This window comes from Humulus lupulus, chromosome 7 (genome assembly GCF_963169125.1).
Source record: "Humulus lupulus chromosome 7, drHumLupu1.1, whole genome shotgun sequence".
Taxonomy (NCBI): Eukaryota; Viridiplantae; Streptophyta; class Magnoliopsida; order Rosales; family Cannabaceae; genus Humulus; species Humulus lupulus.
The window spans coordinates 169,121,924-169,194,012 of NC_084799.1; the positions used below are offsets into that span (position 1 = coordinate 169,121,924).

Sequence of the window (72,089 nt, forward strand, 5' to 3'; positions counted from 1 at the left end):
TCCTCCCAAAACTTAGGTTGTTGGTAGTTGTTAGAGTTGAGTTTTCTGCCAGTATCGCTTATGTGAATGCGTGAATAGGGCTTTGATAGGCATGCGATTGATGTGAGTCGATAAGTAATCTCTTTGCATGCTTTGACGATTTGCGTTTGGAAAGTCGTTCCTCGTCTTGCTTGTGCTGTTTTGGTTTGCTGTTTTAGGGCATAAGCGTGAGCGCCTTTAGGGTGTCTTCCTCTGGGGAAACACTTCTCTTGGCGAGCTTAGGCTCGGAGTTTGAGTTTGGCTCCTTGCTGTCCTTCGGGTGGCATGGTGTCAACCCCTCGGCAAGCTCGGTGGGAGCCTCTCCAAGCAGTTTTTCGGGGAGGGTCTCCCCGACGCCTTTGATACCGTTAGGGTATGACAAGGGTGCTGACTGCTTAGAGTGTTTTCTTCTTTGTTTCTCTTGTTCAGTGATGAACATCTCAAAGGAACAAATCCTTGCCGCGGTAGAGGCTGAATCTGCCAAGGAGCAAAATTCCCCTGTCGCTGGCGCAACGGGGAAAGGAAAGACTAAAGTGGTCACGGCTAGCCTCCCGACTATCAACAGTTCAATCTGGGAGATGGACCAGAAGCCGAACCGGCTCAGGAACTACGGCATGCTGGAGCTGTACTCCTCAGAAGCAGGCCTGAAGAACATCCCAGGCCTGATGTGGCACCGTCTGTCGGTGCTGGGCGAGTCTGCTAGCCAGAGTCATGAGGGCTTTGGTGCCTGGAGCTGGGCACACATAGTGTGTGGGGCGCACTTGCCCCTAAGAAGTTATTTTGCCAATTTCTGTGTGAAGGCGGGGATTTCCCCCTTCCAGTTGATTCCCCCCAGCTACAAGCTCCTAGCGGGGTGGTACATCTTTTGCAAGTCCCGGGACCTGGAGGCCCCTACCCCGGAGGAGGTGCTATACTTCTATGGGCTGAAGTCTCAACCTATGAGAGGTCATCCAGACAAGGTGGGGTTTTACAGGCTGGAGAGGTACCCGGACGTGATGTGTCCTACCTGCCATACCGCAAGGGTTCCAGACCTCCGGGAGTACTGGTTCCTGACGACCGGCTTCCCATTGAAGAGGGTGCCAGCCCTATCTTTGGACTTCAAAGTCCCTGGTAAGTGCTCCTTCCCCTCCTTTTTAACTTTGTTTCTTTACGTTTGATTTGCCTTTCGGGAGGATCTCTAATGCTCGTATTTGGACTTTGCAGAAGTCATCCCGCGGACACCTCGCTGTGCGGAGATGATAAGGAGGTCAAAATTCTATGAAGGGCTCTCGGAGGAAGAGCTGAAAGTGGAAGGACTTGTGACCTCTGAATCTTTGAGGGAGTATGGGCTACTCGCCTCTTTCCAAAACATTGAGCCAGTGAGTGGCAGGGGGCAAAGTCAGGTGTCAGCTGACATCCGGGAGCAGATTGCCCTGGAGCTGTCCAAGGTGATCAGCCAAGCAGCCCGAGATGAGAATACTTTATCCCCTAGTTGGCCGGAGAGGTTCCCCGACCCCCAGCCGGAGGAAGAGGAGATCGAGGCTCGCCACGCCGCAGCTTACCCCAACGAAGGGACTCCGGGGGCTGGTACCTCCGGGAGAGGTAAGACTAGTTTTCGATTGATCCACACCCCCAGCCTGTCTGAGGTTTCCCGGACCTCTCAGATGGGGTTCAATCCCCGCTTCCTTAGGCTAGATCCGCGTAGGATACCCTTTGACAGATATTGCGATAGGGTAGATGAGCTCCTCCGGTGTCTGGGTGACGGTAGTCTGCCAGAAGGTGTCATCATGGTTGACCCTTCTTCCCTCAGCATGTCATTCCCGGACTTCAAGGAGTACGGGAGCTTTTTGGAGCAGGAAGCGGTGTTTTGTTTTGCTCGGGGAAGGTCATCCACGTTTCTCGTGCATGGTCGTCCCTTTCAAACTTTTCTTCTTCTTGTTCCTTGTTCCCTGCTGGCGGACTTGCTTGTGCTTTTATGTTGTTGATTGTCTTGTCTTCTGCTTATCTTCTTTCACATTGCTTGCTGGTTCGTTAACCTTGCTTCGTACGTTTCTTGCAGAATATCCCGAAGCCAAGATGTTGGGGAGAGTTACCTTACTCATCAAGAAAGCCGCCACCAGCCAAGATCCGTCCAAGGGGAAAGGACGAAAAGCCGGAGCCGGTAGGGGAGGTAAAGCCGCCACATCCAAGAAGATAGGTGGTGAGGCGCATGTGTCTCCGGCGGTGGAGAGATCTCCTGCCAAGGGGCCTTCCGAGACCATGGAGACCTCGAGTAGTAGCAGCGACGGGGAAGGGCTTGTGTTCCCCGTGAAGACGACTGGGGTGAGCAAGTGTCCCGGAGGAGATGCTGAGGGCGCCAAGAAGAAACGCCTTAGACACTCTTCTCCCGGTCGAAGGCAACAACAACAACAACAACAGCAACCACAACTACAACAACAGCAGCAACAAGAACAACAGAGACAATCACCAACGCCACAGCGGCAGCAACAACAACAGCCAAACCAGCAGCAACAACAAAGGCAATTACTTCCGCTGCCGCAGCAGCAAAAGCAACAACAACAACAAAGGCAGTCACCTCCGCCACCACAGCAGCAAAAACAACAGCAACACCAGCAACAACAACAGACCGGGGCGGTAGTGCCTTCCCTTTCGTCCTTAATACCCCGTCTGCCTCCTCCTCCAGCCCAAAGGGAGTCCACCCTTTTGGGGTCTCCTTCTTCTCAGCAAACAAACCTTTCTCTGCCTGGCCTAAAGTTCCACTTCCCTCAGAAACCAACCCGTTTCCCCGCTGCCCTCCTGGAGGGTGTAAGACGGGCCGATAATTTTTTGAAGAGGCGGTTGGAGGCTGAGAAGGCTGTTACTCAGGGAAGGGCAGACAACTTGTCTGCCGTGAAGAGAGCTGAGCTGGCCGAGGGGGTGAGATCCCTTCACCCGGCTGGAGCGGTTTTGGATGGCCCAGCCTTGGAGAAGAGGCTGGTGCCTAGGCTCGGACGTGCATTGGCGCCGTTCGGAGCGGAGATGATGGAGGACATGGCCCTGAGCTTGTGCGAGCTCAATTCTGAGAAATGGGCCATCAGTAGCAGTAAGGATCCGCTGTTGCTGACACATGCCGTGAAGCAACAATTGTCCGGGGTAAGCCGTCAGTTATGTTTTGGGATCATCTGTCTTAGCACATTTGGTTCTGCTTAACTCATTCTGTTGTCTTTCCTTGCAGGCCTCTCTGATCGCGGAACGCTCGTTCCGGGAGGTGGGTGCAGTTCTGGTTCAGCTGGAGGAGAGCCAGGTGGCTCGCCAGGCCTTGGAGGCGGAGAAGCAGAAACTGACCCAACAGGTCGAGAGCACAAGGGGGGAGGCTTCGGAGAAGATTGACCAGGCCCGGCGCACGGCTGAGGAAGAGGCGGACAAGAAATATCTTGCCAAATACCGAGAGTACCGGGCCAGCGCAGAGACTGAGTTCAAACAGCGGTCGGATGACTTGAAGGCCGAAAACTCCAAGCTCCGGGAAGAGCTATCCCAAGCCAGGGTGGAGAAGGATACCTTGGAAGCCCGCTTGCAATCAAAAAATGATCTCCTCCTTAAGCGGCAAGAGGAATATGCCACTCTTCAGAACAAGCTGCACGAGGAGGAGCAACTTCATAAGAGGAGTAGGGATCTCGTGTCTATGCTGGAGTTGGGGCTCGCCGAGAAGGATAAAGAGATCGGAGCCTTGCAATTCACCGCCAGGGGGCATGTGACCGAGAAGCAATCCGTGCTGAACCAAAATAAGGTGCAGCGCAAGGAGATTGATTCTCTTAAGGGAGAGCGGGATGCATCCAAGGCCGAGGTGGAAAACTGAAAGCTCAATTAGCTGTCGCGGAGGCAAAGCTGGCAAACTCCGAGGCGGAGCGCTTGAAGGAGAAGGAGGATGCCGAGGTGGTACTGAACAGGACGATTAATATATCGCACGTGGTCCTCATGCATCAACTCTGGAAAATGAACCCGGAGGTACTAGGCTATCTGGGAGAGGATGCCGACGCCATGAGGGAGAAGCTACAGGTGTGGGATCAAGGCTCGGAGGTGTACGTCCAAACTTACAACATTGACGAACCTGCTGGAGCCCCTGAGGCAGGAGATCCCGGAGAGGCGGGGACCTCTGAACCTGCCCGTGATGACGTTCCGCCTTCCAATGAGCCGACTCCGCCAGCCCCAGTTGAAACCGCTGACCTCGAAGCCTTGGACGCGGATACTGCTGCCACCCACAATGCTTGAAGGGGCCTTATCTTTAATTATTTTTCATTTGTGTTTTTCTTTGGGGCGAAGCTCCTTGTACTCTTTTCTCATTGCAGACATATTTGCCATAATTATAGCATTCTCCTTTCTTTTCTGCCGAGTTCTTTATTTAACTTTGCGTTTAGGGTAGACTTTTATACGGTAGAAACTGCTGTAGGGACGCATGAGGTTTTGGTTCCAACGGCCAGAACCTATGCACTTCCAACTTGAAGCTCTAACAGCTGATGTCTTTTCCCACGTAGTTTCTAGGTTACGAAGGTTTCCTGGTTCCAATGGCCAGACTCCTTTCACCGTATTTTAGCTTTCCTAAGGCAAATAGCCAATCCCGGGACTTGTAGTTATACTGTTCGCTGGGATTGCTAAGGTGAGCCATTCCATGGCTCGGAACGGGAGTTCTTTTGGTGAGCGTCGCTAGACTTAAGGTTAGATCTTTGCGAAGCAAAACTAACTGTCGTTGCGAACCTCATGGTGGCTGACTTCAGGGACCTGGCATGGAGCCCTGCGAGGCAAGGCTCGTTGCGGTCGGGGAAATTGCCACGCCCACCATGTGCGATCCCGGAGCAAGGGCTTTGCGAAGCAAGGCCTGCTGTGAGTGGGGGATCGACCATGTTTGCTCCTGGAGCTGAAACTTGCAGTGGTCGAGGAGCTCGCCATGCATTATTTTGTGAGATCCGGAGCTGAAGCCTGCGAAGCAAGGCTTACAACGGTCGCGGATCTTGCCATCTTTTGCCTTGCGGGACCCGGAGCTGGAGCTTGCGAAGCAAAGCTCTACAGCGGTCGCGGAGTATTCTGCAAAGGACTTGTCAGGGAGTTGGGGGTGTTTCGGCGTAGCTCTCTGAATGTGCCCCAACCCCCAGTCCTGTTCATCGCTGGGCTACACAGGAGATAATTTTCATGATGCATAATGGCAGACATTTCAATGGCAATTTTCACAAAAACACATAATGCGCACATGACACGTAATGCAAGTATGTTTATGGCAAAAACACATAATGCGCACATGACACGTAATGCAAGTATGTTTATGGCAATAACAAATTAACCTAAGCTTAACAATTTAAAAAAAATGCTAGCACATGAGTGGTGTTCTGTGTATGTTTTGTTCAAGGGGCGTATGGCTATGCCTTAGCCATGTATACCCCCCCAAGTGAGCGTGGGGTCCGGACGTCTCCGGACCGCGTGGTCACTTGTTGAAACGCAGACTTGAACACAGGGATAAAATATGCAGTAAAAGCGGAGTGAACCTCTCCGTGTTTCATTAAATTAGCCTGTGAGGCATGTGTTTTACAGCAGGGAGGTTTATCTCCACAGTTTACACTTTTTCTACGTCCACCAAGGACTTTCGACTAGATAGTCCGGGGCCTACTGATAGTAACGGCGGAGGTGCTCCGCGTTCCAGGCGCGCGAGACTTTAGATCCGTCAAGTCTCTTTAAGTGATACGTCCCATGGCCCACTTTTTCTTGTACTTCATAGGGGCCTTCCCAGTTGGGTCCGAGGACTCCCACTCCCGGATCCTGCGTAGCAGGAAATACTCTCCGTAGGACAAGATCCCCAACTTTGAATGTACGGCTCTTGACTCTTGTGTTGAAGTGTCGGGCTATCTTGCCTTGGTACATTTTTAGTTGGACCTGCGACTGCTCCCGGGGCTCTTCGATCATGTCCAGGGACTCCTGGAGAAGGGCGTGGTTCCGGGTAGGGTCGTAGGTGTCCTGCCTGTGAGAGGGGATCATAGTTTCTACTGGGATGACGGCCTCGCAACCGAAGGTCATGGAATAAGGTGTGTGCCCCGTCGAAGTTCTCTCTGTTGTGCGATAGGCCCAAAGTACTCGCGGAAGCTCTTCCGGCCAGTGAGCCTTGCAGGCTTGGAGTTTTTTCTTCAACGTGGTCTTTAAGATTTTGTTCACTGCTTCCACTTGCCCATTAGCTTGAGGTCTGGCGACTGCGGAAAAGCTTTTGATAATTCCATGCGAAGCACAGAAGTTCGTGAAATGTTCACTATCAAATTGCTTCCCGTTATCGGACACAATTTTTCGTGGAAGCCCAAAACGACACACTATATTCCTGATGACGAAGTCCAGTGCCTTCTTAGACGTGACCGTGTTCATAGGTTCAGCTTCAGCCCATTTGGTGAAGTAGTCTACCGCGACTATGGCATACTTCACTCCGCCCCTTCCAGTTGGAAGGGAACCTACTAGGTCAATGCCCCAGACGGCGAACGGCCAGGGGCTGGTCATTAAGGTAATTTCTGTAGAAGGCGCTCGCGGAACCTTGGCGTACCTCTGGCACTGCTCACATTTTATGACATAATCCACACAATCCATCTTCATGGTGGGCCAGAAGTATCCTTGTCGAAGGATCTTTTTGGAGAGGCTCATCCCGGAGGTATGGTCGCCACAGAAGCCTCCGTGAACCTCATGGATGATGGTGCTGATTTCGGTTCCGGCAACACACCTAAGGAAGGGTATGGACAACCCCCTGCGGTAAAGCTTTCCATCCATAACCACGTATCGGGGAGCTTGATACTGGAGCTTTCTTGCGTCAGCTTTATCAGTGGGGAGCTCTCCGGTGGTGAGAAATCTGAGGATGGGTCCTATCCAGGAATGGGAATGGTCGATGATGGCATTTACCCTCTGTGTCTCGGTACTAGGTGCTTCTAAGTGCCCAATGGGCACTAGGCCATATTGTTCAATCTCCGGGTCTGTTGCAAGCTTGGCCAGCGTGTCCGCGAGTGAGTTCTGGTCCCGGGGGACCTGGCGGATGTGGTAGCCTTTGAAATGCTGCAGGAGGCCGCAGGAGAGAGACACGTAGGCAGCCATTTTTTCGCCTTTCGTCTGGTATTCCCTGGATATTTGGTTTACCACAAGTAGGGAGTCGCTGTATACCTCGATTTTTTGGGCTCCGACTTCTCTGGCCAGTTGCAATCCGGCCAACATGGCTTCGTGTTCTGCCTCGTTGTTGGACGCTAGGAATGCGAAACGGATGGCGCTTTGGAGCTGATGTCCTTGGGGAGATATTAGGATGACCCCTGCTCCAGCTCCTTTTTCATTTAAGGCTCCGTCTACATAGACCTTCCATGTGGGAAGTTCCGGGACAGGATCTTCCGGGAGGTCATTCATTCCTGAGCATTCCACAATAAAGTCCGCGAGAGCTTGTCCTTTTATGGAAACACGTGGCTGGTAGTGGATGTCAAATTGGCTCAGTTCCATGGCCCATTTAAGCAATCTGCTAGAAGACTCGGGCTTCTGCAAGACTTGTCGGAGAGGGTGGTTGGTGAGTACTCTGATGGTGTGCGCCTGGAAATAGGGCCTTAGCTTCCGCGAAGCAATTAGCAAGCAGAGGGAGAGTTTTTCGATCATTGAATATCTGGACTCGGCGTCCAGTAACCTCTTGCTTACGTAATACACAGGGAGCTGGATACGGCCATCTTCCCGGACGAGAGCGGCACTCACTGCGTGCTCTGTCACAGCTAAGTATAAGAACAACGCCTCTCCTTCGACAGGTTTGGACAGAATGGGAGCTCGGGTTAAATGTTCCTTGAGGTGTTGGAAGGCTGCTTCGCATTCGGGGGTCCACTCGAACCTCTTGTTTCCTCGCAACACATTGAAGAAGGGGACACATTTGTCAGTGGCCTTAGATACGAAGCGGCTGAGCGCAGCTATCCTTCCGGTAACGCTTTGGACATCCTTATGCTTCCGGGGGGAAGGCATATCTATGAACGCCTTAATTTTCTCAGGGTTGGCCTCCACTTCGCGGGAGCTGACAATGAAACCGAGGAACTTCCCAGACGAGACCCCGAAAGTACATTTCTTCGGATTCAGTTTCATTCCATACTTTCGGATCACGGGGAAAGCTTCCTCAAGGTCGTCACTGTGGTCCCCGGAGGTCTTGGACTTTACCAACATGTCGTCTACGTACACCTCCATGTTCCTCCCCAGCTAGTCCTTGAACATCCTGTTTACTAGACGCTGGTACGTCGCCCCAGCATTCTTCAAACCGAAAGGCATGACCATGTAACAGTAGACACCCTTGTCCGTGAGGAAGCTGGTGTGTTCCTAGTCCGCGACATGCATCTTGATCTGGTTGTATCCGGAGTACGCATCCATGAAGGACAAGAGTTCATACCCGGAAGTAGCGTCTACCATCTGATCGATTCGCGGAAGAGGGAAACAATCTTTCGGGCAGGCTTTGTTTAGGTCCGTGAAGTCGATGCACATTCTCCAAGACCCATTGGGTTTCGGGACAAGAACCGGGTTGGCCAACCACACGGGATAGTGTGACTCCTGGAGAAAGCCTATGGACATCAACTTGTCCACTTCAGCTTTGACTGCTTCGGCCCTCACTGGGTCTAACGGCCTCCTCTTTTGGCGAACTGGAGTTGCAGATGGGTCTATGTTGAGTGCGTGGCACGCAACATTGGGATTAATCCCCGTCATATCAACGTGGGACCATGCCAGGATATCCTGATTATTCTTCACAGTGGCCACGATCTTTTCTCGAATGGCCGATGGAAGGTTTTTCCCTACCTGAATGACTTTGGTGGGATCTCCCGGGTTGAGGATCACCTCTTCGACTTCCTCCATCGGCTCTATCGCTCTCTCGACCCCCACTCTAGGGTCGAGTTCGTCAACGCACGCCCCTTGGGCACCCCCAGTTTCAGGTAAATCTCCCGCTAAAGGAGCGGCAACAACCGCCTCCTGGACCGTGTAGACGGATCGGACGGAGACGTTATAACAGCTTCGTGCACTTCGTTGGTCTCCCCGGAGGGTGCCAATACGCCCGTCGTCGCATGGAAACTTCAGGCATAAGTGGCATATCGAGGTTATGGCCCCGCAATCGATTAGGACCGGTCGGCCTAGGATAGCATTATACGCCGTGGGGCAGTCGACCACTACAAACGTGCAGTGCTTGAAGGCGCAAGCGTCGCTTTCTCCTCTGAGGGTGACTGGAAGTTGAATTTTGCCTAATGGCATGAGTGCATCCCCATTGAACCCCTGAAGCTGGATGGGGCATGGGGTCAGGTCTATCTCGGTTAATCTGATAGCGTGGAAGGCAGCTTTGAAGAGGATATTTACGGAGCTTCCATTATCGACAAGGATCCGTGATACCTTCTTATTGGCAATCTGGGCTTCCACGACGAGGGGATCGTTGTGGGGGAAGTGCACATGTCGGGCGTCATCTTCCGTGAATGTGATGGGAAGATCCATCATTCGGGGACGCTGAACAGGTGACTGAACCAAGGCGCACATCTCTCCGGTGTGTTCTAACTCCCTCAAGTACCTTTTCTGGGAGTTGCGGGTGCTTCCGGCAAGGTGCGGTCCTCCGGAAATGGTGGCTACCTGTCCGTCAACGGGTGGCGGAGCAAGGCCGGGCGGATATGGGTTTCCGGGTCCCGGAGCCAATAAGGCAATGGGTGCCGGAGGGGTTGGAGCAGGGAGCGCTGGGAACTGAGACCCAGGAGCTTGGGGGTGACCGGCTCCAGGAGCGCTAGCGGTCCCCCTCTGTCCCGGAGAATATGCAGCTCCGTGAACTACTCCCTGTCCGGGATAGATTATGGGTATCCTCACCCATTGACCGAGGGGTCCCGCTCTTGCTAGGGACTCGATCTCATCCTTCAGCTGAAGGCATTCGTTTGTGGTGTGCCCCACGTCTCCGTGGAACTCACACTTCTTATTGGAGTCTCGCGGACGCCTTCCTCCGTGAGACACTTTCGGGGGCTTCCTGTAGTTGACCATATTACAGGTCGCCCGATAGACATTCTCTCGCGAATCTATTAAACTGGTGTACTCCGTGAACTTGGGCTCATAGTCCTTCCGGGGTTTCTTTGAATGGTCTCCCCGGTTGGGGTTTCTTCCGCCTCGTTTATTCCGCGATTGGCTCAGATTTCGTTCTGGGCCATCTGCTTGCGGTTGCGACGGTCCGGGAGCGATACTACATCCTGTTTGTACAGCTTCGTACCCAGAGAAATGGGTTTGACTCGGCGTCTGAGCAGACGCGGAAGGCCCATACACGCTTGGAGTGAACTGGGCTCCTGGAAGCGTGAGGGCTGGTGCGGGAGCTTGCGAAGCAAAGCTCGGCGCAGTCACAGAAGGCGTCGGAGCTGGGGGAACTCCAAAGGCCTGCTGGTAGGCATCCTCAAGGTTGATGATTCCCTGAGCTCTTGACATGAATTCGGACGGCGTTTCTGCCCGTTTCCTTTGCATTTCCCCCCATAGCAGGGAGCCGACAGTAAGGCCCGATTGAAGGGCGATCAACTTCATGTCGTCGCTGACCTTGGTCTTAGCAGCAGCTTCCATCATTCTCTGAATGAAAGCTTTGAGGTTCTCATTGGGTAGCTGCTTGATGTTGGTTAAGGAACCAACCTCCATGTCGTGGTCTCGGGCAGCAATGAACTGCCTTCTGAATGCGGACTGTAGCTCCTTCCAACTGTGGATGGATCCGGGAGCTAATCTTTTCCACCAGTCCTCCGCGGACTTGGTAAGGGTGAGTGAGAAGCACATGTATTTGGCATCCTCACTGACGCGCGCCACTTGCATCATTTTGTTGTATTTAGCTAGATGGGTGCGCGGGTCTGTCCTCCCCTCATATAATTCTATGTGAGGCATTTTGAAATTATCCGGGAGGGACGTTTCCGCGATCCTCCGAATACATGGCTCCGGGTCCTCCTCCTCGGAGTCTGACAAGGCCCCACTTTGCTTCCGGACCAGCTTGGTCAAGGCAGCGATCTGCTCCTCGAGCCTCTTTGTATCACTCTCCGGGAGGTCGCGTCCCCGGAACTTGTCATTAAGATGATTCCGCAGGTCATCTCCGCGAGGCCGGGCCTTTTCTCCTTTGGCCTTTTCATACTTGGCCTCCAACCTTCTTCTTAGGTCCACCGTGGACCAGCTATCTTCGGAGTGCGTGTCCGCAGCCCGACAGTCCTGGTTGATGGAATCACTGGGGCGGTTGTTCCTTCCCCTAGGCCTGGGTGCCTTAGCACCGGGCCCTTTAGGCACAGAGTGCCCCCTTGGGGCTGAAGGACGTCTGGGCTTAGAAGCGCCAGAGACCTTCTGCGCGCGCGGGGGGGGGGGGGGGCAGTCGGCCTGGTGATCCACGCCTTTAGGAGGTGCAGGGGTGTTAGTGCGTGCAGGCTCCCCAACCTTTTCTTTGCCCTTGTTAGGGGCGGCTTTGGATGGTCCAGCAGCGGCTGGATCCGGCATGGTGGCATCAGCACCACCTGGAACAAAGGCATCCTCGTCCGAGTCGCCTAGGTCTCCGAACTTGCTCTGGAGGCGCTCCATCATGCGCTGCATTTTTTCGGAGACGCGCTCCTGCTCAGCAAGCTTGGCCTTAGTGACCACCAGTTCTTCGGCTACTTGGACCAGTTCTGGATCCTTCTCGTAGTAGTAGCCGTCTTTGTAGTAACCGTCTCGGACATACTCTTCTTCGCTTTCTAAGTATGTCGCATCTTCAGTACTGACCCGATCCTGGCGGGATGTCGGGTCTTCACCGTGGTGGTCCGAGGGTTTGTTTTGTACCACATCTTCCATCATAGTATCAGGGTTGACCCTAGCATTTTTCTCAACCGCAGATTTTCTCGTAGTCACCATCTTTTCAGTACGAAGAAAAAGAGCTGACTAACAACTTCCTACAGCTCTCAATGAAAGCACCAAAATGATTACCGAGTTTTTCGGAAACGAATACGAACGGAATAATAAAAATATAAGAACTATAGAAATGCATAAATATAAATAAACAAACAGTGTTTTTACGTGGTTCAGGCGTTAACGAGCCCTAGTCCACGAGTCGATGTTATTATACTTGTAGAGAATAACAGTCAAACAGCTGGTGTACAAGAAACTCACAACCTCACAGTGTTTCTCTCGGGTTCTCTTGGAGAAGATGAAGCTAGAAAGATTTTAGTAGAGTTCTTGCTATGTGATTTGTTGGCCGTCCCCCTATCGTCAAATGAGGGGGTCTTTATAGCTAGGGTTTTGGATTAGGGTTTTTCTCTACTCACATGAGTCTTAATTACACCAGCCATAAATAGGAGATACAATTACCATAGTCGCCTGGCTACCAGGCTCTATGTGGGTATATTTACGTGAAAGTATGGGGAATGCACAAAGGCAGCCGTCTTTTCCAAGTTGTCAGCGGAACAGTAGGCGAAATAGTACTTTTAGGCGTGCTGGGATGTGTGCGGCCTTGACCTGTCGGGCGTGTCAGGCGGGATTCTGTGTCAGGCGGATATCATTCCAACTATGCCTCCTCCATGACTCAACCGCTTAGTCTTGTTCCGTGCGAGGCACGGAACTGTTTCCGTGAAGGCAACCTGAAGAGCTTCTCCTGGAAGGAGCTTCCCCGAAGGATATCCCTTCGGGAGTTCGGGAGAGTTGACGAGCTTCCGTGTCGCGTTTGCTTGAAAGAGTAATCCGGACACTAAACGGGAGAGGCGAAGTCTTTCTGTCCATCCGCGAGCTCTGGTCACCTACTGTGAAAGACATTGATAATTCTGCTTCCCCGAGGATATCCATCTAAACGCTATCCGGAAATCTGGATAACAGCTTCAGTACAGCTCATTGAGATGACGCCTAACATACGACCATGGAAGCATCTGCAGCATGATAGGATGATAGCATACACAATGGTCAGTGTGAATAAGAGATATTTTCTCATGAAAAAGGAAAAAAGGTATGAATCAGAAACAAAATTTTAGTTTGTCCCTAGAATGTTGCGTAAGCAAACTAGAAGGATAGTTTTAGGCATAACCATAAATGCAGATAGAAAATTCTTATTAGTTACATAAGATAGGAGGAGAACACAATATCTGAATGCTAACATGATAAGGATCTGCAAGATAATATCTAAACAAAAACTAGAAGGTTCTTCATATCAGCAACCGATAGTTTTTCTTCAATATTCTTCAATTAGAATATTCAAGTTTGAATGCCGATTGTTTGTAATGAGCAGACAACAGAAAAATCCATAACTAAACGAGTTTAAGAAAAGAATAATGCAAAGTGAAAACTATGCTCCACACAACAGCTAAGATAAGCAGCAGTTACAAAGCATTCTTCTTATCCTTGAAAAATACATTAGCAAGGGCATTGAAATAATAGCTTAACCCAATCATTGCTTACAAAGGCCAGTAAATATTTTGAGCTGAACTTAGTGCCTCAATTTGTAAATCTCTTCAGTTTAAGCAGCAATTAAAATAACTAAGACATAGAGAGATGACCTTGTATGTGTTAAATATAATCTCCCTGAACTTTACCTTACCTTTCGGAATTTTCTTCTTCTCGTAACCCCATTTCCTGGCCAACTTCAGAGCTGTTTCTACACCTTCAGCACCAATGTTCATAGGCAGCACCATGTCATATCCGAACATTTCTGTTAGACGCTAAGCAAATATTGGAAATTTATCATTATGGAATGCTCGAGAGCTAAGGGTGAGCCTTTCTGCCTATTCTTGTAATGCTTTCATGATTTTTGGATGACAATGTCCCTATAGCAAGAAGTTATGAAATCAAAACCCATAAAAGCTCATATGAAAAACACAAACGGGCACTGGTCATTCATATAAATTCGATTGAATTGAATATCAGTAAATTTCCTGCCTTACATCTTCTATGAATTTGCATTTCCTTGAGATAAAGAAAAAATAGCAATCGTCATAGTAATAAGCAAGTTGGAAAATGGAAAATCATTGAAAAGAAAAAAAGAAAGAACATTGAAATATGAATAGATAAAAAACTGCAGCAGTGGCTCAGATAGAAACAAATTCAGTCATCAAGTAACAAATATATACATGACAACACAATTTCCCAACATTTTCTACCTGATTAACTGCAGAATAAGTAGAGAGAAAATCTGATTACCATTTGTCTTCAGGATCCCATATACATGATCCCTTTGCCTGAGAGAACACAACTGGTATTGGTGATAGCTGCATTTCAACAGCTAAAAACTCTTAGACAAGTACTGTATTAGCATTTAGAAACACCTGCTCATTAGGTTGCTCTAGCAGAAGAAATTCAATACAAGGAAAACTATACACAAGATAATGTAAGTGTAAACTTCAAAACATCAAAATGACACAAGTTGAAGAACATCAAAAGTAAAGTTTCTCTCTCTCTCAAACAAAGATTTGGCACTCGTACAAATAAAAATTACAAAAAATCATATATTGGTCATCACTTGCCAAAGTGAATATCTTAAACATAAGAGAATTACCTCACTTCATCCAACAACTAAGTGGCTATTCATTTTCTTCTGTTGACAGGAGACACAAAAATGGCTCTAATGCCATAGACAGCAAGCACTGCTATCTCCTCGCAAACAACTGTGCTACCAAGGTCTCCATCCAACAGGTTAGTATTACTAGTAGAATGAGATCTTTTCACTGTCTCCCTCTGAAAACTAATATCCCCAAATTGGAGGATGGTTGGTTTGGTTCTTTGTTCTTTTGTGTTAATAGCATCATTGTCTGCTGAATTTGAGATGACTTTGAATGCCTTCTCTATTGGTTCGGCAATTAGGCATCCAGCTACCCTATTGGATAGAATGAACAGTAAGACCTGCAAGAATAGTAAAACAAGTCTAATTTCATGTTTAAACAAAACAACTCTAATTGCACATATCACTGACATTGAAGATTTCTTTAAAAAAAATCAGAGAGAATCCAAGTGCATTATCATGAACTTCATGAAATAAGTTCTAGACATCTTTATGATTTATGGATAAGGAATGAAAAGTGCAAATTAGAAGAAGTTTGATAAAACATAGAGGAGAACTGTAACTAAGGGCATCTCCAATGGTAGCAACACCATTGGTTGCCAAAAGTAGACAATTTATTTAAAATATTAGCTTTTAAAAAAAAAAATAAATAAATAAAGGGTTGGCAAGGTTGCCCAACAGAGGCGACGTTGGTAGGCAATCTTCATATAAATATTATTTATGGACCCACTTAAACCTTGCAACTGCAGTGGCTCTAGCGCTGCATATGTTCTAAGAATCCAAGTGCATTTGACATAAAAATAAAGTAAAAAAGACTATTCTAAACAGTCAGTAAAAGTGGGAGGATATCACCTTACAAAACTTAAGGAAAATAAATCCACTTCCAAGCTCAATCCCCATCATATTCATAGCTTCCACAACCTGCAAGCCATAATGTTTCATTCAGAAAATGTCACTTTTTATTAAACGAATTAAATACCCCTTAAACTCACTATTCCTTATAATTACATAAACATTTATTTGACCTGAATGAAAAATAGATATTCAATCCAGACCTTCTTCTTTTGGGCAGTAGAATCACTATCCAACACCATAACAATCTGACCACCTTCAATGGTAGGCATCTGAATAACCCTTTCACTAGACCAACCCTGCAAAATTAAATATCAATAATATTGATATAAGAAATAATCAAATCACCACAACAAGTGCATTTCAAAATAAATTTCAAAGATTTATACCTTAAACTGAATTCCATGGGTATAGTTCTTATGAAATTCCTTATGAGCCTTCTCATCACTTTCATCCCCAGGAGAATACTTAAAACCACATGTGGAACAACTATGAAAGTTAAAATCAGACTGACCCAAATCTAAATGGTACTGGGCATAACTTCTCTTGTTTTTCACCATTGTTTTCCTTGATGTAAACAATTCAGACTTCGAAGTGATACTACCATAAACAATTTTTTCCAGCCATTGGCCATCTTTGGATTTTTCCCTTTCCCCACTTCATATCAATGAAAAAAAATGTCAGTGGTGAAACACCAATGTTTAACTTACAGAATTCCCAAAACTCAAAACTGAAATGCAAATCAACAATTCCAATTTCACTTTTTGCAGCTTTACTTATATATACATCCATATAATATATATATAAACACAAAGCAATACCTGTTTGGGTCGCAGCTTCTACTAACAATGCAGCACCCCTGATATGAAAAAAAAGAGAGAGAAAATAAATAATCAAAAGCATATAGTGATTTAGAGAAAATAATAACAACTGACAATTAATTCAAATATAAAGAAAAAATTATGAGCATATAAAATTAATCAACAATTGAGAGAGAGAGAGAGAGAGTAATAAATTGGGGGCCATATCAACTTGAAATTTTGAAAATTTTCTTTCTTGATCATTTTACATTCTAGAGAAAAAGAAACCATTTTTGTAACTATTTCCAAAATTTTCTATTTTTTTAATAACATAGAGAGGGCTGCTTCACAAAATATTGAATTTTATCTTAAACAACTTTAACATCTCTAGTCAAGAAATTAACATGGCTAGATCCTTACATACCCAAAACTAGACTATCATCTTTTTACCCTCTTATTGATAGAGAGTCCATATATTTTTCTTCTCCAAAGTTGAATTTTGAAACATTAAAACAGTGATGATATCTCTTAAATTGAGTACAGATCATCACCAACATCAGAAAAGGTAAGCCGATAAACAAAAAGGCCAATTATAAAATTCTCCTTACACTGCTTTACATGCTCCAGGAACATGATATTTCATATGCAATCTGGACAACCAATATCTGGCATGGGTGATTGAGTTGTCTGCCTCTAGAGCCAACTCAAAATTTTCCTTTGCTGTCTGATACTTATAAAATTTAAAACATGCATATTGTTAGACAAAGCAAAAAAAAAAATGCTAAATTAACAAGAAAACGATACATTTAAGATTGATTCCAAAATAAAAGAAGAGATAACTAATCAATTACTTCAAAAATAAGATAAAATTGACAGCAAATTATACCCTGAGGAGAGGAATAAGACGTTTATCATGGAGAATCAACAGAGCATTGTCTATCAAAGATAGTTAGAGCACATGTTTAGACTCTTCATAAGAAATATCATAATTGAAATTGAAGATGGCTATAATTTGTGTACATTAAAGCTGAAATCTATTATCAAGTATATTGATTCAAGGCAAGAGATTCGAGAGAGAGAGGAACCTGTTCCTTTGAAACATCATCTTTCCACTGACTCCGATACTTCTGGAACAAAAGCAAAAGCATTTGCTGAAGATCAACAGGCAAATCAGGCGAAACAAGCTTAAGAAGATCATCGCCACTGAAGTTTCCATAGGCGCATTTTCTAATCATCGAACAAAGGCATGCCAAAACCTGTTCAAGCACCACAAAAATCAAAACTTTCTTCACAAGAACACTAAGCAACAAAAACCCACCAAGAAAAAAACTCCATTTAAGAAGAAAAGAGAAGTGGTTCCATACAGGGTCGAGGTCGGAGAGAGAAGGGAGATTGAGGAGGGTCTGGAAATGGGACTTGTCATGGTGACCACGGAGACCAGTCTTCCTGGTTTTCCAGAGAGCAGAAATCAATTGGTCAAGAGCTTCTTCGGACTTCACCCCTGATAGCTTATGAAGTTGCTGGTACAGTGTGTTTTCTCCAACCTCCATTTCGGAGCAACTCTTGCAGCAGAGCAGAGAGGAATTAGATGGAAATAATGACTTTACTTTTTACATTTGCTAAAAAAAAAGGGTTTTACATTAATTAAGTGAGCTACCCAAAAGTACCCAGCCATTTTTCCCTCCATTCTAAAATTTAGTTTACCGCCTTCTCATTTTTAGCTTACCTATTATAATACTTTTCCAATTAGCTTATAATTATGTATTATAAAAAGAGGTATTTGGTGTAGTGCTGGGAGAGTCACTACACTCTAGTTGCAGAGACCAGAGAAAGATAGTACCCTTTACATGAAAGGTACTCTGTCCTCTTCTCTAAGCAATTTTCCTTACTTGGAAGTGGTGGTGATAAGTGGTCTGAAGCAAATTTCCAATTCCTTAAGGCTTCTAAAATTTAATTCATCTAACTCAACAATCCCTTGAGGACAACTCTCCCACAGGTAGTATCCATCCTGGGTTAAGTCGTTTGCTCCTGCTAGGGGCTTTCGCTAAGTGGCAACCATTTGATTGGGGAGATTCCCTAACAATTACATCTTTTTTTTTGTTCTTCTTCCTCACATTCTTCTAATTTTCTTTAGATTTGGTCGGAGCTCTTCTTCATCTTTCGTTCTTTCTATAGGTTGGTGGCTGATCTGAGGGCTTGCGAGTTGGTGGCAGATCTGATGGTTTCTGATTTGGGCTTGCGAGTGTTGGGGTTTTATGCCCTAATTAAAACCCAAATTCTTTGTAATCTCATTTTATTATCAATAAAAGAATAGAAATCATTTTTTGACTTGGTCAATCACTTTGCTCGCATGTTTTATTTTCATGATTATTTGTTTAATATAAACTTCTATTAAATCCCGAGCATATAGCTAATCTTATTTATAGTGACGTAATCACAGTGGAATATAAATATGATTATATGTTCAAAATAAGTTAGTCCTAAGATTAGTCAGTGCACCAGATTTACATTGACTTGCCAATCTACGATATGATCTACTTACACATTACAATGTTATGTTCTTTTCCAGAACATTAGCAAAGTAGATAAGATCGGATGTATTTGTTACATCGGACAGGACCGATATTGACAGTTGATAAGATAAGTAAACATATCGTTATTATCTATTCTAGTCATATCATATAGTTGACCATAGGTCAATTCAATCTCAATTCTGAGTGGTTAGTATTCTAACTAATTGTATTATTTGAGTTCTTTGACTTGTTCGTTACCAGCTTACCCTACGGACTAGCCCATACTTACATCTTGGGAACTCGGTAGTATAATTGAGTGGGAGTGTTAATCATAGATATGAACATCTATAACTTTTGATGAAGAAGTGAAACGATGGTTTCCTTTTAGTTTGGTTCAAGGTATTAAATGATAGAAATCTCATTTCAGTAATTAAATTAGTTTACTGAAATATCATTTACAAGGAACTAAGTGTTTTAAGGATAAAATACAATGAGGGGTAAAACGGTATTTTAGTCCTATCTCATTGTAGACCGTCTATAGTGGATTGAGTGACAATTATGGTTGTAACAATGGATAATTAATAGCGTATCTATATTTGTTATAGAGCGTTCTATGAATTCAAGAGTGCAATTCCGAGTCTATAGTAGAGTCACGAGGAATTAATAAGTTAGTAAATTTATTTGTTAGATTTATGATAACTTATTGGAGCTTGATTTCATAGGCCCATGGTCCCCATTGTACCTTGGATAAAATCATCTAGATAGTCTCAATTAATTGATTTAATCATCAATTAGAATTATCAAAGTTGACCAGGTCAATTTTGGATAATTTCACAGAGTTATGTAATTTTGAGAAGAAAAGAGAAATTATGGCAGATTTATTAATTAAGATAAATTGGTATCTAAATTAATAAATAAATTTAAATCAAGGTTCAAATTATAAATAATTAATTTGATAAAGGATTTAAATAATTATTTAATTAATTAAATCAATAGAAAATAATACAGGCCTTGATTTTAAGTCCAATGAGCTTATAATCAAATGGGAAATTTCACGGGCCTATAGCCCAGGATAATTTCAACCTAGGGCTTCAAAATGGCTATTATTTTATTGATTTTTTAATTAAATTGAATGGCCTAATTGAGTCTATAAAATGAGTGCTTAGAGAGAGGTCAGTAGGAGAAGTTTGATAAGTCTCAAGTCAGATTTTCTGATAGTTTTATATTCTCTCTACAAGTCCTTTTCTAAACCTCTTTGTTATTTTCTTTTCTTCTCTCTATATCTATCTCATGGGTTGAGAATTTCCCACACTAGTCTAGGTGGTTCTGAGGATACATTGGAAGATTGTGAAGAAAATAGAAGATCGATTCAGTTTCTTGGTAATACTCTGCGACAGAGAGGATACAAAAGTTAGAGAAACTGAAGGAAGGACTCTTAATTCCGCTGCGTATACTGTAAGTATTATATTATTTGTTTCTCTTTGAATTCAATTTTAGAAACATGTTTTAGGCTATCTCGTATTAATTTGTTTAATATTAGATATACATGAAAATAAATAAAGATCATGTATAAGCTTTATCCAACAGCGAGTTGGTGGCAGAGTACGACAACGTCGACGAAGAGGCATGCCGGTGATAGTAGATCACGCAAAGCTGTTTGGCTCCCTTGACGACAGAAGATCTGCATTCCCTTGATGGTAGGTCTCTCTTTGGGTATGGGTGTGTCTTTTTTAAAGAGATGTGTATAGGACTATCTTCAATTTTTTTTTCTATTATTCTTCTTTTTCCTCCACTCTCCTATTCTTCCGTCTGCATAGGTCAATGACAGAAGCTTGTCATTGGCGACCACCGCAGAGGCTGGGCTGAGTTGTGGCATGGTTGGAGATGCAGGAGTTGATCAAGGTTGGAAGAGCAGGGGCTCAAGCAACGGGTTTGTATAGGTTCGTTCTTTGAATTTTTTGTACATTATTTTATTATTATTATTATTGAATTATGGGTGTGCTTTTGGAGGAGATGGTTGGGTGTTGAATGATTTTGGCATAATTTTGGATTTTAATTTTTGAATGCATGATTTTGAAGATCCAATTGTTGAGTTTAGATATAAATGTTAAACAAAAGAGAGAGAATGAGTGGAGGTGAAGATGAGAGAGATGGAGAGAAGCGGATTTTTCTGGATAAGGGTGAGGAAGATCGGGAGAGGGAAGAGAAGAGAGAGGAGAGAGAAAGAGAAGAAGAAAAATAAAATTAAATAAATGCTTTTTTCCATTTTTTATTTTAAAATCTATTTTTAATTATTTAATAACTTCATTAATTCAAAAATCTGGGGGCATTTTGGTCATATTTGAAAATAGTTTGACCAAAATTGGGCTCAGGATATTAAATTGATCCGTTTTGCAAAACACATGGTCTGTTTTGTCATTTAACAAAATATAGGGGCCGATCGAGCATTCGGGCAAAACACAGGGGCCAAATTGGTATTTTCCCTATAAACTATAATCTACAACACCAATTCAAAAATATTCTTATCATCTAAAATTAACAGCCTAACTAATAGGAATTTAAAGTTTTTATCATCTAAAATTTCTAACATACATACAATCTAAAATTCAATAAATATTAAACTTTTTAACATAAAATTAATTTTCTAATGTAGTTTAGATACATTCATCTATTTCACAAAGATACACAAATTTGAAAAAAAAACAATATACAATTTCTAAAATTAACAAAACCACAAGGGGACGATTACATGCATAGAGGAGACATTAGAGGCTCGTGGATGAGGCGGAGGGGACCTAGGTTGAGGTCCTTTGCTGAAAATGGCGAAGGGGACGTTTTTTCATCTTTGAAATTTGAGAGAAAATGAGGGAAGAAGGTGGCCCAGCTGGGTTATGTCCTGCAACCCCATTGTGACGACATGTCGTCACAACAGAGCAAATAAATGTCGTCTCAATAGATGAAACAGACAATTTTCATTAATGAAAACAACCTATAGCGACAACTAGAGAGTTCCCAAAATTCAATTTTCAGTGCTAAATTTTTTGAGGGGAAAGTTTCCCACCATTTTTTTTCAAACCTTTAGACAACATTTGTCGTCACTATAAGTTATTTCCAAGAAAATACTGAATAATTTTGGCATTGTATATTCCCTCCAAAAAATTTAGAAACTTATTGCGACGACATGTTGTCTCTATAGGTCAAGATATTTTTAACCTACAGCGACGCCATCTATTGCAATGACATATCCCCCCTCCAAGTCTTTAATAAAAAAGTAAAAGAATAAACAATAAAAAGATCCAAATTTCATGGTTTTATGTGTTCATTGACGTTGCAATATAAGTCGTCACTATAGGGACAATTTCTTGTACTGTATTTGGGTCATATCCTTTGTGAGATTTGTGATGCTCTGTTTCTGCCAGACCTTAGGACTTTTGTCCATTGTAACCATTGAATGAATTTTCCCTTCCCTTGGAGCAACTCCAATCATGCTCTCTATTTTTTAGTTAAATTTTAGCTAAAATGGCTAAAAAGCTATTTTAGGAGTCATTTTTTATTTAACATCTCCAATCAATACTCTCTATTATAACTAGTTATTTAATAATTTAATATTTTTTTATAGATTACACTTTGGTTTCATAAATATACATTTTATTAAAATAATAAAAATGATGATGAAATAGTAATAAAATATGGTTTAGTTAGTAATTGAGGCTCTCTATATTTGGAGAACAAAAAATGGCTAAATTATGGCTAGTCCTTTGGAGTGATGAAAAATACAAAATAAGTTACTTTTCAGCTATTTTGGCTAAAAAAACAAGATTTAACTAGTATGGTTTGAGATGTTCTTTAAAAAAACTAGAAAAAAAGTGATCAACTAAAAATGCATAATTTATTTTTACTACAAAGATCGAAATTCATTGTTTAGTCACAATACATTATTAATTATTCATAAAAAACTGAACCAAAATAAATTACTCAGAACTTGTGAACTCTTGTAATAATATATTATTTCTTTTGGTCATAATGAGTTTATTCGTGGAATTTGCACTTTATTAATTAGTGCATGACACATTTATATTTATAATTTGTAGTGTAAGACAGCTTTATTAGTTAGTCTAACTAGTTGGAAGCCTCCTGGTAAATAATATACAATTTTCTTATCAAAAGAAAAAAAAATCCAAGACGCCATGTGGGGCCGTAGGAATGATCTCACATTATTTTCAATCTAAAAAACCTATAAATAGAGCCGAAACACAACGCGGTCTAACAGTCTCAATTCTTTATCTTGTTCGTATAATCAAGTTCAAACAAATATATTTAGATACATACAGTAATAAGCTAGCATTTTTCAAATCTAGCTATAGTATAGCATATAGAAATTAAAGAAAATGGGTATGGGAGCGTTGATGATACGCTCCTTGATTCTGCTATCGCTTCTGGCTGGGGGAGTTGTTGGTGGTCGAAATCAGGTTCGACACTACAACTTCGATGTGGAGTACATTTTCGGGGCACCCGACTGCCAGGAGCACGTGGTGATGGGCATCAATGGGCAGTTCCCTGGCCCCACTATTAGGGCCAACGCCGGCGACACCGTCGTCGTCCACCTCACCAACAAGCTCCACACAGAGGGCGTTGTCATCCATTGGCATGGAATTAGACAGGTACGTACGTAGTTCATCTATTATATCGATCAAGGTGATTTCATCAACGCTTGATACAATTAAAGTACATATAATATATATCATTGTCTTGTGTGTGTATGTATGCATGCTAATTTATTCATCTTGTTAATTACCTGTGCTACTGTCTGTATGTTTCTTCAGTTGGGTACTCCTTGGGCAGATGGTACAGCCTCAATCTCGCAGTGTGCTATTAACCCTGGGGAAGTATTTACTTATAGATTCCTAGTTGATAAGGTAAATCTAATTTTATTTCTTTTCACTAACGGACTCGTTTTTTAAGTTAAAAACAAACTGCAAAGATATCAAAAGATGATATTAGATATATACGGCCGGACCAAATTTCAATGTGGAAACATTCGCCAAGCCAAAAGTCACCCATTTAATTGACTAAGACTAGTACATTTTAGAGATAATACGTCCACATGCTAAAGTGACCATATTAGATTACTATTTTTTTTAAATAGTAAGTCTCCGTTTACATAAACATGATTGATTGACAAAAACTCTCACGCTAGCTAGTCTATGTAATATTTAGAATGCATATTTTTGTTACATATATATCATTGTTCTTAATAAAAATATAGTAACCAATTGTAGAACTAATATGTAATTTATAATATCCAACAATACCTTTATAACATCTTTTTTAAAAATAGTTTTTAAAAATTAATAAATTTATATATATATATCCAATAATGCTTGCTAGCATCTTCGAAATGGATGCTAGAGAATAATGCCCCATTTCAAATTATAGATGTCATTTAGTATATTATAGGATAGTTCTTTCGAGCACCCTTAAAAAAAGCATATTGTAGTACCCTCCTGTAGTTTTTTATTTTAAATATAATTTTGGTGTAAATTTTTTTTATGTTCGTGCATATTTTGTAATTGTTTAGAGCATCCCGTAAATTTTCAGAAAATTGTAAATAATTTACAGTTTAAAAAAAAAATTCAAATAGTTTGTTGCACTCGTGATGACTATTTTTTTTATGCGAGTGGAAGGTAATCTGTTTAAACCTTATTTTCAGCACTATAAATTATTCAAAATTTTGTAAAAATTTACTAATACTCTAAATAACTACAATATATGCAATCATATAAAAAAAAATTCTCAAAATACTTTTCAAGCTAAAAATACTAATGGGCAACAGTGTGCCCCAAATACTAATTTTTGGGGTGGACAGTAGAATCTCCAATATTTATGTTGTTTACTTGCTGCATCTACGTTTTGAATTAACGGGTATTATATATGGTGTAGCCGGGAACATACTTTTACCATGGACACTACGGCATGCAAAGATCAGCAGGGCTATATGGGTCATTAATTGTTGACGTGGCAGAAGGAGAGAGGGATCCCTTCCACTATGATGGCGAGCTCAACCTGTTACTCAGCGATTGGTGGCATAAAAGCGTCCACGAGCAAGAGGTTGGCCTGTCTTCGGCGCCAATCCGTTGGATCGGTGAACCACAGGTAATATTAACAGATTTAATAATAATAATAATAATAATAATAATAAATTCGAGACTTCTGTCAAAATAATAAAAAGTAAAAACATTCGAGACCTAATCAATATAACCCGCTGTCCTCCTCCGAATTCTAGAATAAGCTGCTATAACAATAATTTGACTATTGCTTCCACTTTCTTATAGTAATTTTAGCTAGATATGAATATCTGATCTGAAATACTGCATGATTACTTAAAGTAAAATAGACAAATTGGAAAATTAATCATTTACTATGGTCCCCTAAAATAATAAAAAATTGTGTTTTGTGTAGGTATTATAATTATAGGTTACTATAGATGATATCTTATACATGTATGAGGAGGTGCTCAGCTTACGATCGAGACTCTACATTCGGATATTTGTAGTTGTTGGATTAGTGAAGTGGTCATTCGGTAAAGAAAGAAAAAAATAATAAAAAAGATGATTGATTTTTTCAAAATAGTGCAACAAATAGAAAAACAAGTATTTTTTTATAGGAAAAAGAAAACAAAGGGAAAAGGTCATTACTAGAAGGTGTCATGGCCCACTTTTGGACTGGGAAAAGCACAGACAGCTAGAACATTACGTATGTGACAGTATATATATATATATATATATATGAAGATGTGAGAATATATCTTTTCTATATAAAAAAATGTGTAGATAACAAAATTTATTATTTTTTAATTTTAATATAATATTACAATATTTAACCGAATATATTTTTAAAAATTATTAAAAATAAATATTTATTAATTATATTAATTTTAATTTAAATATTATAAAATACTATTATTATAATAATTTTTAATACAAAACTAAATATTTAATAAGTATATTAATATAAATTCAAATATTATAAAAATACATAATACATAATCTTAATTTTTATTATTTATATTTATAAAAAAACCATGTAACTATATAAAAAATTAAAATAATATTTATCTTCTATAAAAAAGTATACTGGCATTTTCTCAAATTATAAAACTGTGATTTGAATAATATCATGAATATTTTATACATTAAATAATAGTGTAATTTATGATTTAAAATGTTATCATATATATATATATATTTTTTAAATCATAAAAAATTTTAGATTTAATTTTTCTTTTAATATGTTTATGATATTCTTTTATATATATAATATAGTTTATTTTTTAAAAATTGATATGACAATCATAAAAATTTAATAAATATATTTACTAGTTTTTTCTAAATAAAATTAAGCAAATGTGCACCTAGTATATATATATATATTATATAGTGGACAAATAACAATTTCCCCCCTAAACTATAGCCCTTGTAAAGTTTTGCCCCTTGAATTATTTTTTGTGGCAAAAATGCCCCATGAATTATTGAAATCATTGCAAACATGCCTCTTTTGGTACATTTTGTTCATTATTTTAAGCAGCTTATTGTTATGTAGTCACATGTCACATGCATAGTTACAGTACGCGAGTCTATTTAATCAACTAAAGTTATAGTCGTGATCGAGTTTATTAACACTAAAACATACAAAAATTAGTCTAAAAGTACAGATACATATTTTCAATTTTTTTTTATTATATCTCTATGTATATACGTATTTGCCTATTAGAAAAGTTGCATCCTACACATTAGCACAATATCAATGCTACTTGAGCAAAATATTAAAAAAAATGAATCAAATACAATATAAATGACACATTTACAATAATTGTTATATATATATAACAAAGTAAAGCAGCGGCAAAACTCTACAGGGCTATATATATATAAATATGACCATCTATATATCAACCCATTTTATTAACTGTTAATTACTTACATATATAGCGTTTCCAAAAATGGGAATGTTTTACTTTTCAACTTTATGTCGTTCTTGAATTTGTTAAGTAATAGTTGGACCATTTCTCAATCCAAATCATCAACTTCACAAATTAAAGAAAAGAGAACGCTATGTTTTTTTTTTCTTTATTATTATTTCTTTAGGTTTGCAATATTTTCTTTTAAGGCAACTTTATTAATAGTTCTATTATCAAATTATAGGGTGGAGTAATAAAAAAAAAGAAAAGGAGATATATAATATCAAATTATTTAACATTATTTATATATAATTTACCATATGCAGTTTGGATTTTCTATTTAATCAATAGTTCACAGTTTAATTTACTTTTCACTAGAATATGAGTTTTTAAGAGATTTATATAATTTATACTATTAACACGCCTCATTCTCAATCTCATTTTGGATGCTTCGGTTCACTTTTCCAGAGCTTGTTGCTGAATGGTAGAGGACAATATAATTGCTCATTGGCAGCGCATTATAGCAACTCCTCCTCTAATAAGTGCAACTTAAAGGGTGGAGAAAAGTGCGCACCAAAGATTCTGAAGGTGCAACCCAATAAAACCTACAGACTAAGAATCGCCAGTACCACTGCCCTAGCTGCCCTCAACTTGGCCATTGGGGTAATATACTTATCTATTACTGCACTTTCATCTCATTACTATATAATATAGAATAGTTCTTCGGGACATCCCAAAAAGGACATATTGGTGCACCTCTTTTTAATTTTTGTTCGAAGAGTATTTTTTGGTACAATTTTTTTTATGCTCATATATATTGTAGTTATTTATAATATTTGTAAATTTTTCGAGAAATTTCGAATAATTTACAGTGTCGAAAATAAGATTCAAATTGTTTGTTGCACGCTTGACTACTTTTTGTTATGTGCGTGGAATATAACTTGTTTGAACTTTATTTTCGGTATTATAAATTATTTAGAATTTTCTAAAAATTTAGACGATACTCTAAATAACTACAATATATATTTTAATAAAAAAATATAAATTTTTTTTGTTTAAAATACTTCTCGAACAAAAAATTAGAGAAAATGCACAGATGTACCCTATTTGGGTGGTGAACCGAATAATACTCCTATAGTATATATATTCTTACATTATTGCTCGAATATTATAATAATATTATTATATAATATCAACTTGCTGTTACATCATGGTAAAATAAGGTAAAAGAGATGTGTAGTCTAACATTGATTTTCTCGATATTAGATCGATATGAAAACATTAGTTAGGTTGGCTAGGCCAGACCAACTTTTTGTTTTGTATTCTTTTTTTAGTTTTCTCAATTAAAAGAGTGGTCACTGCGTTGTCAAAGTTATTTGAACACTTTGTTTTAAAGTAAAGTAATAATACACTGAATTTTAATTTGCTTTTCTTGATGTATTGTATATAGAGTAATAATAATACGTGCACACAAAATATGCACTCAAACATTACACACAATGACGTGTTACTGTTTTTTAAAACAATAGATTTCAGTTTTAATAAATATAATCGACTAGACTAAACTGCCACATCACTGTGTATAATGTTTGTGTACATATTTTGAGTGCACGTATCATTACTTATTGTATATATGTGTATTGTCGGTCAAGGTCTAAGACTGCCCACTCCCAAATAGGACCCCTTAGCCGAATGGCCTTCATTTTATAAAGATTTAATTTAATTATAAAAAAAAAAAAAATCTTAGCTTTGTATTCACTTTTGTGCGTAGGTCTTTTCAAAATTATCATATAAGTTTAACCGTTGATCAAATAGAATATATATATATATTAAGTTTATTGTCATTGACCAAGTTTGAAACAAAATTCGTTTCTTAATTTTCACATTTCATCTATATATTAAATTCAATCATGTTATACATGTGTGTGCATATAATAATAATCATTAGTAGTTAGTATATGAATATATATCATGTGTATACATATCTATATAGAATTATATATAGATTATGAAATGATCACATAGGGGTCAATAGAGTAGGAATTAATTAAAGGAGATTGCCATAGATATTAAAAATATACGATACCTTGCTGTGTCGACCGTTAACCACATTTTTAATAAAGGAGGGAAAGCAGGCTAAAACTAATGAGGAAAAAACAAGAAAAGATTAATGTATAGCTAGGGAACAATATTAATTAATTAATTGGCTAGCTAATCAAATAATAATAAGATACGAAAATGATCGACTATAAGATTATTATAATAATTAAGTTTATGCCTTTTTTGCTTTCAAGTAATTTTCATACAGTTCTTTCAAAAAAAAAAAGAAGTAATTTTCATACAGCATAAGGGGGGTCCATGCACTTTGCATTATTTTAAGCTCCCTACGCTAGTGGAGTCATTTCACATTCATCCACCATAGTGCTGAGTTGTCTGTTCAATTAAACAATTATACACAAACAAAATATAATAATTATTGGAAGTAGGAACATAATTGTGTTACTTGGAAAGAGGCCACGCGTCTTTTTTTTTTTTTTTCCTTTTTCATTTGGGTACAACTATAATTATATATTTGCTTTAATTTGTTTCTGTATACTTTATCAAGACGCGTGTGAATACATATCCTTTATTTTTATTGTTGTCATTGTAGATATGCTACTTATGTTGTTCATCGCAATGTAAATTAAAAATCTGCATGTTCGACACACGTTATAGGATATTGACAAATAACTATAACTAAAAAAAATGAAGAACTTTATAATGGTGATAAATACACGAGTTTAATGCTACGCAAAAGCTAACTAGTGTAGTTGGTGATGTCTTATTTATTGTCTGCATCATTGACCTTTTCTATTGTGCAATAATTTAGAAAATAATTGTTACTTTTTTTTTTCTTAATTTTTCCAGAATCACAAAATGTTGGTAGTGGAAGCCGATGGAAACTATGTGCAACCATTCTTAGTGGATGACTTGGACATTTATTCAGGAGAAAGTTACTCAGTCCTAATAACCACAAATCAAAACCCTAGAAACAACTACTGGGTTTCAGTAGGAGTTAGAGGGAGAGAACCAAAGACCCCACAAGGTCTTACCCTCCTAAATTACCTTCCAAATTCAGCATCAAAACTCCCCGTTTCACCTCCTCCAGTAACTCCAGAATGGAATGATTATAACCACAGTAAATCCTTTACGAAAAGAATTTTGGCCCGAATGGGTCCCCGAAACCCCCGAGATCTTACAACCGTCGGATCATGCTCCTCAACACTCAAAACAGGTTGAACGGTGTAACAAAGTGGGCCGTCAACAATGTCTCCTTAGTACTACCAGCTACCCCATACTTGGGCTCAATGAAATTTTTACTGAACCATACCTTTGACCAAACAAGCCCACCAGAAACCTACCCAGCCAATTATGACATCATGAAGCCACCTGTGAACACCAACGTCACCACTAGTAGTGGGATCTACAGGCTCCAATTCAATACCACGGTGGACATTATACTTCAAAACACGAACGCTATAGCCCCAAATGTTAGTGAAATTCACCCGTGGCACTTGCATGGGCATGACTTTTGGGTTTTGGGTTATGGAGAGGGTAAGTTTTCGAAGAAGGACGAGGGAAAACTTAACCTAAAGAACCCGCCCCTAAGAAACACCGCGGTTATTTTTCCATGGGGATGGACTGCACTGCGATTTGTGGCCGACAATCGTGGAGTTTGGGCATTCCATTGCCACATTGAGCCTCATTTGCATATGGGAATGGGAGCCATTTTTGATATCGAAGGTCGCTTTGTTAAGGGCATACCTAGTGAGGCTCATGCTTGTGGAGCCACTGGGAGGATAATGGCGACCAACGATGGCAAGTTTCACTAAGATTGATTAATTAATAATAATTTTATTAGTGAAAGTAATAAAGTGAAGTGATGTGTGATATGAAGAGTTTTAATTATTACCCCACTCTAGAAAAAAAATTAAGAAGGTGTATGCTTGACGAGTTTTAGAGAGAGTAGGATTTTAATTAATTTTCATGAGATGTGTTGTACTTTTTTGTTAATTTTATTATTTATGTTTTTGGGCATTTTTTTATTATTATAATATAATGGGTGTATGAGTGGTCATTCAATGCAGATAATGTTCTCATTAGAGCTGTAAATGTGGGCTGCCCGGCCCGGCCCACATTTTTCGTGCCTCCGGTAAATTCGGGCCGGGTCGGGTAAGAAAGTGGGCCGGGCCGGGCCAGCCCGCATAAAAATATATATGCCTAGCACGGCCCACAAGCACGGGCCACGTGCCGTGCCGGGCCGGACGGGGCCCAGATCGTGCCAGCCCGTATTTCTAAAGTGGACCAGCCCATTTTTTTAAATGGGCTTTTTTCGTGCCCTAAAAATGGGCCTCAAGTCAGCCAAAATCTGGGTCTAATTTGAGCCCACTTTTTTTTTACCTGTTTTACTTTTTTTCCTGTTTTACTTTTTACATATATATATATATATGTATATTTACTTAATTAACACAATAAAAATTCCAAATTTAAAAATAAAAATAAAATAAACATTGCCTCATTAAAAACTTTACCAAGAAAAAGTTTAAAAAATAAAATCTATAAAAATAGTATGATATTTTTACATACTATAAAAAAATGATGATATAATAATAATTTTTTTATTTATTTGAGTTTAATTCGGGCTTTTTGTGTGCCGTGCTTTCGGGCTTTTTATATTCGTGCTTACGTGTCGTGCTTTCATGTCGTGCCTTCGGGCTTGTCGTGTCGTGCCGTGCTAAGCCCGTGTCGTGCCCGTGCCTGGCCCGAGCCCATATTTTTTCGTGTCGTGCCTAGCCCAAGCCCATATTTTTTCGTGCCGTGTCGTGCTCGTGCCGGTTTCGTGCCGTGCTCAAAAGCCCGACCCGTATTTACAGCTCTAGTTTTCATCATACGAGAATATTAACGCATAAAATATTAAGGAGGCCGGTTTGTCCGGTAGCCTCTTGTGAAATGTAGTATTGATTAATCTGCAATATTTACTTTTGTGTCTTTATTTGATCAACAAACTCTTAACTTAATTACATATATAAGTATATTTTTGTATGGAAATAATTCCACCATAATTGACGTGGCGTGATTTTATAGGTGGGTACGGAGAAAAATGATGAGCTCATCGCTCAACTAATTGAATAAATTAGCTAAGCTCGACGCTCAATTGATTGAATAACTTAGCTGAGCTCGATGCTCAACATAATGAATAGATAACTGAGCTCAGCGCTCAATTGATTGAATAAGTTAGCTGAGCTCAGTGCTCAATAATTGAATAGTTAACTAAGCTCAGTGCTCAATTGATTGAATAAGATAGCTGAACTCAGCACTCAAATGATTGAAAAGTTAGTGGATCTCAGTGCTCAATAGATTGAATAGTTAGTTGAACTCAGCACTCAATTGATTAAATAAGTTAGCTGAGCTCAGCGCTCAACACATTGAATAGTTAGATGAGCTCAGCACTCAATTGATTGAATAAGTTTGCTGAGTTCAGCTCTCAACAGATTGAATAGTTAGCCGAGCTCTGAGCTCAGAGCTCAATCAATTGAATAAGTTAGCAGAGCTTAGCACTCAGTTGGTTGAATAAGTTAGTTGAGCTTAACGCTCAACAAATTGAATAGTTAGCTTAACTCAGTGCTCAATTGATTGAATAAGTTATTAGCTGAGCTCAATGCTCAACATATTGAATAGTTAGCTGAGCTCAGTGCTCAATTGATTGAATAGTTAGTTGAACTCAGTGCTCACTTGATTGAATAAGTTAGCCGAGCTCAACGATCAATTGATTGATTAGTTAGTTGAGCTCGGCGTGTGAAATGAAGAGGAAAAGGAATAAGGGTGAGTTAATTCCGACACGTGGACAATAAGGATAAGTGTTCTTAACCTTACCCTTCATTATTTTTCTATAAATATGTGATGGAGGGACCATCTATGGGACCACCAGACTTTATTCCAGCAAAAGTTTGTGAGGATCGAGGACTGAGAGAAGAAACATTGTGTTGACTTAAGTATCTCGGAGTGTCTTTTACAGGTACATTCCATATGTTTTTTCTACTCATTCCATAGAAGAATGTATTTATGCCATTGATTAAGTAAATGTAATGCGTAAACTAAAAGTGATCAGAAGCAACGATCCAGTGATCTGAAGTCCATAAGTGCAAAAGATTCATGTTGAGGATTTTGACATAAGCAATTGGCATCTTCTTTGGGAACCTAACAAGAAGGCGATGTGCAAACTACTACAATGATTAACGCCGAGAGATGAAAATACTTATATATATATAACTACGTGCAAGGAGAAAAAGATAATATTTTTATGATAACAAGAAATTAATGTGTCTTTTGTAGAGTTGGATGGTGACCAACAAAGAGAAGAGAAACCTACAATAAAAAACACAGATGGAAGAAGGTGTGAGCCAATCATCGCCAGTGGATTATATGCAAGAGTTGCACAAGTTGGTGCAATTTATGCAGCAAATAAAAGAACATGATGATGCTAGATTCAAACAAGCAGAAGAACGACGGCAGCAGGCAGAAGATCGGTATCAAAAGAGAATAGAGGAGATGGCTACGCAACAAGCTAAATTGATGAATGAATTGGCTATGATGAGAAAGGAGAGAAAAAAATCACCAAGGGTGAGTTAAAGCTGTTGTAGTATGAGTTACGAATGAAACTCGGCCAGAATTGATCGCAGAGTTGGAAGAGGAAGAAGAAGATATCCCCGAGATATATGAGGAAGAAAGACAAAAACCATTTGAAAAGAAAAAAATAACAAAGTGATGCGCACCCAACAAAGAATATTGGAACACTAATCACTCAAAAGAAATTGCGAATTCAACATTCGCCGTCCACACCGGTAATACCGTCAGATTGGACAGAGTAGATGATGAAAGAAGTACTTGTTAGAGTAAATGTGGCGAGCACTTGCAACTCTATGGAGATGGCAAATAAAGCAATTAATGCATGTTTAAGTCTCCTTTCACTGATTGGATCGTTAGTGAGCGAAATTCGAATGATTTCATTATGCCAAACTTTACTCAGTTTGATGGCAGCTTAGATCCCTCCAACCACATTTTACAATTCCAGCAAAAGATGGCAATGGAGATAGAGAATGAAGCAAAGCAATGCAGAGCCTTCACAACCACTCTAGCAATGGTTCAAGCAATTAAAGCCAAAGTTGTGAACTCCTTTGTGGAGCTAGGTGAGTTGTTTGTGCAACAATACAGAGGAAATAGTGAAACACCAAAAATAATGAGAGACCTATATTCTGTGCAGCAGGGAGTAAATGAGCATCCTCAAATGTATCTGAAGCGATACTTGAAGTTGGTGCATCAGATAAATAATGTAGACAAGGAAGTGGCAATGAACTTGTTTAGAGAAAGCTTACAAAAAGGATCGTTGTTTAGTGAACAACTTTATTTGAATCCCCCAAGGAATCTCGCAGACATACAAATGAGGGCGGAATGGGTGTTCAAAATACTAGAGATAAGAGAAGAAGAAGCAAATCGCACAACACTAATAACTAAACCAGGAGAGGGAAACCCTCCTCTGGGTGAAAAGCAAGATAAAAGAAGGGCAGAACAACCACTCATAGGAAACAGAAATTGGCCAAAATATACAAGAGAGGAAAGTGGAGCGAAATACCCACACATTGAGTCAACAATATCGGTGGATTAACTTTACAGTGAAGATAAAGACAAACCAATCTGGCGAGAACCATTCAAGATAACTTCGCCAATAGTGAAGAGAGATCAAACGAAAAAACTGTGCATTTCACAAAGATGTAGGCCATACGTTGGAAGAATGTAGGTCATTGTACAACCAAGTGCAACACATTTTAAGAACGGGAGGATTGTCGCAGTATATCAAGACAGCACAGAACGTAATGCCCCAACATCGAGCATCACCAAAGTCACCTGCGCAGACAATAACTGAACCAAACGTACAGTCATAAGTGGTAATAGAGGAGCAACCTCAATAGCAACTGAAACAAATTCCAATGATATTTGGATACGCAGAACCCTTGATAGAAAGGGAAGCAAAGATGAGGTTTGAGAAAAGAACTGAAGAAATGGTAAAAACAATGCGATATCTGCATCAAATAGTCAACTATGTGGCTCCATTTGAATGGTATTTCCCAGCGCACCCAATTACTTTCACCGAAGATGATTTGAAGAAAGTAAGTTTACCCCTATGATGATGCTCTGGTGATTAAGCTGCAAATAAAAAATTGACAATTGAGCCGAGTGTTAGCGGACGAGGGAAGTAGTACAAAGCTTCTTTTCTATGATGTTGTTTAGGCCATGGGGATACCAAAAGAAAGGCTAAGAGCATCCACCTTCCATATCCTCTCGTTCAACAACACAAAAGTAGTTTCGAAAGAAGGATTCGAGTTGAAAGTGATACATGCCGAGCGCACCTTGGTAGTAGACTTTGTGTTCATAGATGCTTATTCAGGAAACAATGCGATCATGGGAAGACCATGGGTGCACAAGATGCAAGGTGTGGCTTCAACCTTACACCAAGTTTTAAGATGCCAGTTGTCGTGCGGAACTTATACTATCGACATAAAAGGATGTCAAAAGCAAGCTAAAAAATGTTGTGTATTGTTGAAGGGAGTAAATCAGGTTGGAAACAGGGAAAAGATAAATAAAGAGGAGGCATAGCAATCAAAGGGAAAATTACCAGCTTATTTGAGAGCCCTGGAAGAAGAAGAATGTGCAGAACCACAGTCAACTGTATACAAGCTGGAGGAAGTACAATTAGATGTAAACTGTGCAAAAAAGGCTGTGCTGGTAAGTGCCCAATTAAGTAGTGAGCAAAAAAGACTAATCACAGAAGTTTTGATGACAAATATTTCCACGTTCGTGTGGACAGCTAAGGATATGCCTGGAATATATCCGACTGTCATGACTCATCAACTGAACATAGATAAACGATTTCTTGCTGTAAAACAGAGACAAAGGCGATTCGCCCCAGAAATAAACCAGGTGATCAATGAAGAGGTGGAGCGCCTATTACAAATAAGAACTATTGAAGAATGTTTATACCCTTCATGGACATCAAATCTTGTGGTGGTGCCAAAGAAAAATGGGAAGAAACGAGTCTCCATCGACTTCACCAACTTGAATGAAGCATGTCCAATAGATAGTTTCTCGTTACCTAGAATAGATCAGATGGTGGATGCGACTACAAGATACGAACTAATGAGTTTTTTAGATGCGTACTCTAGGTACAATCAGATTCCAATGGCTGAGGAAGATAGGATCCATACAATTTTCAAAACAATACGGGGGTTATATTGCTATAAAGTAATGTCATTTGGGTTGCGCAACGCTTGAGCAACATATCAGAGGCTAATGAATAAGATTTTTGCTGAGCAACTGGGGCGTATAATGGAAGTATACAATGATGATATGATCGTAAAATCTAGGAAATAGACTGATCATCTCGAACATTTGAGAGAATGCTTTGATGTGCTAAACAAATATAATATGAAGTTAAATCCAACAAAATGCGTGTTCGGGGTGACCTCAGGACATTTCATGGGGCATATCTTCAGTAAAAGGGGGATAGAGCCGAACCCCACACAAATAGCAACTCTCTCAGAGGTTACCGAGTTGCGTACTGTGCTGGATGTGCAAGAAATCATGGGCAAGATCGCTGCATTAAGCCAATTCATTTTGCAAATGTCGCATCGCTGTTGTTATACCCAAAAAATTGGAGATCAAGGACGTGGCAATAAATGTGACAAATGACAGTGCATGGTCAGTAAAAGACACGTTAATAGTCAATAAATACATTGACTCCTCAGAGTTGTGAGAAAGTGACCCAGTAGACTGACGAAGAATTTGGACTGCTTGAAAGATGTCATAGCCAAGCCAAGTGCACCTTGATCCTAGGAGGCTAAAGAGGATGCATTCTAGGAAAGCTAAGGGGAGTGCATCCTAGGAGAGCTAAGGAGGGTGTATCGAGGAGAACTCAAGAAAGTGGTCTTAGGAGACCCCAAGGAGAAAGTGGTCCTAGGAGACCCCAAGGAGAAGGTGGTCCTAGGAGACCCCAAGGAGGATGTGGTCCTAGGAGACCCCAAGGGTGTGTCCGAGGTAAGCCTCCCAAGGTTTCCTAAGTGTTGGCTCGAACATGACCAAGGTAAGTAGCTAAGGAGAAGGAGTCCCATGCAAACCAAGAATTGAGACTTAGATTTTGACAAGGGGAGTGCCTCGGGCTTGTACAAGGTGAGATTCCAAGAAGGATGCCTCGGACCACCTTGGTCCGAGGAGAAGGCAAGAGAAGGTGCCTCGGATCACCTTGGTCCGAGGAGAAGGCCATCATGTCCGATCGGACATGTCATGGAGAAGGATGCCTCAAAGTTGTCCGAGGTGAGAAACAAGAGAATTGCCTCAAAGTTTCCCGAGGTGAGGTGCCAAGGGAGTTGGCTCGGACCACCTTGGTCCGAGGAGAGCCAAGCTTGTATCACCTTGGTCCAAGGAAAGCTTGAAGGAGTAATCAACATGCATGTGAGACTACGTCAAAATCCCCGGAACGACTTCAACAAGAGTTGGTCTAAGCATCCGGGAATCTCTCATTCCTCACTCAAATTGAGGAATCAGTTGTATTTTAAATATTTATTGTAATATAAATATAAGATGAATAATAAAATATCCCTATCTAAAGGGGATATCAGTTGAGTATCTCAGGCCTATAAATAGAGGGTTTATGGATGAGAGAGGGGCTTCTTCTGCTTCTTCTTTCTAGAGAGAGAAAATTGGGTCTGAGCATTCTAGAGAGAGAAAATTGGGTCTGAGCATTCTAGAGAGAGAAAGTGCTGATATTTGAGAGAACTTTTGTATTTTCACAATCTGTACTGAAGAAACTCAGTTGGCTCAGTCCATCTGATCTTGAGTATAGGTCTATAAATCACAACTCTAAGTGGATTAGGGTATTACCGACAATCGGGGCTGAACCACTATAAAATATCTTGTGTTATTTACCTTTCCTGTTTAAAACCGTCTGTGTCGTTTTTATTTCTCTTGAAGGTTTGTCGTATTTGACGTTCTCACGTCGTTGGCTAAAAACGCAGACAACAGCTGTGAACTCTTTTTTCAGTGTATAAAGAAGAATCCACAATCAATGTGGGGAGAGGAACAACGCAAAGCATTTGAAGAATTGAAGAATTATTTGAGTTCGCCACTGGTGTTGAGCGCACCTAAGCAAGATGAGGAATTGTTTATGTATTTAGCAGTATCCGCAATAGCGGTGAGTGTAGTGTTGTTTAAGGAAGAAAAGGGAAAGCAAAAACAAATTTTTTATGTGAGAAAAATGTTAATAGATGCTGAAACACGCTATAGGCACTTGGAGAAATTGGTGTTAGCTCTCATGATGGCTTAAAAATGGCTATGATAGTACTTCGAGGCTCATGTGCTGATTGAATTCCCTTTGAAGCAAATCTTATCAAAACCTGACCTTTCAGGACGTATGTCCAAGTGGGAAATCGATCTCTCTACATATGACGTAAGGTTCGCGTTTAGGAAATCAATGAAAGGACAAGTTTTGGAGGACATTATAGTTGAAATCCACTCATTTTCTGATGAACCAGAATGAGCGGGGCAACTCATAGAAGAAGATTGGATATGAGTGATGAGCATAGATGGGTCAGTGAACGCCAATTTGACAGGGATAGGAGTGGTATTAGAAGCCCCATCAAGTTTGAGGATTATAGAAGCTCTGCAATTAAGTGAAAATGTGACAAATAATGAAGCAGAATATGACACATTAATATATGGATTGGAGATGGCTGTCAATTTGGGTATTAAATGATTAAGAGTCAGAGCATATTCGAAGTTGGCGACTGAGCAAGTTAGTGGAAATTTTGACACCAAAGATCCTAGAATGGTGACGTATCTAAATAACGTTCAGAACTTACAAACTAAGTTCACACAATTTGAGCTCACACAAGTTCCAAGGGAAATGAATCGTTGTGCAGATGAGCTAGCAAAGAAAGCTTCATCAGGAAAATGCACACACAACTCTTCAATCATCATAAGCATGGTCTGAGGTGATAAAAAACAAGCATGCTCCGAGATAGCTCAAGTGAGCGAATGTTGGATGGACCTTATTATGGGATATCTTATAGAAGGGACATTTCCCGTTGATAGAGATGCGACCAAATGTTTAAAAGCAAAGGCTTTGTGATATGTGTTGATTAACAATCAGGAGGACGAAGTCTCTCACATAAAGCCTTAACAACGGGTATTATTTGTTAGATTAGCTTATACATGATCTTTATTTATTTTCATGTATATCTAATATTAAACAAATTAATACAAGATAGCCTAAAACATGTTTCTAAAATTGAATTGAAAGAGAAACAATGAATAGAATACTTACAGTATACGCAGCGGAATGAAACAGTCCTTCCTTCGGTTTCTCTAACTCTTGTATCCTCTCTGTTGCAGAGTATTATCAAGAAACTGAACCGATCTTCTATTTTCTTCACAATCTTCCAATGTATCATTAAAACCACCTAGACTAGTGTGGGCAATTCTCAACACATGAGATAGATATAGAGAGAAGAAGAGAAAATAACAAAGAGGCTTAGAAAATGACTTGTGTTTAGAGAGAATCTAAAACTATCAGAAAATTTGACTTGTGATTTATATTTTGACTTCTCTCTAAGTACTCTTTTTATAGACTCAATTAGGTCATTTAATTTAATTAAAAAATTAATAAAATAATAGTCATTTCAAAGCCCTAGGTCGAAATTATCATGGGCTTTAGGCCCGTGAAATTTCTCATTTGATTATAAGCCCATTGGACTTAAAATCAAGGCCTGTATTATTTTCTATCGATTTAATTAATTAAATAATTATTTAAATCCTTTATCAAATTAATTATTTATAATTTGAACATTGATTTAAACTTATTTATTAATTTAGATACCAATTTATCTTAATTAATAAATCTGCCATAATTTCTCTTTTCTTCTCAAAATTACACAACTCTGTGAAACTATCCAAAATTGACCTGGTCAACTTTGATAATTCTAATTGATGATTAAATCAATTAATTGAGACTATCTAGATGATTTTATCCAAGGTATAATGGGACCATGGGCCTATGAAATCAAGCTCCAATAAGTTATCATAAATTTAACAAATAAATTTACTAACTTATTAATTCCTCGTGACTCCACTATAGACTCGGAATTGCACTCTTGAATTCATAGAATGCTCTATAAAAAATATAGATACGCTATTAATTATCCATTGTTACAACCATAATTATCACTCAATCCTCTATAGACGGTCTACAATGAGATAGGACTAAAATATTGTTTTACCCCTCATTGTATTTTATCCTTAAAACACTTAGTTCATTGTAAATGATATTTCAGTAAACTAATTTAATTACTGAAATGAGATCTCTATCATTTAACACCTTGAACCAAACTAAAAGGAAACCATCGTTTCACTTCTTCATCAGAAGCTATAGATGTTCATATCTATGATTAACACTCCCACTCAATTATACTACCGAGTTCCCAAGATGTAAGTATGGGCTAGTCCGTAGGGTAAGCTGGTAACGAACAAGTCAAAGAACTCAAATAATACATTGAGATTGAATTGACCTATGGTCAACTATATGATATGACTAGAATAGATAATATAGGTATGTTTACTTCTCTTATCAACTGTCAATATCGGTCCTGTCCGATGTAACAAATACATTCAATCTTATCTACTTTGCTAATGTTCTGGAAAGAACATAACACTGTAATGTGTAAGTAGATCATATCGTAGATTGGCAAGTCGGTGTAAATCCTGTGCACTGACTAATCTTAGGACTAACTTATTTTGAACATATAATCATATTTATATTCCACTGTGATTACGTCACTATAAATAAGATTAGCTATATGCTCGGGATTTAATAGAAGTTTATAATAAACATATAATCATGAAAATAAAACATGTGAGCAAAGTGATTAACCAAGTCAAAAAATGATTTCTATTCTTTTATTGATAATAAAATGAGATTACAAAGAATTTGGGTTTTAATTAGGGCATAAAACCCCAACATTATTGGCCATACATGATGACTAAGGAAGGGCAGTATGCTAAACTATGTGATAAATGTTAGCACCATGCACCATTGATACATCAACCAACCCAATATTTGCATTCTATGGTTGGAACTTGGCCATTTGCAAAGTGGGGAATGGAGGTAGTTGGAGAGTTGCCAAGAGCTGTGGGCGACAAGTGCTACGTACTACTAGCTACAGACTATTACACAAAGTGGGTAGTTGGAGAATCTTATAATATGGTGAACAAGGCTGATACAATAATTTTTGTGTGGAAGCACATAATCTATCATTTTGGAATTCCCAAAGAAATTATCATAGATAATGACACGCCATTAATAACACCAAAGTTAAAAAGTTTTGCCAACAATTCAAAATTTATTTGAGATTCTCTTTAGTGAGTTATCCACAAGGGAATGGGAAGGTCGAAGCCACAAATAAGGTCATTTTCATTAACATCAAGAAAGACTTGGAGGATAGGAAGGGAGCTTGGCTGGAGGATTTGCCAAAAGTATTATGGGCATACCAAACTACGCCAAAACCTCTACAGGAGAGTCTCCGTATGCTATGGTATATGGCACAGAAGTGGTTATCCCAATAGAGACAGGGTTGCCCACTTTGCGCACAGATATAACCGCTATTCCATCTTTGAATGTAGAGAAATTAGCCCACAATTTAGTTCTCTTGGAAGAATTCAGGCAGGTTGCCCACATCCACAATATGAAGTACAAAAAGATTTTCGAACAACAATACAAAAAATGAATCAATCCAAGGGAATTTCGAGTAGGAGAATGGCTGCTCAGACGATTCACTGGAAACTAGTGAAAGTTGGAATCAAATTGGGAATGCCCATTCCAGACCGCTGAGGTAATGGGAAAGGGTTCATATACTTTGTAGAAAATTCATGGCGGGAAGCGCTTACCAAGAACATGGAACTCTATGTCAGTAAAGAAATATTATTTTTACTTTGTATCATTGAACACAGCTATTCAGCTCAGATTGTAGCAAATAATTCAAATGAATAAAAGTGACATTTTCCAGCGGTGCTTAAATCATTTTCTTTTGATTAATGAAGTTTGATTTGCTGAGTTGAGTGAATATGACAGTTTCACAGTTCAATATTAAGTGTTTGTTACTATAGCAAGACGACAGCCACGTGATACTTAATAAAGTGGGCAAGCAACAAAAGTAGGTATGCAATGTGCGATCGAATCCTGATAATAAAATCAGAGCACGCGACTAAGACCGTTCAAAATCTAGGGAAATCGCAAAAAATCAGAAGGCAGTTACAGAAATAATGGCACCTTTGACTGAGTAAACCGAAACGTTATGACATTAATTGATTAATCAGGTAGAGACAAGGAAATCCCTCTACCTGTAAATAGGATCACATACAACCATGAACGATAGTAGAAACTTGGATCAATTGAAAAGATACAGTAAAGGAAAGATCCAGTTTTTTATTTCAAGTCGCCTAAAATTATCACTATATCTTAGAATCATGAGTGACTATAAGCTATAAGCATTTATTCTCTTCTCAAATGTTTAAACAGCTAGCACATCGACGAAGGAAACTGATTAGAGGCATGATCCAACCATTTTTGTGGAGTTGGTGGCGACAGAAGAAGAAACGATCGCAGCCCAAATTTATTCGAGAAGAGCAATCAAATCTGAGCAAACAAAGGGTGGCATTAACCCTAGGCATGCGAAGACCAATCAGGTCTTGGCAGCACACACTTCCCCGCCTTCCAATTTGAATTACGCCTCTTGAGCGAGAGGCGTTGCTGAGATGGAAGCACGAGTTCCAAGAGAGAATGCCCTCCTACTCACCCAATGCTACCAGCAAGGGGAACCACAATCAAGTAGGGAGAGATCTACGCAACCGGGAAGTTGGTGCAGTTTCCAAGCGAGGCATGACAAGAGAAAGCTACGGATGCACAGAGCAATTTCTCCGTCGACTCCATTATCTGAAGAACAACTCTCATGGGGAATCTGAATGAAAATGAGGAATCCACAGTGGCTCTACTCAACCTAATGGTTGTTCCACTTGGTAAAGGCTGACCGCCGCTACACCTCAGCGGTTAATTTTGGTGCGCTGGAGCCAAAATGTTGAAATCGGCAACTGTTGAGCTATGAGCAGCAGACTGTCCATTTTGTGCAACTAGAAGCCAGTATACCCCAAGTTTTAGGCAGTCATGCCCCGTGGCTCATCCTCTTTGACTCGTACAAAGAAAACAAGAAACAGAGCCCATATTGCCCAAACGAAGAAAAGTTTGGGTAGCAAACACAAAGTAAGCGAGAAAAGTTTGGGTAGCAGAAGTGGACATGGACGCACAACAAAGTCAAGATTAATCTATTCAAATATAAATAATATGAGTTGTGTAGAATCATGTACTAGTTTGTAATAATTTTTACATAATAAATGAATATTTTATTAGATGACGTTACAGGATAATATATCTAACACTGCGCAAAGTGAGCCATAGGGGTTAGTAGATGGCAACTTAAAATTAGCATAAATGTGTTGTATGATAAGTCATTTTTTGTCCACTAATGTGTGGTGAACAAACATGTAGATATATCTTACACTGTGCAAATGAACAGCGAACAACTTATACGAAAGAATAGACAACAAAATCGTTACCTCAACAACTTTAAACAACTCAATTAAAACAAAAGGAAGAAATGAGTAAATTGAAATGAAGCCATTAAACCTGAATGGAGTTTGCAGTGCCCTACATTTAAAGAAAATGAATGCATAGAATGATGATTCTTAAAAAGACTACAAAGTGATATGGAGACATTGAACATCAAAAGTCATGAACCAAGTTAGATGTGTCTATGGCTATGCGCATAACGTTGAAGACGAGGAGAAAATATACGCGCATAATCCGCAATGGCATGCCACAAATCTTCTGAACCCAACTGGTAGCGTAAACTCGCAATGCAGTACGGAAGACAATTATTCAGCATGCGCTGTAAAGTCCATGATGAAACAAGCCAGTGACCTCGATAGAAAATTTTGCTCAGCCTACGAGAAGAATACCATGGTCGATGCACTTCACCTGATAGCACATGTTCAGTATTTTAATGTGATATAATACAAAAAAAGAAGCAAATATAATAGAACGTGTAAAGAGTGAGTTGGAATAATTACATGGCAACGACTCCCACCAACGGTATTGTTCGCGAGTATTGCCAAACGCAAATGGTCTAAACGGCTTATGCAGCATCCTATCGTAGCAAGAATACATATCGAAGGGGACTAACACCAAAGAAAAGAAAAGAACAAACATAAATGATGACTGGGTAAAGTGTGGAATAAAACTATAGACATAATAACTTTGATGAGCTGAAAATATGGTAAATATGATAGTTTCCTTCAATGTTTAAATCAAAATAGAAATACAACATTTCTATCCGAAGATCAAGAGAGAAAAATACTAACTATCAATACTGACTATCATTATCTCCTTGTTTTGTCAAAGCCTCTAGAGGAGGCACATTAGTGTAACTTTCAGGAGCAGCGTTGACGGCTGGAGCCTGATCCTACACAACTTTAATTTCTGACACTTGGACCTCGCCCATAGAATCAACATCCATAGCAATATTCTCCGCAGCAGGGTCAATGAAATCCTTCAGTGGAGACGACTTCAGTACATCATCAACCCCACCTTGGAATGGCACGCCATTAGCGTCGTACTCGAATCTAGCAGGATCCCTAGTTTCTCTCAACGCTTGAATATGCTCGGCGGGATAATAGATCTTGAGATCACAAATCTTCTCTATGTATACGTCTGCACTAAATTGACCCACCGTCAATCCATGTTCATTGCAATACCCTTGAAGTAAGTCCTTCTTGTCTTGTAAACTTTGACCATCACATTTGATTAAGCAATTCAAGTAGTATGCTACATCAGTTCGACCCAGGATGCTCATTCTTTGCTCAACATGATATCTATCCATTATTAGAAGGTTTAGTGCATTCCAACTAACTGATTTCTAGTTTATGCATAACCAATCAGAGCAAGGGTGAAAATAGTTTGTAACACATTCGAGGGACTAACAAGAAATGATAAGTGCTTACCTTTTCCAAATATAGGATGGCCAAGTTGAGTTGTGCCTTTTTGTCATTCAAACGAGTCAACTTTGCTGCATGATCAGAGCGAAGCTGGTTAACTTCTTTTTGAGATTCTAACTCAGCTAGTGTGGTTTGGTAACTTTTTTCTTTACCCTCAAGCACTGTTTTTGCTAACTTGGCTTTTGATTCCAACATCTCCACTTCTTTTTGAAGTGATTTGGTTGGGAGTAAATTGGTGCACAACTGTTCTTTCATTTCACAAGCTTCATGAAGATTTTGCACAACAATCTTATGAGCCTCTTTCATTTTCTCAGTCTGCGCTGCACACTTTTCGTCATGGGTAGAAAGTTCCCCATGCTTCTTTTGATAGTCGCCATTAGACACTAATCTAGCCTCTAGTTCTTGGCATTTCCATTTGAGCCCAGCATATACACTATGAGTTGTTTGCATGGATTGAATCATCTCCTCAACTTGCCTCAGTTAGTTTTGTGTTTCAAATAAAACAGTCTTGCTTTTGTCGATGCGATCCTACAAGGTTTTGAGAGCAGACTTGTGCAGCACAATATCCATCTCGTATTGGCGTTGAAGAATGTTCAAATCCTAATTAGTATGCGCTTTATGAAATTCCTGATAGAATTTAGCCTGCAAAATTGATAAATAAAATATGATAAATCAATTTTCATAGTCTGTGCAATACGAGTGACCTCCTACAACAGTTACAAATAAATAAAACCTTACCATGGATAGGTGTGTTTCCAATTGCTTGGAAACAAAGGCACACAACAGGGGACTCCCCATTTGAAGCGTAGACATTGCGACATGTACCAAAGGCAACTCCAAAATTTTCTATTCGTCAAAAGAGTTTAAAGTTGGAATTTCTCGCGCCCCTGCAGGTTAGGTAGAAGTATGTATAGGCCTAGTTTGTTCATCGCCCATGCCAATTAGGTTGACAACCACATCAAATTTGCTTCGCGCATCTAATGCGTTGGGAGGCAGATAGAGGCAAAGAACATCCGCATGAGCAGGGGCAGCAACGGGAGCGGCGTTCGCAACAATTGACGAAGTAATAATTGTGGAAGCAACAACTGTATTAGTAGTTGTTATCCCATTTTCCTACATGGACTCGGGACCTTCGTCCAGGCCCATTGTCAGGGGTTGTGTAGGCATACGGGCCTGGCCCAAGGCCTCTTGGTACGGAAACGTCCGAGAGGGGTATGGGCCGGGAGTGTATGTCCGGGCCCATTTGAGGGGTCCGGCATGGCCCTCCGGGTTCTGTCGTCCGGGTGATATGAAGATCATTCGAACCCCCCCCCCCCCCCACGACATACGCGCCCTGGTCCCGGACCCTGGTACGGTCCGGGCCTGTGGTAAATGAAGAGGGACGAAGGTAAACGAACCCAGATCGTCTCTTCCCCGGTTGGAGGGGTCAGGCGTCCAGGATCCTGAAGCTGCCCCCCTCCGCGTGGGCGTTGTCCCCACTTTTCACCTGCAGAAAAGGCCACCTCGGGATTGCACGCCGTTGTTTCAGGTATGCGCTGCCAAGTACTCTGACTGGTCTTGTCTCCTGAATCTGCCTCGTAACTTGAAGTGTCCAGACCAAAAGCACCGTTTTGTCGGGCAAGATATAGCTCTTGAGTTAACTTGTTGGGCCTTAGCTGATCTGGGTTTCATGTATTTTGTATCTTTTGTATTGGGCTTCCACTAGAAAGGCCAAAAATACCCGCGTCTTTGATGGGCCCGGGTCATACCCGGCCCAAACCCAGTGTTCCCATGAGCCAATAAATACAGGCTATGGAACACTGTAAGAGAGATCTTGTCACCTAAGATACAGTAACTCTGTCAAAATACAGAGGGAAACTCCATTGTAAAAGGTTTTTCAAGCTCTAATACTATAGACTCGTGGACTAAGGCTAGTTAACGCCCCAACCACGTAAAAACCCCGTGTTAATCTTCTGCTTTCACTACAATTATCCTTAAGACGTATTTATTAATATAGTTACCGAAAATCTCGGTTAACAGTTTGGTGCTTTCATTGAGAGCTGAAGGAAGCTAGTGCAAACTACATACCTTTACTACAATGGTGAACACACGCCACACAACCTTCGACCCTAGCAATCCAGAGCAGGGCAACAGAGACCCACTGCCTTCACAGCATATCCCTCAGGATCTGCCCGAGAACGCGCCTCCTCAAACATCTCACCAAGACGAGTCACAATACTACGAGGGTGGGACAGAATACGAAGAGGAAAACGAGGAGGAATATTATGAAGAGGAAAATGAGGGGGAGTACCACGACGAAGCTGCAGATCCCAAGACCCCCGAAAGAGAGCCCGAGCAGCAGGACTTGGAGGTGACTAGGCTAAGGCAGCAAGTCCTGGATCAGGAAGCTAGGATCGCTGAGCAAGCGGAGGCGCATCGACAAATGCAAGAGTCTCTCCAAGCCTTGCAGGCACTCATGGCCGCGCAAGGTCCGGCAGCCGATCCCGCAATTGGCCCACTTCCAGAAGAGCAGCAACCTGCTCCACGAGAGCGAGCCGAGGTCCCCGAAGGAGCCAGCCCGGCCCCTCCCCCGGAGCCTTTTCCTGAGCCAGCTCCAGGAAACCCGGACAGGGAGCGACAGAAGGCCGGTGGAAAGACCCGGGAAAAGACCACCCCCGTCGCAAAAGCCGGGACCCGTTCTCGGCCGCTCCCTAGGAAAGAAAAGGTGCGCCCCGTTCTAGGACGAGGCCACCCGATCGATCCGCAGGGGACGCGGAATGCACAGCCCCGGCACGCCCCAGGGCGAGACGGGTGGGAAGGACCTCTGCACCAGAGTGCCTCGGTTAACAAGAACCGTCGAGAACGGCCTTGCCGCGAAGAACGTCATGCCCTCAGTTCAGGAGACGACACTTCCCGGATAGACTTACGCGATGGGCTGAACGTTCAGAAGGAGCGGGCCCGCAAGGAAAAGATCCTCCCCCGTGGTGGCAACCTCAGGAACAACATCAACGACAGGAGGAACGAGAGAGTCCCCCTAGAAGATGGCACGGCCAGGCAGCTCATGGAACAGATGGCCGCGTTGAAAAAGGTCACGGATCGCCTAGTCCGCAAGCAAGAAGGCGCGAACGCCGACTCCGACGAAGAAGATAAAGAGCCCTGCGCAAGGCACATCCTGGACGCCATACTCCCCAAGGGGTTCAAGATGCCAAGCCTCACCGCCTATACCGGAAACACCGACCCTAGGGACCATCTGTTCCGATACAACCGACTCATGACAGTGGCCCATGTTAGCGACGACAGTAATTGCCTCTGCTTCTCAATCACTTTGGGCGGTCCCGCCGAAGAGTGGTGGAAGAGACTTAAGCCGGGGTCCATCCAATCCTGGTTCGGGCTACAGTCAGCGTTTCGAAAGAAGTTCGTGGCCGCCATGAGGATGGATATGCAGATCAGCGCTCTCGCAAATATTAAGCAACTCCCCGCGGAGACACTGAGGGCCTACATCCAGCGCTTTACTGAAGAAGCCTCCAAGATGAAAGTGGACGACGAACAACGCCTGGTGGCACTGCAGTCCAGAATCCGGACGGGATCCCCCCTTTGGGATGACATGCAGCGTAGCAAGGCTGCTACCCTGGATGAGTTCATCAGGAGGGCCCAAGGATTCATCAACATGGAGGAAGCTCAGATCCAGGCTTTTGGATGGCCTCCGGCCCCACAGTCCGTCCCCCAGTCATTCCTGGGATACGGGGGACAATTCCCGGCGTAGTCCTACGCGCCCCCCATTGCCCCGGGATCGCCCGTCGTGCCTGGGGTCAGCTACACACCTACGGTGTACGACCCTGCCACTTCAGGGTACGCCCCGGCCCAATCCACCCACTTCTCCGGTTATGGCGTCACGCCAGTGGGGCAAAGCATGGCCCCTGTCGTGGCTCAGCAGTCACAAACAGGAGTGACTGAGGCGAGCGTGAACCCCTCCCGGGGGAAGCGATCGGGCAAAGGCCAGAACCGGCCTGAGCCGATCAAGAAGGGGAAGAGGGGCTACGAGCCCCAATATTTAGAATACACCAACCTGGTGGACACTAGGGAGAACATCTATCTAGCAACAGAAAGGGCGGTTCACTACCGGAAGCCTAACCCCATGTTCAAAGGGGGAAGGAATCCGAGAGACACCAGCAAAAGGTGCGCCTATCACAAGGATGTGGGCCACACCATCGATGAATGCCGGCAGCTCAAGGATGAGATTGAAAACCTCATCAAGTTGGGGCACCTCCACCAGTGGGTAAGGATGCCCGTGGGAGTCCCGGGCCTATCAGCTGGCCCTGGACAACCCGCGGTCCCGGGAGCGACTCGGGCATACCCCCGCCAGGGAGGGTATGCACAGGGACCCCCGGCGTAGGCCCCCCAGGGGGCCCCCGTCGCGCAAGTTCCCGGCCCCGAAATGCCTTACCCCTCCGGGGCAGCACCCCCTCGAGTTGATGGACATGTGGCAACGATCTCGGGCGGACCTCACCTGGGAGGGCCATCCAGAAATGACCAAAAGCGCTACCTAAGCGAGCTAGACCACGACCAGGAAGTGTGCGCCCTTTTCCAGGCTCCCGCTCAGCGCCCTAAGTTGATAAACCTCCCCATCACCTTCACGGAGGACGACGCCCGCAACGTCCACTTTCCGCACCATGACCCGCTGGTTATAGATGCTCAAATCGCCAACAAGTTGGTGTCTCGCGTGTTGGTGGACGACGGAAGCTCCGTCAACCTGTTGTTCAAGCCCGCCTTCACCGCCATTGGCTTGACGGAAGCGGATCTGGCCTCGTGCCCGACCCAGATTTACGACTTCAACGGAGATGCACTTCTCCCCATGGGAAAGATCCAGCTGCCGGTTACGCTGGGGAGTGAATTGCAGCACTCGTTCAAGTTCTGCACCTTCGTAGTGGTGGATTGCCCCACCGCTTACAACGTCATCTTTGGCCGGCCCGCATTGGTCGAGTTCGGGGCCATCACCTCCATCCGCCATCTGTGCATGAAGTTCCCATGCGACAGCGGAGGGGTAGGAATCGTCCGGGGAGACCAGAAGAGCACCCGGAAGTGCTACCATGTGTCAGCCCGGCCCATATACATGATCTGGGAGGAGCCCGTCGAACCAATTCCCCCCTCCCCCTCCCCCCCCCCCCCCCCCCCCGCCTGCTGAGAGAAGAGGACGACTTGGACCCGCGGATAGGGGACGACCGCGTCCTGGAGCCAATGGACGAAATAGAAGAGGTGTGCATCAGCGAAACCGATCCGACCCGGATCGTCGAAGTCGGAAAAAATCTGCCAGCAGACATCCGGGTCGCCATCATCGCCCAAGTTAAGGGAAACCAGGATATCCTGGCCTGGTCCCACTCAGACATGACTGGGATCGACCGCAATGCCATTTGCCACGCGTTAAGTATTGACCCAAACGCGACCCCGGTCCGCCAGAAACGCAGGCCTTTGGGGACAGAGAGGGCCGAGGCCCTTAAGCTGGAGGTTGAGAAGCTGTCTTCCATCAACTTCATACGCGAGGCTGTGTACCCCGTGTGGCTAGCCAATCCCGTCTTGGTGTCGAAGCCGAACGGGACGTGGAGAACATGCATTGACTTCACGCTGCTCAGATATTGTGTATATTATACTATATAAATATTTATGCATTAACTTTAAATGTAGTAAAATTGAAAAAAATATTTAAAAAAGTTAATATATATAATAATGTGGTGTGGTGTGGTTTGAACCACATTTATAAAATTTAAAACTGCAAACCGCACCGTACCGCAAAGGATTCTAAACCGTAAATTGCGATGTGGTGTGGTGCGGTGTTGACGATTTTATGAACACCCCTAGTTCCAACTGTTTGTCACAGTCAGCAAGAAGGAAAGTAGCTTGGCGGTTGATACTGTGTGGGAAGTTGAGCCTAGACATCAAACCCTTTAGAGGTCCCTTGAACAAATGCTCGATCATAGTAGGGTCGTCTTTGTGCTCAGGAATAATTTTGAGAAAATAGAGTTGAGACTCACGCTGCTCAGACCATGTGACGTTAGAAGGCCATTGAATTTCTGAAAAAAAAAGATAATAACAAGTTAAGAATCAAAAAGTGGACAATAGAAGAGCATAAAAAAAATGCAAATAAACGGATTAAAGAGATAAGAACAACAACGAACCTAATTGGAAAATGCGGGACAGATTGAAGATATCCTTGGGCACGAAAGAAGGATACCAGCCTCCACTGACCACAAAGGGAAGTTCATCCCATTGCTTGTTGGATTGTACTTGATCTTTGAACATGAACTGCCTCCTCCTTGGAGTAAGATAATAAGTGTTATATGGTCGATCGTTTAAGCTTCGAGGGTGAATGGTGCGTGAAAAGCAAGAAAAACATCCTGAACATTAATAGACGTTTTGTAAAGGTGCTCAATCATAGTAGCACCACATAATGATTGAATATCGTTCGGTACAAGTTGCATCAGGTTGATTTTTGTAATCTCCAGCAAATAAATTAGAAGGGGAAGAAGCGGAAGCTAAATCAATTCTAAATGTTTGGAACCCATGATGATTTTGTTTGGGGCACAGATATCCTCAAAACGAAATTTCTTGAGTTCCTCTTCAGAGAGATGACGAATTGTGATGGTGGGAGGAATGATGCGTTTGCAATGAGGTTCAACACATGCCTCATCGTATTTTTCTGCAAGTTTTAGGGCTTTTGGCAGGATTAATGGCTGGAGACGAAGATGGAGCGTTAGTCGAAGACTTGCTAGAACGTTTCGAAGCCATTCTTAGATAGTTGCTATGGGGTAAAGAAGATTTGGAACAGAAAAAAGATTGAATCATAAAATGTCAAACAGAATTCGCAAGACATGAAAGGAGGGAAAATAAAGCGATAAGCAGAGAATGGAAATTTGGGGGAAAAATAGAAAGTTGAAGAAGAAAGAAAGTATGTGAGAAGGCGTGGTAGGTATAAGAAAGAGAAACTTTTCCCACTTGATTGACTTGGGATTTGAAAGATGAGACTGATAATAAATGTTGGCAAGAAGTTTGTGCACGCAGTAAATAGAGGATTAAGCATAGAGAAAAAGAAAAAAAATAAGGGCAATGAGGACTGAAAATTGACTTTATCCATTATCGAATTTCATAAATGAAAAAAGGCAAAGGGAAATTGTATGGGGATAATTCTACCATAATTGACGACGAAGAAAAATGCTGAGCTCAACGCTCAACTGATTGAATAAGTTAGCTGAGCTCAACACTCAATTGATTGAATAAGTTAGCTGAGCTTAGCGCTCAAAAGATTGAATAGTGAACTGAGCTCAGTGCTCAATCGATTGAATAAGTTAGTTGAGATTAGCGCTCAACAGATTGAATAGTTAGCTGAGCTCAACGCTCAATTGATTGAATAAGTTAGCTGAGATTAGTGCTCAACAGATTGAATAGTTAGTTGAGCTCAACGCTCAATTGCTTGAATAAGTTAGCTAAGCTTAGCACTCAATTGATTGAATAAGTTAGCTGGGCTCAGCACTTAACAAATTGACAAAGTAGTTGAGCTCAGCGCTAAATCGATTGAGTAAGTTAGTTGAGCCCAACGCTAAATTGATTAAATAAGTTAGTTGAGCTTAGCAATCAATTGATTGAATAAGTTACCTGAGCTCAGCACTCAATAGATTGAATAGTTAGCTGAGCTCAGCGTTCAATTGATTGAATAAGTTAGCTGAGATGAGCACTCAACAGATTGAATAGTTAGCTGAGCTTAGCACTCAATTGATCGAATAGTTAGCTGAGCTCATTGCTTAATTGATTGAATGAGTTAGCTGAGCTCAGCGCGTGAAATAAAGAGGAAAAAGAACGAAGGGTGAGTTAATTCCGACACGTGGACAATAAGGATAAGTGATCTTAACCTTACCCTTCATTATTTTTCTATAAATAGATGATGGAGGGACCATATTTGGGACCACCGGACTTTAATCTAGTAAAAGTTTGTGAGGATCGATGACTGAGAGAAAGAACATTGTATTGACTGAAACTTCATCGAAGTGTATTTTGTAGGTACATCCCATATGCTTTTTCTACTCATTCCATAGAAGAACGCGTTTATGCCATTGATTAAGTCAATGGAATGCGTAAACTAAAAGTGATTTATGAAGTCCATAAGTGTAGAAGATTCATATGGAAGATTTTGACTGAAATAATTTTAATTTATTAATGTGCAGTTTTAACAAAGTTCATGACTTCAAATCTTTTATATATTGCTATATATCTTATGTTACTAAATTGAATGTAATATTGTGTTTGAACTTACCAAGAATGAAAATGAAACACAAAAGACAAAAAAATATGAAATTTCTATTTTATTTAATCATAATTATTGTGTCCATCACAACAATATACTCAATTGGTTAAATTAAAACTAATAATATAAAATAGCTAGACAGCCAGCAAATTAAGTAGTGAATTAGTCCAAAGGGGGAAGTTTCCATATGTTTGTCATTATCTTTTTTCCCTTGAAAATATTGGATGTATTATGGTCGAGATGTTCATACAGTGATCAATCATGTCTGCGTTTATGTATTAAATGTAGAGAAAACTAAAATATCAACATAATTCCTATATAAAATTATTTTTGCTGTTAACTACAAAATTATTACTAAAATTAACAAATAATAGATAAATATTTCTTATTAATGAAAAAAATCTGAAGTCTTTCTCAAATTTGTATTTTAAATAAAATATACTCCGGCCCGCAGCAAATAAATAGCTGTCAATTTTCTCTTTTTTCTCATTATTTTATTCAATTTTTTTTTTCTAATTTATAGTTGTTGATTAAAAAAGGCATAAAATATTTATAGTAGTCTATATAAAAAATATTAATTGCTTAAAATATAATTATTTAAATAATTTAGAATTTTGATAAAGAATTGCATAAATTACGGACTAGTTTTAAATAAAATATATATTATAGCATTCAGGGTAATTTACACAAAATAGAGATTTAAAAAAAAATATATAGTTTGTCCATGAGAAGAAAAAAAACATAAATCCAACGATTATAATGATATTTCTATTACAAAACAAAACTAAATGTGAGAAAAAGATATCCAAATATTTTAATAATAATTGAGTCTCTACGTCGAATAGAAATTATAAATTAAACTCAGGAAAATAATGATTATTAGGACCTGACTTCCGAGATACTTCAACTCCGCTGGTCGAGATTCAATTTTCTTAAGCTTTCCACTCCATCACATCATCCTTTTCTCGTTTTCTTCTAAACTCAAGGTTTGGAGGTGGCAGATTAAAAAGCAATAATGTCTAGCTACTACTAAATATATATAGAAAGATGACGAAGTGTGGAATGTCTACATCACCCCTTGGAAAGTACCATTACTGCATTCCTTTGTAGATAAGTGTACTGCAAATGTAGTACACTTTAAGAGCCCACTGCTACTCTTTATTCTTCGTATTTTTATTTATATTATTTATTCATTTAAATAAAATAAAAAGAAAGTGGAAACAAAAATATATTAATTGACAAAAATTGGAACTAACATTTTTACTTTATGAAGCAGCTGCTGGAGACATCTTACGTGTTGTATCTTCAAATTTTTTAAGAATATTTTATTTTCACAACAATTACTGGTACTCCTCTAAGTTGTTTGAGTGTTTCAACCGATTGTCACACACTTTGAACCAGGCAAAATTCTTTATAAACTAGTAGGCATGTTAATGGGACAGGTCTTCCCACTTGCCCTGCCCCGCTAACACTTCTTCTCGCGTCGCCTTGATAAGCTCCCTAGTGTGTCACGTTGACCAGTCGTGTCTGAATCAGAGTGGGTCTGCTCCAACCTAGCTAACTTTTTTTTTTTTAAAGAAACATTTCATTATTATTAAAAACTCCATTTAAGTTATATAGTTGATATTTATTTATTGTTTATAAAAATTAATATTTATTATTCTTTGATAGAGTAGTTGTGGAATAATTAAAAAGTTATACAATTTTTACCCCTAAAGTCTATTTAGAATTGACGATACTCTAAACCACATATAAAATTTTAATTTTACTTACTATGCATGTGTTGGAGATAAGACTTTTGCACCAAACTTTGTATATTACAATTCAAAAGAATAAACAAAAGATAATATATTCTCTAATTGAAGAATAATACAAAGAACATAACACAAATAAAATAAGTGCACTACTACAAAATTGGGCTTTCCCGACACCCAACAACGACAGTCAACTCTGTTGACTGTCGTAATTGCTTAGCGCGACTCTACGCCGACAGTTAAAAAGTGTAGGCATAAAAACCAACGCCGATAGCTAATAACTGTCACTGTTGCTTTTGACTGTCGCTATTGACCCTAATGCCGATAGTTAATTCAAGACCAATGCCGACAGTTAAAAGTTATTGTAGTTGACCCCAACGTCGACAATTAATTCGAGACTAATACCGACAGTTAAAAATTGTCGCTAGTGACCCCAACGTCGACAGTTAATAAAAGCCCAATATCGACAGTTATAAAATATCGTCGAAATTCAAATAAAAAAATCTAAAAATATAATTAAGCAATAATATAATTTTAAAAATAAACTAAATTATGTAAATATATATTTATAAAAATTATGTATTTAATAAAAACTTTTAAAACTAGATTTTTTTTTTGTTTCTAAACTTTTCATATTATTAACTTTTGTATTTATAATAATATTTATATTATATATTTAATAAAAGAAGATTTTTATGTGAAAATTCATCTATAATACTTTTTTTTTCTTTTAAAACTAATACAACAATAATTTAATAAATTAAAAATAAAAGGGATTTAATATTTAATTTTTTTTAATGTTTATCTATATATTGTCAAATATAATTATACTTTACAATTAAAAAAAATAATAAATATTAATATTCATGGATGCATACTCTGCAATTTCCATTATTATTTAGATACGCCTGTATTAAATGTAATTAAGACTCATCGGTCCATGTAAAAACTCCTTGAGTCTATAAATAAGAATCAAAGGGCTCAAGAGAGGGGATTTTTTCTTGAGACTTACGAAACTTCAGAATTCTAAGAGAGAATTAGAGTGTTTTTATCCGCCATACTTGTATTCATCCTGAAACTGGTGAAACTTGTGGACCTCAGTTCATTGATCACAAATTTTGGGATTTTACATCAATAAGAACACTACGTGGATATAGGTTATTACAATTTTATTGGGGCCGAACCACTATAAATCTTTTTGTGTCGTTAATCTTTTGGTCTTGATTTCATCTCATTTCTATCATTTTACTTGACTCCATGCCGTTGACCTATTCAAGGGTCAACAAAAACTAAGTAAACATACATTGTGTGTTGCTTGCACCTAGTATATATAATATAATGCGTGTTTGTGATATATATACATATATAATAATATAATATTATACATATTGATATTATATTATTATAGATGTTTAATTATCATTCTTTATGATTTGTTGTTTAGTTATTTAGGCAATTGTTAAATTTTACAATATATGTGTTATTTTTTATATTTTATTTTGTTATTACAATATTTAGAATGAGTATTTTTTTATTATTTTTATATTTTTGAATTAAGTTATACTTTAGTTTATTTCATCCAGAGTATGCATTCATGAATGACAAGATCTCATGCCTTGATGTGACATCGACCAGTTGGTCGATCCTTGGGAGTGGGAAACAATCCTTCGGGCAGGCTTTATTGAGGTCTGTGAAATCCACGCACGTCCTCCACTTGCCATTCGGCTTGGGAACTAGTACAGGATTAGAGACCCAAGACGGATAAAACGCTAGCCTGATGAATCCATTCTCCTTTAGCTTATCGACTTCTTCTTTTAACGCCTTTGATCTATCTTTGTCGAGCAGCCTCATTTTTTGTTGTGCTAGTGAAAAACTTTTATCTATATTCAAGACATGGCTGATAACTGCTGGGTCAAACTCGACCATATCCTTATTCGACCAGGCAAACACCTCCTGGTTCTCCTTTAAAAATTCCACAATTTTTTGCTTTGTTGTTGTCTCTAAGTTTTTATCGACTTTCACAACCCTGGTCGGATCTGCCTCATCAAGTTGGACCTCCTCGAGGTCCTCCACTGGTCCTACATCTTCTTCAAAATCCCCAAAGCCAGGACCTAAATCCCTATCCTCACTTTGGACAACACCCTATTTGGTGACCTGTTCACCTGATTGGGCTCTTGCTTCGTTTACCAACAACAACCTTTTCTCGGATTTTTCCCCCGATCCGCCCCTTTTTTCCTTGGTGATCGAGGAATTGTAACATTCCTGCGCTTCTCGTTGGTTTCCCAACATGCATCCTACCCCTACATCAGTTGGGAATTTCATGGCTAGGTGCCAGACTGAGGTAACGACTCGTAGGTCGACTAGAATAGGCCTCCCAATCACAGCATTATATGTAGAAGGACAATCAACTACTATAAAAGTAGTGAGTAATGTCCCGTTCGCTGGTGCAGTTCCTACTGTGACTGGAAGCCTGATCGACCTTGTTGGCGCGAGCCCTTCGTCGGAAAAATCATAAATGGTTTGGTTGCATGGCTCCAAATCTGGGACTGATAACTTCATTCTTTCCAGCGAAGATTTGTATAGAATGTGTCACTAAGCTCCCTGTATCCACCAATACTTGCTTAATCATCATATTAGTGATCTGGACATCCACGACCAGAGGATCCAAATGGGGGAATCGGACATGCTAAGTGTCAAGCTTAGAGAAAGTTACCGGTTCTTCCTCTGTTCAAGCTTTTTTGGGAGTTCGCTCCTCTACGTTAGCATTTCAATGTACAGGTCATGACGTAAGGTTTGGGCATCCCTTTCCCTCGCCTTTCCACTATTTCCCGCTAGGTGTGGGCCACCGCAAATGGTCAGCAATGTACCAGCAACTGGAGCTGGCTGTAAAGGGGGCGAACGTTGGCGTACAGGTGCTTGATCGTTGCCTCCTTGAGCCTCTCATTGAGAACCTCCAGGGGCTCGTACATATCTTCTCAGGTGTCCTTGTCTGATAAGGAACTCAATCTCATCTTTAAGCTGGTTGCACTCATTAGTGTCATGACCATAGTCGTTATGAAAACGATAGAACTTGGTTGTATTTCTCTTGGAGATATCTTTTCTGATTGGGGCTGGTCGCTTCAAGGGAACAGTGGTGTTAGTGGCCTGGTACACTTCTGCTCTGCTATCGACTAGGGTCGTGTAATTGGTGAACCTTAATTCGTATCTGTTACTTTTAGGGCGCTTGTTCTCAAACGTTGACGGCTCGTGGTTCGCCCTTTTTCCTTCGTTTTTCCCATTATTTTTGTCGTTGCCATTGGGTTTCCCACACCCACTGGTGGCTTTGGTGGGATCTTCTTTTGGCCCCTGGTCATCTGCAGCTACCTTCCCTTCATTGGTGATGGCCTCTTTCAACTTGATGTACCGGTCCGCTTAGTCCACAAATTATTGGGTGCTCTTTACCCCATTCTTCCGCAAGCTGTTCCAGAGGGATGAATGGCGCCGTACTCCAGCAGTAAGTGCCATCATCTTCCCTTCATCACCAACTGTCTTAGCCCTAGCAGCGGCTCGCATAAAAGTCTGGACATACCCCTTCAGGGTTTCTCCCTACTTCTGGCGTATCTTGACCAGTTGGTTAGCCTCCGTAGGATGTACACAACCAGCGTAAAACTGTCTGTAAATTCCTTCACGAACATTTCCCAAGACATTATGCTGGCAGGAGGGAATTTGAAAAACCACTCCTGAGCAGTACCAGACAAGGTGGTTGGGAAGATTCTACATCGAGCGTCATCTGACACCTTCTGGATGTCCATTTGTATCTCAAATTTATTTACGTGAGATACTGGGTTTCTAATCTGGTGAAGTTGGGCAAGACTGGCATCTTAAATTTTCTTGGAGTCTCGACCATTGCTATTCTTTGTACAAATGGCGTGCCTCTTCTTCGGTCGTATTCAATGTGGGATGTCCGGCTCCCCACTGGCTGTTGGACAACATGGTTCAATGGATCGAGCTAGGCCTGTACATCGTCTAGTATTTTTGGGGAGATCGGTGCTGGAGGGGCATACTCGTCGTGTCTTTCTCGTGTGTCATTGAGAACATCCCTAAAATCCTTATCCCTACGCCTTTGTTCGCTAGCGTCCAGTCAATCAAAGACGTTAGGTTGCCTAGGCTGCCCCCAGCATTTTGGCTCGTCGGCCGGTTCACTCTTGGTGGGGGGTTCCGCTCTCCACCCCTATCTCCTTGCCTTCTACCAACATTTCCTCTGCCGGAATCCACCTCATTGTAGTCATGGCCATCCCGTGTAACTGACTATGGTGCGACCTTGTGATCACACTATTTCCCCTCCCCTTGCTGGCATGTCCCGTCAGGTGGAGGCCTGCGTTGGTCGGTAGGTCCTCAGACATTATTATGTCGTTGGGGGCCCCTAACCGCAGAGCCTGATTCAACCTACCTTCTGCTAGCAGAAGGACGTTGTCCCCTGCTCGGTGGGTTTAGTTCCTCAGTAGTCTGGTGTTTAGGGCGTCGGGGAGGCTGCCCAGCCCTATTCTGCCTTTACAGCTGGGGATTGCCTCGAAAAATGCGAGAAGGTGGCTGCTGCTCAAGATCCTGAAACAACCTATCCTGTTGAGTAGCAGGGGGTTGCTTCGGCCTCTGGGGGCTTTCTAGTTGAGGCAGAGTGTGGTGATATTGTGGATGACCTGAATGTGGACCTTGTTGTGGTGGCACACTGGGTGGCTGATCCAGTTGGGAGGCTGGTGTAGGCTGTCCTCAGGCCAACTGAATGGCTGCCTCCAGGGCGGCAGTGGCATCCCTCTGCCGGCGGTAGGCGGAGTGTGGTGATGTTGTGGATGACCTAAATGTGGACCTTGTTGTGGTGGCACACTGGGTGGTTGATCCGATTGGGAGGTTAGTGCAGGCTGTCCTCGGGTTAACTGAATGGCTGCATCCAGGGCAGCGGTGGCATCCCTCTGCCAGCAGTCCATATCGGCCTGCCGCTCATTCAATTCTTGGCGTTGCCTATCAATTTCTCTCTGCTACAATGCCATCGTTTCAGCCACATTTTCTTGATTAGCCCTCAGATTGGCTAATTCTTCCTGCAACACAATCAGTGTCATCCTCAAGGTCTCAGAATCGATTTCTTCCTCTTTGAATTCCACTTGTGGCTTATCCTCAGCCACATTTTGCGGAGGAGGCTGGGTTGGTGCGGTACCAGAGGTTTGTCCAGTCTTTCTAGCCGTTTTTGCCATTTGATCTTTTTGGAGGTCTTGAGTTCAACTCTCAATGAAAGCACCAAAATGTTGACCCTTGAATTGGTCAACGGCATAGAGTCAAGTAAAACGATAGAAATGAGATGAAATCAAAACCAAAAGATAAACAAAAAAAAAATATTTATAGTGGTTCGGCCCCAATAAAATAGTAATAACCTACGTCCACTTAGTATTCTTATTAATGTAAAATCCCAAGAACTGTGATCAATGAACTAAGGTTCACGAGTTTCACCAGTTTTAGGACGAATACAATTATGGCGGATAAAAAGACTTTGATTCTCTCTTAGAATTCTGAAGTTTCGAAAGTCTCCAGAAAAAGTCCCATCTCTTGAGCCATTTGATTATTTATAGGCTCAAGGGGTTTTTACATGGGCCGATGGGCCTTAAATACATTTAATACAGACGTATCTAAATAATAATAGAAACTGCAATTATTACATAAATGCAAAATTACATATCTGAAGAAAATAATGAAATGCTGCAACTAGACTGGTCGCCCATAAAATATGATATATGCTGAGTGGATTCTCTTTTGGTTGATGGTCGAACAAATCATACTCACTTAAACAATCACGTGTATCCCACGTGTATGTTAATTCTATCACATCATCAGGTAGTCCTTTTTTGAGTAAACATTTTTATTCTAAAAAATTATTAATTTTTGTTACTATGTCTTTTTTTTGTGATTTCTATATAAATTATCTATGTTTTTTTAAGAAAAAAACAAGTATGATTATACTCTAAAATTAAATAAAAATATAATTATACTATATATTAAATTAATTCAAAATTATAAAATAAAATAAAATATAAATTAATTTAAAAATATAAAAATAATAATATTTATTATAAATATTTTAATAACAAAAAATTATGTTGTAATTTAATAAATACCTAAATAATAAAGTAATTAATTAATGAGTCACGAAAAAATAATTTAAAAATCATTATAATCAAATTTTTTTTTATCTGAATATAATCAAATTTTATTTATAAAATAAGTAAATAAAAAAATATAATCCCTAAATCTCTTTCTCTCTCCCTCCTTAACCGATCGTTTCCTTGTGTTTCTCCTTTTCTCTCTCGTATGCTCTTTGCCAACCCTGAACGACTACCCACCGATCACAGCCCCCCTTCAAGCACCAGACTAGGAAGACCAGACACCGCCGAAACTCCATCCCTGCGAGCCCTTCGTCGTCGTTCTTCCTTGCGAGCAGAAGCCTCCAAGTTCGTACGCCATTGCCGTGGGTTCAAGGCCAATTTTTGGCTGCTCTGACATCGTCTCAGGTGAAGGGTAGTATGCGGGTGAACTAATGGTATCAAGATGAACAAAGCCCAACCAAGGATCGAGCTTATAAGTGATAGGAGGAGATGAAATGAGCTCGCCGACATCCATGGGTTTCCGAGGCTGTTTGACCTTGATTTGCCATCCACGATGAGCGGAGAGCCTCCCCACCAGAAGAAAGATCCCAGGCAAGAGCACTCATGCCTCCATTTATCTCTGTGAGTTATATATATATTTCAAATTTTAACTGAATATCGTATAATCAATTTATATATATAAATATTTATATATATGTTTGTAAGTTTGTATGTTGTGTATGAGTTATTCCGATGACTAATATATATCATATGGTATCATATATTTAGATTTAACATGTTTTCATTAGAATTTTTTTGTGAGAAAGAGCTTTGGGGCATTGAGAAAGAGCAAATGGGTTTTGGGTTGGTTCATTTACTGCCAAAAACATCTTTTGTGCCATGTGACTATATACATTAGTCACCTCACAAAAGTTCTTGGCTGAACCGGCATAAACTTTGTGGTGTCATCTATTTAATTTTTGGTTCTTTAGTTTAATTTTGTTTGTTTTACTATTGTTATTTGCTTATCAATTTTTGATATTGTATTAATTTTGCATATTTCAGGTTCTTGATTAGAGAATTACATCACATTATATTCTATTAATTGATTTGCATACTTCGTTTACTGCTTCTTCATTGTGTTATATTATACAATTTAAGCCATTATATTTATTTATTTGAATATGAGCAATTATATTTAATTTAGTTAAACTTTGAATGTGTTTCTATCTGGTTAAAAGTTTATTTATTTGGCTAGGAAGATTGGAAAATTGTTAGATATGACGGGAGAGGGAAGTTTACACCTGTTTTCTGAAAATTGTTAGATTCAACACTTGTTTACCCAAAAACGATCTCTGATGACGTGGCAGGATTGACCTACATGTGGAAGGCACATGGCAGCTTTAGGTGGATGCATCCTAATCGGCCCTCGACCAGAAAGTTGTTGATTTGTCAAGCGTCATACTTATATGCGACCAGCCTGATCGCATACTTCCTTTTACTTCCTTTATTTGTGCAAATCTATAATTATGCATTAATTGTAGTTTCTTTTATTACCTAGATACGCAAGTCTTAATGATAATTAAGGCCCATCGACCCATGTAATCTTCTTGAGCCTATAAATAAGAATCAAATGGCTCAAGGAGAGGGACTTTTGGAAATTTTGGTCTTTGTACTCTGAGAGAAAAGTCAACTGTGTTTATATTCACTGAAGTTGCAATCTTCCCAAGGCTGGTGAAACTCGTGAACCCTAGTTCATTGATCACAGTATTGGAATTCTACATCAATAAGAACAATAAGTGGACGTAGGTCATTACCATCCAATTGAGGCCGAACCACTATAAATCGTTTGTGTTACTTATTTTTCCATTTGATTTTTCTTCTTGATTTCATCTCATTTCATATCGTTTATCTGACTCCTTATCGTTGACTAATTTGAGGGTCAACATTTTGGTGCTTTCATTGAGAGTTGAACTCAAGACTTCAAGAAAATCAAATGGCTAAAACATCCAGGAAGACGGGGCAGACTTTTGGCGCTGCATCCACTCAGTCTCCTCCACCAAATGTGGCTAAAGATGAACCACAGTTGGATTTTGAAGAGGAGGAAATGGATTATGAAACCCTGAGGACAACACTGAGTGTGTTGCAAGAGGAGTTGGCCAATTTGAGGGCCAATCAAGAGAATGCAGCTGAGACATTAGCATTACAGTAGAGGGAAATCGAGCGTCAACGCCAAGAATTGAATGAGCGGCATGCAGACATGGACCGCCGGCAGCGAGATGCCACTGCTGCTCTAGAAGCATCCATTTAGTTAGCCCGGGGAAAAGCTGTGCTGACTTCTCAACGAGATTAGCCACCAAGTGCACCACAAAACAAGCCTTAAACCCAAGTCCTCTGCTTCAGCCAGCAAGCCCTCAAAGGCCAGAGCAACCACATGCTACTCAACAGGATATCCCATTCCAGGATCCTGAGCAGCAGCCACCTTCTCGTGCTGGTCGAGATAATCCCCAGCGTCAAAGGCTGAATAGGGCTGAGTAGCCTCCCCGAAGCCCTAGACGCCCAACGGCTGAGGAACTGAATCCACCGAGCAGGGGGAAACGTCCTTCTGCTAGCAGAAGACACGCCGAGTCAGGCTCTACGGTCAAGGGATCCCCACGACATAATAATGCTCGGGGACCCACTGACCAACATAGGCTTCCCCCTGACGCTCGGGAGATGCCAGCTAGAGGAGGAAACAGTGCGACCAGCCGGTTGCGCCAGAGTCGGTCGCATTTCAGGGACGGTCATGATTATAATGAAGCTAATTCCAGCAGGGGGAATGCTGGTCAAGTTCAAGAAGAAAAAGGTGGGGAAAGGAATCCTCCACCAAGAGAAAATAGGCCTATGAGCCAGAACGCTGGGGGGAAGCCTAACGTCTTTGATCGGTTGGGCGCTAGCGAGGAAAGACGCAGAGATGATGACCTAAGGGACGTGCTCAATGACAGGCGCGAGAGACATGATGAGTACGCTTCTCCGGCACCAGTCGCCCCAGCAATCCTAGATGCCGTGCAGGCCTAGATCGATGCATTAAACCAGGCTGTCCAGCAGCTGGTAGGGAGCCGGACATCCCACATCGAGTATGATCAGAGAAGGGGCACTCCTTTCATACAAAGAATACCAATGGCAGAAACCCCCAGCAAATTCAAGATGCTAGTACTGCCCAATTTTGATGGATATGGGGACCTAGTATCTCACGTGAACAAGTTCGAGATACAGATGGACATCCAGAATGTGTCAGATGATGCTCGCTATAGGATCTTTCCGGCCACCCTATCTGACACCGCTCAGGAGTGGTTTTTAAATTCCCTCTTGCTATCATAGTATCATGGGAAATGTTTGTGAAGGAATTCTACGGGCAATTCTATGCTGGTCGTGTTCACCCGACTGAACCCAACCAGCTGGTCGAGATACACCAGAAGGAGAGAGAGTCCTTAAAGGAGTATGTCCAGCGTTTTATGCGAGTCGTAGCTGGAGCTAAAATAGTTGGTGATGAAGGGAAAATGATGGCCCTTATTGCTGGGGTGAGGTGCCATTCTCCCCTCTGGATCAGTTTAAGGAAGAATGGGGTAAAAAGTACCCAGGAATTCCTTGATCGAGCGGACCGGTACATAAAGCTTGAAGATACAATTGCCAACGAAGGGAAATCACTTGCGAAAGACAAGGGGCCAAAGGAAGATCCCGCTAAAGCCGCCAACGGGTCGGATAAACCCAATGGCAACGGAAAAGGCAACGGGAACGGTAAAAATGGTGGAAAGAGGGCAAATAATGAGCCTTTGAAGTCTGAGAATAAGCGCCCTAAGGGCAACAGGTATGAGCCAAGGTTCACCAACTATACGGCCCTTGTCGAAAGCAGAGCGGATGTGTACCAGGTGACCAGCTCCAATGTCCCTTACAAGCGACCATCGCCTATAAGAAAGGATATCTCCAAGAGAGATACAACAAAGTTTTGTCGTTTCCACAACGACTATGGTTATGCCACTAATGAGTGTAACCAGCTGGAAGATGAGATCGAGTTCCTTATCAGAAAAGGACACCTGAGGAGATACGTACGAGCCATGAGAGGTTCTCAGCAAGAGGCTCAAAGAGGCAATGAGCAGGTGCCTATACGCCAACGCTCGCCACCTTTACAGCCAGTTCCCATGGCAGGTACATTGTTAACCATGTGTGGCGGCCCACACCTTGTAGGAGATAGTGGGAAGGCAAGGGAGTGATACGCTTGGATCTTACGCCACGACCAGGACATCGAGATACTAAATGTGGTGGAGGACCAAAAAAGCTCAAACAAGGGAAGAGCTAATAACTTTCTCTGAGCTTGACGCTCAGCATGTCCGATTTCCTCATTCGGACCCTCTGGTCATGGACGTCCAGATAGCCAACATGATGGTCAAAAGGGTGTTAGTTGACACAGGGAGTTCAGTAAATATCTTGTACAATTCTTTATTGGAGAGAATGAAGTTTTTAGTGAAGGACCTAGAGCCATGCAACCAAACCATTTATGGTTTTTCTGGCGAAGGGCTCGCGCCAACGGGGTCGATTAGGCTTCTGATTACAGCAGGGACCGCGCCTGTGAATAGGACATTACTTACTACATTTATAGTAGTTGATTGTCTTTCCCCATACAATGCTGTAATTGGAAGACCTATTTTGGTCAACTTGCGAGCTGTAACCTCGGTTTGGCACCTTGCAATGAAATTCCCAACTGACGCAGGGGTAGGATGCGTGTTGGGAAATCAACGAGAAGCGAGGGAATGCTATAATTCCTCGATTACTAAGGCAAAGAGAGGTGGATCGAGGGAAGTCATCGGAAAAGAGCTGCAATTGGCTGATGAAATACAAGCCCAATCAGGTGAGCGCGTCACCAAATAGGGTGTTGCCCAAAGTGAGGATAGGGATTTTGATCCTAGTTTTGGGGATTTTGATGAAGAAGTAGGACCAATTGAGGACCTCGAAGAGGTCCAACTCGATGAGGCAGATCCGACCAGGGTTGTGAAAGTCAGTAAAGACTTAGAGACAATAGTAAAGTAAAAGCTAGTGGATTTTTTTGAAAAAAAACCAGGAAGTCTTTGCCTGGTCGCATAAACCCAATGGCAATGAGAATGGTAAAAATGGTGGGAAAAAGGTGAACAATGAGCCATCAACGTCCAAAAATAAGCGCCCCAAAGGCAATAGGTATGAGCCAAGATTCACCAATTACACGGCCCTTGTCGAAAGTAGGGCAGAGGTCTACTAGGCGACCAACTCCAATGTCCCTTATAAGCGACCAACATATATAAGGAAGGATATCTCCAAGAGAGATACAACAAAATTTTGTCATTTTCACAATGACTATGGTCATGACACTAATGAGTGTAACCAGTTGAAGGATGAGATTGAGTTCCTTATTAGACAAGGACACCTAAGGAGATACGTGCGAGCCACAGGAGGTTCTCAATGAGAGGCTCAAGGAGGCAACGAGCAGGCGCCTGTACGCCAACGCTCACCACCTTTACAGCCAGCTCTTGTGGCAGGTACGTTACTCACCATATGTGGCGGCCCACACCTTGCAGGAGATTGTGGGAAGGCAAGGGAGCGATTGTAATGCCCCAAATTTCCTAATAAGGTTTAGGACCTTGATTAGGAGGCCGGGAGGGCCATAATTGATTTATTATGATATTTAATGATTATATGCATGTTTATGTGAATTATATTATTATATGATGGTGAATGCATGCATATGGGCTCATATTTTAAATGCAAGGGCATTTTGGTAATTTGGCCACTGTGGGCGTAATTGTATATTTTGGGTGCATGGTTGAGATTAATTATAATTTTACCACATTGTATGTGGATTGGTTCGAGCTTTTCGACATGAGACGATCATGAGATGAAAGTGTTCGATCTAGTCATAACGGGCTTAAGTTCGGGGCTCGGGGTGAGTCTCGGGGTGATGTTAATGATTAGAGCATTACCGGGAATTAAAGGGTAATGGGATGTGATTTATTGGTATTTGAGAATATGGAAGTTAGTGGGAATTGGGAAGCATTAATTATAATTAACGGTATTGGTTTGAAATGACGATCTTACCCTTGGAAGTGTTTAGAAGCTTTTAGTGACCTAGGGGCACTTAGGTCTTTTGGCAAGGGATAAGTATCAATTAGAAGGCTATGGAAAAACAGAGCCTATCTTTATCCTTCTCCCTTCCTTCCCGTACAAGTCTTTCCTTCATCCTTCTCTTTGAATTTTAAGAGCCACCTTGAGGAGTTTAGCATGGGGATCAAAGGGAACAAGCTAGGAATTGAGGTTTGGGCTTAGGAACTTGTCACAGCCAGTAAAGGAGGTTCAAGCTTGGGTTTAAGGTGAGCTTTATCCACTAACTTTCTGGTTATACCCTGTTTTAGTGTTAGATTTCAGCTTGAGTTTTATGGTGGCTTGTTTGAATTAATGGAGGTTTTAGTTGAGGTTTGTCTTGGGTTTTGCTAAGGGTGTGGTATAGAACAAGTTTATGGATTGTATTGGAGGTTTGAGTGGTGTTTAAATTGGGTTTGATGGATTGGTTCCAAGAGAAATCGTAGGGGAAGAAAAACAGGGGTTTTGGCTGAACTGGGGGGTTGCACCGCGGCATGGCTAGGGAGAGCCGCGGCCCTTGGTGTAAACTGGGTTTGGGTGCCTCTGTCTGAGGGGCAGGCCGCGGCATGGCCAAGGAGGGCCGCGACCCTTAAGGTTATTTTTGCCAGAATGGGGTTTTTTAGCTTGGGGATTCAAGCCATAGGCCTCGGGGTTGAACCTACTACCCGGTTGAGTAGTATTTGAGGTCCCGGAGGTTTGGTTTTGGTTTCGGAACATTTTATTATTCATTTTATTAATGGTACCCTATATGTTTGGTTATGACTAGGTGACTGCTAAAGGACTAAAAGCTGATCGTTCTCAAAGGTCGTTTCTTTTATTAATTCTCGCTCGAACCCAAGGTAAGAAAACTGCACCCCGTGTGCGACATGCATGGCTATGATTGATGCATGTTGGATGTTTAAATGTAAACATTGATAGCATAATGAATGCTTGGCGATCTTGCCCATTGCATATGATTATTATTGAGGCATGCTGGATGATTAAGTGTGATGCATGTGATGCACGAGAAACATGTGATTAGGGCATGCCGTGAATGATGAATATGAGATTGGCCAGAGCTTGAGTCTCTGAGTTTGTGCATGATCATGATTATGCTAGCAACTGTTTGGTAAGCATGCTGAATGCCCTATTCTTGGATAATTGGCATATGATACACATTGATAGCATTGCTTACTTGTGCATGGCACTGACTAATTAGTCAGATTTGGTGAAGGTGTTAGTATCAGCTGTGAGGCTGTGACTTATTAGTCAAGTTCGGCAGTGATACTGGACACTGATCACATAGCGCTGACTTATTAGTCAGAGCGGTCTTAGCGTGGTTCACGCAAGCCAACAGAGATTAGATCTAATCGACTGCTAGCATTGAATGACTCAAGGAGCATTAATGCCTGACCGACCCTGAGGGTCGATGAACAAACAGAGCTTGGAGGCTAGTGGCTTACCTAGCAGCCACTCTCCCGCTACAAAACAGAGCTTGGAGGCTAGTGGATTACCTAGCAGCCACTCTCCCGCTACAAAACAGAGCTTGGAGGCTGGTGGCTTACCTAACAGCCACTCTCTCGCTAAATTCATGTGTTACTCATTTGTTTGAAAGCTTTAAGCTCAGTGTGGTTATAATGATAATCATTTGATAATGTTTATGAAAAGTGTTATGTTTTCTTGCTGGGCTTCGGCTCACGGGTGCTATGTGGTGCAGGTAAAGACAAAAGGAAGCTGGGCCATCCTTGAGTTGAAGCGCTTTGGTGATGATGTGTACATATGCGGCTGCTCGACCGCCACGGCCGAGGTTTAAAGTGGAACTGGGGTTGAACCCTGTTTTGCCGCTTAGAACGGCCTGTTGTAAATATTTTATGTAATAAACTCTGAAATTTATACTTTCGGGATCCCAATGTATATATTAAACGTTCTAGTGAAACGTTACATCATAACCAAAATGTTTAAACCCTAAACCGCTAGTCTTACTTAGATCACGTTTTGGCCGAATGACTCGATTAGCGAGTTTAGCACTGTTTACAAGGAACACTGTAACGGTTCCAGGAGTTGGGGCGTTACAGCGATACGCTCGGACCTAACGCCATGACTAGGACATCGAAATGATGAGTGTGGAGGATCGAGCGCCTAAAAAAGCTCGAACAGAGGAAGAGTTAATAACTTTTTCTGAGAACGATGCTCAGCATGTCCGATTCACACATTCAGACCCGCTGGTCGTGGACATTCAGATTGCCAACATGATGGTTAAGAGGGTGTTGGTTGACACAGGGAGCTCAGTCAACATCTTGTATAAATCTTCACTGGAGAGGATGAAGTTGTCTGTCAAGGACCTGGAGCCGTGCAACCAAACCATATATGATTTTTCTGGCGAAGGACTCGCGCCAACAAGGTCGATTAGGCTCCCAGTTATAGAAGGAATTGCGCCTGCAAACATGGCATTACTCACTAATTTTATAGTAGTTGATTGTCCTTCTGCGTACAATGCTGTAATTGGAAGGCCTATTCTGGTCGACCTGCGAGCTGTGACCTCGGTTTGGCACCTTGCCATGAAATTCCCAACTGACGCAGGGATAGGATGCATATTGGGAAACCAACAAGAAGCAAGGGAATGCTACAACTCCTCGATATCTAAGGCGATGAAAGGTGGATCGAGGGAAGCCACCGGAAAAGAGTTGTAGATGGCCAATGAAATACAAGCCCAATCAGGTGATTGGGTCACCAAATAGAGTGTTGCCAAAGTGAGGATTGGGATTTGGATCCTCACTTTGGGGATTTTGATGAAGAAGTAGGACCCATCAAGGACCTCGAAGAGGTCCAACTCAATGAAGCAGATCCGACCAGGATTGTGAAAGTCGGTAAAAACTTAGAGACAACAACAAAACAAAAACTGGTGGAATTTTTTAAGAAGAACCAGGAAGTCTTTGCCTGGTCGCATAAAGACATGGTTGGAATAGACCCACCAGTTATCAACCATGTCCTGAATATAGATAAAAGTTTTCCATCGATACAACAGAAAAGAAGACTACTCGACAAAAATAGATTGAAGGATCTAAAAGATGAAGTTGAGAAGCTATAGGAGAATGGGTTCATCAGGGTAGCATTTTATCCGTCTTGGGTCTCTAATCCCGTACTAGAACCCAAGCCAAATGGAAAATGGAGAACATGCATGGATTTCACAGACCTTAATAAAGCCTACCCAAAAGATTGCTTCCCACTCCCAAGGATCGACCAGCTGGTCAATGCCACTTCAGGGCATGAGATCCTATCATTCATGGATGCATACTCTGGGTACAATCAGATTAGTATGCACCCACCTAATGAGGATCACACTAGCTTTCAGATTGATACAGGGCTTTACTATTACAAAGTAATGCCCTTCGGTTTGAAAAACGCTGGTGCGTCTTACCAGCGATTAGTTAATCACATGTTCAAAGAACTGATTGGTATAAACATGGAAGTATATGTTGATGACATGTTGGTTAAGTCGAAAAAGGCAGAAGAACACATAGGGGACCTGCAAGAGTGCTTCAACATCTTGAACAAATATTAGATGAATCTGAATCCCCTCAAGTTTTCCTTCGGAGTTGGATCAGGGAAATTTTTGGGCTTTATAGTGAACTCACGAGGTATTGAAGCTAATCAAAAAAAGATCAAGGCCCTAGTCGATATGAAATCCCCAACAAAGATAAAAGATGTTCAAAGCTTGACCGGGAGGATTGCCGCTCTAAGTAGATTTATCTCCAAATCGACGGACAAGTGTGTCCCATTTTTTAATATACTTAGGGGCAATAAGACATTTGAGTGGACAGAGGAGTGCGAGCAGGCTTTCCAGGCCTTAAAGTCTCATATGTCGCAGCCACCAATCCTATCTAAGCTGGTTGAAAAAGAAACTTTGTTCATCTATTTGGCGGTCACAGAATGTGTTGCTAGTGCTATCTTGGCAAGAAATGAGGAAAATGTGAAAAAGGCTGTATATTATATAAGAAAAAGGCTAATAGGAGCAGAACTGCGATATCCGCCCATTGAAAAATTAGCCTACTGCTTAATCTTAGCCTCCAGAAAGCTGCGGCCATACTTTCAAGCTCACCCTGTCACAGTGCTAACCGACCAGCCCCTACGGCAGGTTCTGCAGAAATCAGAGGCTGTTGGTAGATTATTAAAATAGGCAGTTGAGCTTGGGCAGTTTGATATTTCTTACTCACCACGAGCAGCAGTAAAAGGACAAGCTCTAGCAGACTTTGTCGCAGAGCTCACTGGGCTTCTAGACAATGAACGGACAGAAGAGCCTGAGCCTCAAAGCCAAACTCCCTCTTGGAAGTTGTTTACAGATGACTCTTCTAATGACCACCACACTGGAGCCGAAGTAATTTTATTGACACCTGAAGGACATTGGTTCCACTGTGCAATTAGATTCAATTTCACAATGTCTAATAACGAAGTTGAGTATGAACCGTTGCTTGCAGGCTTACGATTAGCCAAGGACATGAATATAAAGTCACTTAAATTTATAGTGTCTCTCATTTGGTGGTTAATCAGATTACTGGAGAATATCAAGCCAGGGGTCTGAAGATGGTTGCTTATTTGAACAAAGCAAAGGATTTGTTGGCGCAGTTTGAAAGATATACTCTCCAGCAAGTACCTCGCGACTAAAACTCAAACGTTGATACTTTGGCCAAATTAGCAAGTGCAAAGGATGCTGACACCCTGAATATAGTGCCTGTCCGCACCAAGCATCAAAGCAGAAGAAACCTCTCTGGTAATTCAGGCAGCAGATATGTGGATGGCACCTTTCATTGAGTACTTGACTCACGGAGTGTTGCCGACGGACATAAACAAAGCAAGAGCCCTGTAATGCCCCAAACTCCAGGGACCGTTACAGTGTGCCTTCTAAACAGTGCTAAACTCGCTAATCGAGTCATTTGGCCAAAAGCGTGATCTAGGTATGATTAGCGATTTAGGGATTAAAAACATGGCTAGGATGTAACGTCTCACTAGAACGTTTAATATATACATTGGGATCCCGAAAATATATTCTCA

General features: G+C 41.1%; 1 protein-coding gene, 1 long non-coding RNA gene and 1 pseudogene across 3 annotated transcripts; 1 reads left to right on the plus strand and 2 right to left on the minus strand.

Moving 5' to 3' along the window:
* Positions 1–14,472: 14,472 nt before the first annotated feature.
* Positions 14,473–17,681, minus strand: LOC133792354 (protein CHROMOSOME TRANSMISSION FIDELITY 7-like). The gene is given in 7 exon segments (XM_062230255.1): positions 14,473–14,820; positions 15,332–15,400; positions 15,535–15,630; positions 15,721–15,988; positions 16,153–16,190; positions 17,217–17,387; positions 17,496–17,681. Coding segments are annotated over 7 exon segments (1,176 nt in total).
* Positions 17,682–22,909: 5,228 nt separating this feature from the next.
* On the plus strand, positions 22,910–30,678 carry LOC133788797 (L-ascorbate oxidase-like; annotated as a pseudogene).
* Positions 30,679–43,346: 12,668 nt separating this feature from the next.
* On the minus strand, positions 43,347–54,054 carry LOC133788798 (uncharacterized). Of its 2 annotated transcripts, XR_009873383.1 has the most exons (4): positions 50,937–51,820; positions 50,549–50,831; positions 43,864–43,971; positions 43,347–43,771 (listed from the first exon to the last, which is right to left on the minus strand). It is a non-coding gene; the product is annotated as an uncharacterized LOC133788798 (long non-coding RNA). The 2 variants fall into 2 exon arrangements; XR_009873384.1 differs by lacking the exons at positions 50,549–50,831; positions 50,937–51,820 and adding an exon at positions 53,943–54,054.
* Positions 54,055–72,089: the final 18,035 nt, after the last annotated feature.